This window comes from Thalia democratica, chromosome 5 (assembly GCF_965202585.1).
Source record: "Thalia democratica chromosome 5, ktThaDemo2.hap1.1, whole genome shotgun sequence".
Lineage (NCBI taxonomy): Eukaryota > Metazoa > Chordata > Thaliacea > Salpida > Salpidae > Thalia > Thalia democratica.
Genome location: NC_139169.1, coordinates 41,523,095 through 41,595,183, shown reverse-complemented (window position 1 = coordinate 41,595,183; position 72,089 = coordinate 41,523,095). Strand labels below are relative to the sequence as shown.

At 26.0% G+C, this 72,089-nt stretch overlaps 5 protein-coding genes across 5 annotated transcripts in view; 2 read left to right on the top strand and 3 right to left on the bottom strand.

Annotated features, from left to right (window-relative positions):
• Positions 1-7,166, top strand: part of LOC145836545 (VWFA and cache domain-containing protein 1-like) — a 15,133-nt gene extending 7,967 nt beyond the window's left edge. The window contains exons 7-14 of the mRNA XM_082944340.1: positions 122-387; positions 528-664; positions 1,053-1,178; positions 1,585-1,855; positions 4,999-5,221; positions 5,522-5,669; positions 5,985-6,112; positions 6,720-7,166. Of these exons, the coding sequence (XP_082800466.1) occupies positions 122-387; positions 528-664; positions 1,053-1,178; positions 1,585-1,855; positions 4,999-5,221; positions 5,522-5,669; positions 5,985-6,112; positions 6,720-7,015 (1,595 nt within the window). The 3' untranslated portion in view covers positions 7,016-7,166. The remainder of the gene's footprint in view (positions 1-121; positions 388-527; positions 665-1,052; positions 1,179-1,584; positions 1,856-4,998; positions 5,222-5,521; positions 5,670-5,984; positions 6,113-6,719) is intronic.
• Positions 7,167-11,478: 4,312 nt separating this feature from the next.
• LOC145836544 (E3 ubiquitin-protein ligase arih1-like) lies at positions 11,479-12,966 on the bottom strand. Its single transcript, XM_082944339.1, has one exon. The coding sequence runs from the start codon at positions 12,964-12,966 to the stop codon at positions 11,479-11,481; it is 1,488 nt and encodes a 495-aa protein (XP_082800465.1).
• Positions 12,967-19,009: 6,043 nt separating this feature from the next.
• Positions 19,010-30,793, bottom strand: LOC145836543 (platelet glycoprotein 4-like). Its single transcript, XM_082944338.1, has 13 exons — positions 30,671-30,793; positions 29,804-29,979; positions 26,231-26,381; positions 23,461-23,691; positions 23,055-23,152; positions 22,703-22,752; positions 22,298-22,367; positions 21,565-21,749; positions 21,049-21,173; positions 20,650-20,723; positions 20,362-20,457; positions 19,411-19,537; positions 19,010-19,111 (listed from the first exon to the last, which is right to left on the bottom strand). Exons 1-13 carry the CDS (start codon positions 30,791-30,793, stop codon positions 19,010-19,012), a joined length of 1,608 nt encoding a protein of 535 aa, XP_082800464.1.
• Positions 30,794-32,906: 2,113 nt separating this feature from the next.
• LOC145837118 (uncharacterized) lies at positions 32,907-36,447 on the top strand. The gene is made up of 6 exons (XM_082944887.1): positions 32,907-33,192; positions 33,650-33,797; positions 34,552-34,669; positions 34,983-35,150; positions 35,620-35,837; positions 36,354-36,447. Exons 4-6 carry the CDS (start codon positions 35,020-35,022, stop codon positions 36,377-36,379), a joined length of 375 nt encoding a protein of 124 aa, XP_082801013.1. The 5' UTR covers positions 32,907-33,192; positions 33,650-33,797; positions 34,552-34,669; positions 34,983-35,019; the 3' UTR covers positions 36,380-36,447.
• Positions 36,448-37,659: 1,212 nt separating this feature from the next.
• On the bottom strand, positions 37,660-47,946 carry LOC145836541 (multicopper oxidase 3-like). The gene is made up of 13 exons (XM_082944337.1): positions 47,562-47,946; positions 47,136-47,221; positions 43,649-43,835; positions 42,895-43,008; positions 42,568-42,698; positions 42,266-42,379; positions 41,916-41,981; positions 41,491-41,630; positions 41,041-41,212; positions 40,474-40,668; positions 39,866-40,008; positions 38,581-38,780; positions 37,660-37,847 (listed from the first exon to the last, which is right to left on the bottom strand). Exons 1-13 carry the CDS (start codon positions 47,944-47,946, stop codon positions 37,660-37,662), a joined length of 2,121 nt encoding a protein of 706 aa, XP_082800463.1.
• Between the last annotated feature and the right edge of the window lie 24,143 nt (positions 47,947-72,089).

Sequence of the window (72,089 nt, the reverse complement as noted above, 5' to 3'; positions counted from 1 at the left end):
AAATATTCGAGAACATTTAACAATAAGTTGACTCACAATTTAGTTGCAAAATAAAAAAATATGTATTTGTATATGTATGTATTGATGAAGTTTTTTTCTGAACTTGTTTAATTTTTTGTAGGGAAACTACGAGGTGTCGTAGGTACTGACGTCACGATGCAGCAACTATTCTCTGACGTCATCACCACGTCGTCGGCCTACGTGGTTTGCGAACAATTGACGGTGCTATTCCACCCTCTGTTGCATCACAAGGTGAACGATAACGACCCGGATCCCGTTGTGACGTCATTGAGAGCGTACGAGAGCGATGATGACGTCATAAAGTTCGTCAGTAACGTGGTAAAGAGCAAGGAAGATGAAGATGAAAAAATTTACACCTACCTTACGGTTTGAAAATATTTTTTAGATTCATCTATTTTTATGTCTGAATTTAATTTAGACTTAATTTCAAAGTTGTTTTGTAATCAGAAATTGTATCTAAGTAAAGAATTTATTTACAAATATTTATTTTTAATAATTCCAAACAGAAGACAAATATTGAACACAACTGTATTAAAGTGAAGCAAACCAAATTTGTTGTTTGTACAAAAACCGATAAAAATGAAAGCCAATACGAGCTTGTCGATGTTGAAACTCCAAATGATTTTTCTTTTCATTACCACAGGTTTATTTGTATAAAGTTGTAATTAAATTAGTCTAAGTTAACCAAGTTTAAGATTAAACTAACAATCAAGTTACTTCTAGCTTTAGAAAAAGTCTTTAAACATAAGTAGATGTATAAGAAAACTGTTTCAACACTTTATAACAATAAAAACAACTAGTTTAGCAACAAATTTTTATTTTGTATAAAAATAGTTCTTTATATAAATACATTATAACTTTTTTAATGTTCTAGTTGTACAATATAAATGAAAATAACTAGACTTATAAGTTCAACATTCTAAAGTTGTATTTTAAAGTAGTTCTTCTAAAGTTCCACAAAAAGCTTTTTTTTTTAAAAACTTTTATTTCAACCATTCAAATGATTAGTTTTATTTAAATTTTTAATACAGGTTGCAACCACAAGTTTGCGATGAAAAACTTGCAGTTAGCTCTGCAAGATCTGCAGTTCAATTTTCCCCTTCCTGTTATTTACGAGTTTCTGATGTTATACTAGAAGCTAGTGGCAATCAAACTAAGTTTTTATTCTTAAAATATTTCAATAAAAGCGTTTATGTTTGTTTATCTAATACAGTATTCAGATAAATTCAGAAAATCAATTAACATTTTCTAATGTACTTTTTAAAATTTGTAAAATGTTAGACTTCTTATACTTTATAATTATCTAATTTAATGGACTCAGTTGAGATTTCTTTTTGTTAGCTAAATTTTTCTAAAACTTTGTAAGTTGATGCTGATTAAATAGAAAAAGTATTTTTTTCATATAACTATTCAAAGTATAAATTTAATCGTTTGTTAACAAAAATCTTAGCGAAACAAGTTCACTTGAATATATAGAAATAATATGTGTTAGTGCGATAAAAGATGGATACTGTATAATTTGTTATTATTATTCTTTCATATAAATATAAACATATTTTGCAGTTTATTGGAAGCAATTAAGCAGAACAAATTCGACGAAATTTCAGCCAGTTTGAAGAGCGGAGTGTGGAATTTCGTACCTGCTTTTTACCATTTTGAAAATATTTGGAAATCAACAACTAACGATTCTTCGATTGTTTGGCGGTTTTTTGCCTCACAAAATGGCGTTTTTCGGATTTTTCCCGCCGCTAAAATGCCGGAGTTTTACGATGCCACGGAGAGATCTTGGTACACAACAGCTAGAGATGCTTATTATGAAACTAACAACGAAAAGGTTTCCTAAAAAACACAAGTTTTTAAATGTTAATAGTTTTTTTTCAAGTTTTTGTTTGTTTCAATAAGAAACTTACGATTTTGAACAGTTAAGCGACCTGATTTATCAACCTTGACAACACATTTATGGCAGTCCTTCACTTCCACCACCACTCCACTTTTCCCCCACTTGCTAGGAAATTTACCTGTTTGATTAAGTATCACGACATGATCACCGGAATTCAGTGGTGGCAACGATTTTGTGTTCTCACTTATATTTCCCAGAGACTTAACAAAACGAATACTAAGAGATTCTTCCTTTTTATTCCATACGTCACGCCACATTTTTGAGATCTGCGGGTTGTTGTAAGTCATAACACTCTTTCTGACGTAAGGTAATAACTTCTTATCATTTGGAGGTAGGTGAGGATTGCTTTGGGATTTTTGCGGTTTTTGTCGCCATCCAGTGTGTAGAAATACATTTTTCTGTCCCTGTACCTCCTTTTTCTTCTTTACGTTTTTACGCTCGAACATATTTTTCCTACGACCTCGGATGCAAAAGCTATCAGAATTTTTTGTAGACAATCCACCAACCAGAAGTGCATTTGATTCATCAGCTTTATTTTGCTGACTTTGATAAACTTGTTTACGGGACTTTATCCAGCATTGTTTACAAGCAGAACACTCAATATACTTCATATTTTTACTGCTCCAAACAAATTTATTAGTTGATTTATTGCATATGCTACAAGTTATTTTACCACTTGGTTTTTGTGTGGTTTTCTATAAGGATTTGTATACATTTGGTGTATACAATCCACTAACTAGAAGTGCATTTGACTCATCAACATAATTTTGGTGACTTTGATAATCTTTTTTACAGGACTTTATCCAGCATTGTTTACAGGCAGAACACTCAATATACCTCATATTTTTACTGCTCCAAACAAATTTATCAGTTGATTTACTACATATGCCACAAGTTATTTTACCACTTGGTTTCTGTGTGGTTTTCTTTGAGGATTTGTATGAGAAAACTGAGGCTGTAACAGCGGGTTTTGACAATACATCACGTGCCATCTCTTTTCCTTCAATAAAACCGATTGTCTCATTGACATTTTTCTCATCTAGATTTTCCCTTCCTAGCACCTATTTACGGATATCTTCATCGGCTAAACATGTTACCATGACATCTTTTACGATTATGTCTGTAAAATCTATCATTTGACTACAGCCATCCTTTGGGCATTTACATGTGTACGAGCATGTACTGGCTTTTCCCTTTAAACGTGCAGCAAATGATCTAGTGTTTTCAGTCAAATCCTGTCTTGCACTAAGAAAGTCTGATCGTCGTACAACAACTGAAACAGGAATAACTGCAAGCTGTTTGATCATCCTTAAAAGCTCTTGCTCACTTAAATTTACTAAATCTTCATGTCCCTTAAGAATAGCATCGCTTAGATCTTCCTCACAACACTGGTACAGTTGACGGCCTTTTTCTACCTCTGTCATCTCCATGCTATCTTTAAAAATAGTCCACTTTTGTACAAATATATTCCAACCCTCTTTGTTGCAGTCTGTCCCTATTCGAGGACGGTCCATCTTTGGAGGCTTTGGTTTTGAAGAATTTGCATTAATGTGAACATTATTGTGAATGATAAACAAAGAGGCAACTACAGAAGCATCGACATCTGGTGTTTCATATGTGCAATTCTCAAGAGGGCATTTAATCACAGGCATTGTTTATTCAATTTAGCTAGACTTTATCATAAATAAATATGTCTTTCTTGGTTGAGTTTATTCACAAACTAATTACAAGAATGATAAAGTCTGTAATACAAAACATAATTAAAACTAGGTAAATACTTATACAACATTATTATATTTTTTGTTTTTCTTTTTATACAACGGGTTGCCAAAAACCTTGAATCCTAGAAAAACCTGGAGTTCTGCAATTTACAAAACAAAAAAAATGCCTGTGGAAAACATGAAGTTTGAGAATTTTTTAAAAAATAACTATGATAAGTCCAAAGTTTTCGTCAAAGTTACTAAAAAACCTATAATTTTAAGCAGTTTTTGTTTGTAAAATATGAAATATTGATACGAAAAATCTATTACATACAAAAGCTTTTTTTTTGTATCATTCAGGACTTTGTTTATTACAAAAAACTTTAATACTAGTTTTACAGTGTGTTTAAATATTGTTATGTTATTTAAGAAAGTATTTTGTTTTACCTTAGATTTAATTCTATACCAAAAATGAAGAAAAAGCTTGAAGTTTTGAAAACCTGGAAAACCCTTTTACAAAACCTTTGGCAACCCTGATAGAATTTCAATGTTTATATGTTAGTTAGTTGTTATAAAAGATATTTTTGATGAAAAGATTTAACAAGGAAGTCATCAAAACATTATAAAAAATGTTTTTTGTAATATTAGATTCATATTGTCTAATCATTTATATATTGTTAGACTTAATGCTAGTTAAAAAGCTCCAAACACTGGCTAAAAAAATCAAATATAACAATCATTCGTTTTAAAAACTCTGAAATTTTGTGTTAGGTGTACTATCTTTTTACTTAATGTTCAAAATTTTGCATATTATTTTCGCATGGAGAAAAAACGTAAACCTAAGACTTTAAAGCTCTGTGGTGTTTGTAATTTATGGAAACTAATTTTACCATAATTTTTGTTATTTAAATATGAAACCTAACTAAAAAAGTTATACGCAATAAAAAATAAAGTTTTCAAGTTAAAACTGTTTACTGTTTATTGAAAATTATACTATCTTCATCGTCTAATTTAATTTGTACAAAGTAAAAAAAGTTTAATTGAAGTACTTTTATAATTTCAACAAACTTATTTTGTTACATTTTTAAATCAACAACAAAAAAATTTCGAACACGTAGTGTGCTGTTTTCGTATATAGATAAATAACGTGTAAATTGATTTTCTTTTTAATTTACAGTATAAGTTTAAGTATGTTGTAATATTAATTTTTTTAGCAGTTATTATTGTTTTAATTTAACAACTGAATAAATGGTTTTTATTTATGTTTTTTATTCTGATCAATAAAAGAAACTTCAAAGTTGTTGTTAACAGTTTAGTTATTTTAAAACTTTTCTTTCAGAATCTTATTTTGTATTTTTCAAAGTTGTCATTTTGCAGGTTATTACATTTATTCCCCCTTATAATGACGTAGGTAATGGTGGGTCAGTAGTGACGTTGAGCCGACCCGTGGTTGCCATGACAACTGCAAATAAAACCGCGTTGCTGGGTATTGTCGGTGCGGATATCACTACGCAGAGTTTCGAGAATTTTTTCGAACATTTATGCTCTTTGGCGCTGGATGCGGAAGGAAACTCTACTTGCATATTAATTAATCAAAAAGGTGACTAAGTTATTTTGTTTGATTATTACGGAGTACTAATTAAAATTTATGTTTTATAATGAGGATTATTAGTTTATTTCGAAACCTGTATGTATTATATTTTTATTATTGAATTTTGTTTAGTGTTTTTTTAATAATTGAAACGCGACATCATAGCTAAATTACTTATTGATGTTACATACTAAAATCAAGAAAACTACCTACAGATAAATAGTTAGTTTTGGGTTTTATATAAATTTAGAGATAAAAAAGTTTTAAGACTAGAATATTGTTTTTATCATTATATTTATGACATCATAGGTCACGTTGTGTTCGATGGTAGCTTAGCAACAAGTGAATATCTCGAAACCAACTTGTCTGGCAAGTACCCACAAATTGCAAACATTTTGATTAAAAATGAAATAATGCAACCAATAGAATGTGTCGACGTGGCTCTTCTTAATATTAAGTTTGAATAATTGTGATATTTCTTGTTATGAATATTTTAAGATGTTTGTAAATAAAATGCGTAATTAAAAAATTTAAAGGTTTAATGATTTAATGAAATAATAAACCAACTTGTTTTTAAGTACAGCGTTTTAAGTAATTTAAGGAAAATATAATAAATCCTATTAAAGTTAAACATTTTTTTTTTCTAAGTCAAATGGTATTTAGATATATATCTTGACAATAATTTTTTTATAAAAAATGTATATAGTGAAAATATAAGTAAAGTATTTTTTTATGTTAATTCAAAGTATAAACTTTATACAAACCATTACAGAAAAGATTACAAAATAGTTGTGGAAAAAATCAATTCTGCAAGTTTGCCGTTTGTGTTTGACCATATTCCAAACACAAACCTTTATTTAATTGGTTATAAGTCACAAATATTTCTTCAAAATACAACAGGTTAATAAAACTAGCATGTTTAAAGTTTTTTAGTTTGTTATTAGAGGTAGACAATCAATAAATTTTTCAATGTTTATTTAATTTTCTCAAAATGTGTTTATATTTTATCGAAAAAAATTTTCTTAGTTTTTTCATAAGTATAGGTACAGGAACAACCTAACACTATTATTCTAAAAAATATTATTTTCAATTTTATTTATAAACTTAGCTATTAATAAAAAAATGTTATTCTTTTCACTTGCTCATGTTTAAATTCAAGTTGAAGTTTTTTTTTTTTAATTTTAATGAAAAATTACAACCAAGTGTTTTGAAATGTAATGTAGAATGAAAAAGTGGTTTTTGACCAGTATTGCTCCAAACTATATATATTTTTTTAAGAATATAATATTATAAAGGAATAGTCTAAAAAATATTAACTTCTGCTATTTTGTTTTATTTTTTAATCTGATAGAATAAGTAGCATTTTTCATGGAATCTTATTTTGTTTGCTCACCTTAATTAACTTTATGAGTTGAAAATATTTTCAATAAATATTCATTTTATAAACAGACAAATTTGCTTATTTTTAATATATTTATTGTAAAATGCAACTGATTTGCGGTAACAGGTCACAACAATAAAGAATGTCGAGTGCAGTGTAACTATGGAGCTGATGAAATTTTCAACACTTGCAAAAACCAGTTCATTTCGAACGATGTGCCCCCATGCCAACTCGAACCCAAATTTTTCGATTTCAAGCCCCATATGGACCTGGAAAAAAATTCGGAGGTCAGCTGTCAGAAAAAAAGCAGACAAAAAAGAAATTTAGAAGAATTTTCAAAAAGCCACTCTAGTTCTTCGTTTTATTTTTTTGACATTTTTGTGTTTGTTATTTTTATTAATAATTTTTTTCTCTTGCTGTAAATAAGTTTCTACTTTTTTTTAATATTTGCGTTTTTTCAAAATTGTAATCAACAAGAAAATCATATAATGCACACATCAAATAAATTTTGGTACTTGCTTTTAGTTAGATACACTTTCTCAATTGTTTTCAAAGAAACTAGTTGAATATTCATTGGGTTGCTTTTTGGTTATACTTAAACTTTTGTTCTACTTTTTTGTTACAAACTTTAGTTTTAAGCATTTTGATTTTAGTGGTTCCATGATACTTAACTTTAGAGATTAATTTTTAGTTAAACCTATCTCAAGTTATAGCTAGTGATCTTCCTAGTCCACCCAGTTCATTCAGAATCTAAATATATATAAATTTATGATATTGGAATATGTTTCCTTTATTAAATAAACAAAGTTGGGTTTCTTGATTCATACTATTTTTGCTTTCTTCTTTTAAAGACACATAATTATTTAATTTTTTTCTGTTTTAATTTTTCTTTTCTTAAATCAAGTAGAGTTTTCATACTTTTTCAATGTCGACAACTTTTCTAGACGCTTAGCCAGATTTGACAGTCTTTTATAAATTCTGGGTCGGATTTGTTCGACAAAAACTTTGGCGGACTGATATAATTTGTTAAGGTTATACTAAAAAGTAATTAAGCCAGGGGTCGGCAATCTGCGACCCGCGGCAACATTATAAAAAATTCAACTAATTTAGCATAATGCTGTTGAAAGTAAAATAGTGTTTTATATAAGATATAATGTATAACCGTTTTTTTGTTCAAAAAATTATTAAATTTGTTTTTTCAAGCACATTTAAGTAGTTCCTTTTATTACCTTCCAACTCCTGGTCTAAGCACTAAATAATAAAATGTAACCGTGAAACCACAGTTAACTCTCAGTCTAATAATCATCATGCTTTTAATTTTTTTGTTCAAACACATCTTAAAATTTATTACTTTATAAAAATTTCTAAAATTAGAAAAAAGTATCTGCTAGCCACATCCTAAGAGCATGTCCACTACTGTTCTATGAGAAAGTTGATCAATAAACCGTTCATTTAGTTTTATTTAACTAGTAGGATCCGAATAATTTTAGGTTCGCCACTTTTTTTTTTTACTTGCAAGCAAATTGTGGGTCCGGTAGTTATAACTGGTTTAAGTTTTTCGAGTAACTCATCTTAAACTTTACAAAAAGTTATTAGTTTTTACTTAATTCAAATTAACTATGATAGAAAAGATCTATAATATTAAGGTATATATTAAAAGTTAAAAACTGTTTAATCTGAACATTTCATTTTTTAAACAGTGTTTTTAATTTTTACAGCCTAGGTACTTGTATAAACACCTTATACTAAATTTTTTAATAACTTCAATATAGTTAATTGACATAAAAAACTGCCATAAAAATAGTTCAAGAAATTTTAACAATTTTTTGCTTTATATCTAGCTATTGTAAATCATTTTTATTTAAACTCTTATTTTAAAACTTATTATTATCAAGTTTTAATTTATTTGAAAAAAGAAAGCTTCTTAATAAGTTTAAATCATATTTTTTAAAATTTTGATTACTTTTAACATACACTATATTAAGCTAATAAAACCGTTCCTAGTTAGTAAGTGTTAAGCAAATTAAATATTGTTTTTAACAAGTCAACACTATCTGTAACAAATTCTTTTAAAGTAAATTTTCTTTAAATACTAGAAATGTCGATGAATATTAACCAATAAAAGTAGATTATTAAAAAAAATACTTAAATATTAAGTTTCACAGATTAAAAAATATATACAGGCAGGGTTGCCACAGATCAAGCTGGAAAAATTTCCTGACTTTTCTAAATCAAAATCTTAAATTAAACTTATTCTAAAACACTTCAAACTATATAAACATTTAATCCTATTTCTGTACAGGTTAAAACAACATTTTTTTGCTGAATTCAATCATCTAAGTTCCATAACATGAATTAAACCATATGTGTTTGATTGATGTATCTGCAATAAACAGCTCTATCAGCAGAATACTTGTATTTTCTAACCTAAAAACAAAAAAAATTTTGGTTCTAAAGTTCTGCAAGATAAACTTTTGTATTATATCACAGTTTCACTATGGAAGTGTCCTTGCCACAGATCATCAATACTAAAAAGCATACAAAAGCTACTTGTTCCAATATGGTAGTTGTTCAATGTGTTAATAGAAAGTTTTATAAAGGATATTTTATTAATTTTTATTTGATGATGGCATTGGAAGTCGAGTAATTTTGAAAATTTTGCTATTTTAGTCTGATTTTAAAGGAGTTGTTTTTATTAATTTTTTACCATTTGAAGGCTTTGGAAAATAATAAATTTTGTAAATTTGACTTGAAAAAATCTGACGTTTTTCAAATTTTCTATTTTTTTTTTAAATCCAACATTTTATCTAAACTTTTGTCTTTTTTTTTTCAGTTTTTCCTGACCTTGTGGCAGCCCTGTGTATATATAGAGGTTCTAAAACTTAATACTTGAAAATAACTTACAGCAGTTAAATTTAACCTTGTTCTTCATTTTTGGAGTCAGAAAAGCAATTAAAAAGGTCTTAGTCTTGGCAAATGAATTAACGTAAATGTAATCAAAAAATGCGAATAATATTTACAATATATTGGTTATATCTAAAAACTAATTTTGAGTAAATAATCTAATTATCAAAGAATAAGGTCAGTTGTAATAAAGATTTATTTGTATTCAGGTACTCATACCATTTGATTGATTTGCTTTTACTATTTCTTTATAATAAGCGTTTAAAAACACAACTTTTATTTACAAAACTATAAATGATTTCTTGTTTCGCTTTTTTTTAGAATGTATATCGTTGAAATCGTGATATGCTTAATTTTTTAAAAATTTAATTTTGACAACATAAGTACTTGCTTATAATAAAGTACATATTATTGTTTTATGTTGGTTTGGTTATAAATGGTTTATAAACTTATCTAGTTTAGGGTTTCCCAAAAAGTGAAATATCGTTCCTTTACTTTAAGAAGTACTAAATCATTGGAAATGATCTATTTGTATTAGCTTCCAGTTCATATAAATTATAGTTTAAACATACTTTTTTGTAATTAAAACGATTAGTTTTTTATTTGAAATATTTTTACCACATTTCACTATCTAATTAAAAGTTAAATCCTGAAACAAAAAAAAATCTCTAAGAGTGAGTTACTTTATTATTCGAATACACTTAACAAAGTAAAGAATAATTCAACAAACTAATGATTTATTAAATAAAAAGTAATAAATTTTAATATGCTTAGAAGCTTGTTTAAGTAACATTAGACTATTCTAAATTTTTATAGATTTTATAACAAAAACTGTATAACAATTAGCGAGTACCTTTATATACAATTTCAATCAATTAAACAAATTCAGAGTTATGGCTATACTAAAGTTTATAGTACGCTTTTCTAAGGAAAATAATATTGACTAAAAAAACTAGATATTTTATTTATGCGCTAACAAGAGAGATATAATTAAGTTTAGGACGATTTACACAAAGTTATAGTTTGATGTACTTTAAAAACTTAGTTATAATGCAAAAATGTTAGAGTTACACACTATACACAATTTTAGAAAAAGCTAGTACATCAGTAATATTTTTCAAATAGTCGAAGAATTTTTCAAGTTTTTTAATGTTAGGGTTACATCAACTTTGAAATATAACACGTTTTTTATCTATCTATATTTTTGTACTGAAAGTTTTTCATTAAAAAGTACATGACTACCCTTATAAAACAGAGATGTATCTTTATAGCTATTTTAAGTAGGATTTATAAAATGTCTGAATGTAGTTCCTAAAAACTTTAATTTTCTTTAAAATAAAAAAATAATAATAAAAGGTGATTTTTTGTTTCAAAAAGGGTGAAAAATTGCTAGCATCTTACTTAAAAATTAAAAAATAAATAAATAAAAGTAATAAAAGTGTAACCCCAAATGGACGTAAACTATAAAAAATTGTAAGCCTGTGTTTAAAGGAGTGAACAAGCTTCTTAAAATTGAAAAGAAGTATATTAAAATCCATTTTGCTAATATCTTTTTAATCTAATGCTAAGCTTTATGCCTTAAATGTCATAATTTGAAATTATTTTAACAAGGGATGGGAAAGTTTTTTAGTAGTTGGGCTCGATTTTTCAGAAATCTTATTTTTACTGACCAGAGTTGTTAGTAAATTGTTATAAATAATTGTACCACAAAACTTTAAAAAATGCATAGGATTAATCTATCTTGTAGTAGGCACCTGTTTGTTTAATAAGTCAACTTAAGTGTACATTTAAAAATAATTATTATAAAAGGCTCAATTTAATTTTTCATGCGCAACGTCACAGGCTCAAATATTTCCGTTTATGGGCCATAAGTTGTACATATCTGATCTAATTGGTCATATTAAAAGGTTAATGTTTTTAAAAAATACTAATTTGTACGCACATATAATATAGAGCATAAACTAAAATGTTGATTATAAAATTAAACGTCCCGAAACACCCATTTGTTTTCACGCATTCCGTCCCGAACGGTTTGAAGCATGTTTCTCGAACACTGGTGACAAAAGCTGATCACGTGTTCTACGTCCCAGCATTTCTCGGGGTCGGACAGTTTATGGACGTCCCTTTCTAAAAACTCGCTGAGTCGTTCCACATTGCTTTGCAAGTACGCTTGAGTCAGTTCGAAGCAAGTCGCCATGTTACCTGGACTGAGGTAGAACGCAAACACGTAGGAGTACATTAACATATTCCTGCTTTCTTTCAACATTTTGTTTGCTCTTTCCAAGAGGCATCTTATTTTAAAATCAGCAGGGCCTTGCGCCGCTCTTGTTTTTTCTTCACTCCACTCATCAGCATCATTTTCACTTTCAACTCCAATCGGTTGTTCAAACTTTTTATAAATGCTTCCAATATCTATTTTGCTCTCGAGCTTAAGACTGTTCATGTGGTTGTTATACAAATCGGAATACTTTATGTACCTCTCCAACGCCGCCCTGCTGTCCTGGACACTCGCGTTTTCTTTCGGTTGACAACTGTGCTCCCCCCACTCCCCAAAACAGGCCCAGCACCAGTGCCACCCGCACTTGACGCAGTGGATGTGGTTGCAGCCCCCATCCTTTTGAATAGCCACCTGGCACTTCGGGCATTCCCTCGTGTTCGCCACGATCCAGTTGTCTGTCTCGCTCGAGTCGTGGCACTTCTGCAGCCACTTCTTGAGCATGCCGCAGTCGAGTGGGTTGTGCGGCGGCTTCTGGCACTTGAAGCAGCTCCTGTGTCCTTTCGAGCACCGCACGTTGTAGTCCTCTTTGAAGCTGACTGATCTGATTGCCAAGTTGCAGTCGGTCCCCGGACACCAGACAGTATTTTTGTTGTTGTCTACGTAAGACTGTGTGAGCAAACGTAAGTATGAAGATTTATACTTTTCATCTTCTACTAAATTCATGATGAGCTTGGAAGATAAAAGATAGTCGCAGCCTTCTCCAACACAACTGATGTTGACTTTTCTGTTTTTGATGTTTTCCGCAAAAGAAAACTTTAAACACTCTTTGCAAAAGGTATGTCCGCAACCCAACACCGCGGTATGTTTTACATTAACTGAGTCAAAGCAAACTTCACACTCAATTTCATCTGAATTTAAAGAAACCTGTGCAAATTTCTTTTCTAAACTACCAACTTTGTGTTTTAACTTATCAAACATACTTTTCTTTCTTTCCGTTTTCAAAGATTCAACTACCGTTTCAGCCTCCCATTGGCAGCTTTGAAGTAACAGTCTAGCCTCAGCCTTACTGACATCGCTACATGCGGAAGTGACTCGCTGTATAGCAGATTCTATGCTTGCCAAAACTTGACTTTCGTTCAGCTCTTCATATGCGGGAAGTTCTGAAACATTTTCAAACAGATCGTCTGAATCAAAATAATCCCCAGGTTCCGAGTCGAAACTCAACAGGGACATTTCTGAATCGGAAGACATCTCATTTATTTACGGCTATTACTGAAAAAAATTGCATCTCAAAAAGTTTAATCATATGAAAGGGAAAGTGCTAGGATTCATGTCAAGTATCGTGCGAGTCGGTATAGTTTAAAAACATTATATCAAAAAAAAGTTAATAAATTTTATATCCAACATTAGTATTCAATAATAATTCTTAAAATAAGTAAACAATTTTAACTAATAGTAGAAAATATCAACTCAGCTTTTCAAGCTTTTACAGACCAAAACCCGCTTACAATTTGAAAAAAAAAAAAATTTTTTTTTTTTTATTAAAGTCATTGTATTTATACGTTTTTCAATATCATTATCCATTACACTAAAATAATCGGAAAATGTTCTTATATGCATGAAGTACGCAGAGCTTTCATTTTTAAGGAAATAAAATAACAAAAAAAAAATTAAATGTAAGTACAGTAACCTCTCTCTTATTTACGCACATTGTGTCCACAGAAAAAGTGCGTAAAGATATGAGAGATCGTAAAGATACGAGATGTACCAAATATACATACTATAATGGCTGTTTTTTGATATTGCTTCTAGTTAAAAGCAGACCTTCCCACTTTTATCAATTTATTTACAAATATAAAAACAAAAGATAAAACTATACATAGTTTAAAAAAAATAATTTAAATTTATATAAAATAATAATACTAGTAGAAAAAATTTACTAATTTTAATAATAAGTAGCTTTTGTCTTTATCTTTACTTGTATGTGACTTATTTGATACTTAATATTTATATTCTATTCTATGTACTTAGCAAAATCAATTTATAATTAAACATTTGTTTACAAGTTAAAAATGATTTATTTTTGCTAGCAAGTTTCATTAGATTACTTTTTAGATGTTTATTCATATATAGGGCAAGAGTGCTGTATTATTTGTTTGTGTTTTAAACTCTCATTATTTCATTATACTTTCATTATTTAAAACAGTCATATTTCTTTCAGAGTTTTAAATTAATATCTTATTGTTAATAAAATTTCTGATATATTGAGGTATAACTAAATATTTATCAATAAGTCTAGGAATACAATATTAGCATTTGAAAACATATTTTAAATTAATAAAGTATACAATAAACGTAATTTGTGCAATATTTAAAAAATTTCTGAATTTTTTCGAATTCTAAAATGCGTAACTAAACGAGAGTGCGTAACGTCACGAGTGCGTAAAGATGCGAGAGGTTACTGTATTACAAAGATACTTACTTTTAAATTTTCGTGATTTCATTACGAACACCAAATCGTAAGGTTGTAAGAGATCGGAATATCTTTTACGCAACTTAGATGGGAACGGGTCAAAATTGCACGAAGACAATATTACACGAGGTTACTAAAATGAACGAGAACAAAATTTCACTAGTGCACAAAGTTGCAAGAAGACTAAAGTTTTTTCACGAAGACTAAAGTGCACGAAGGGAGAAAATTGCACGAAGACAATTTTGCACCAAGGGTCAATTTTGCACAAGTTACAGTTTTACACGGAGGGTCATTTTTTCACGAGAGTAAAAAAAAAAAATAAAAATAAAACAGAAAAAAAACTAAAAGATAAATTAATAAAATAGCAAAAAGTAAAAACAAAATACTGACCATTGGTAAGGTTTAAGGGTAACAGTGATAGTAAAAATAAAAAATAAACTAATATAAATTATTTAAACAAAAACTCAAATAAAAATAAACAAATTAAAAAAAGCTACTGATCGAGGGTAAGGGTTAGGTGTAACAGTGATAATTTAAAAAATTCAACCCGTGCAAAAGTGTCTTCGTGCAGTTTTATTCCCTCATGCAATTTTGTACGCTCTTGCAAATTTGACAGCTACCCACTTAAATATAGCATTCATTTGAAAACCTTAAGTGTGAGCTTTAAGTTATTTTGAACAAAAATGTATAAGTTTTTAATTGGAACGTAGTCAGTCTGAGATATGTTTCAGATTAAAAAAACTAAAAAAAAATTATCTACACAAGTTTTCTAAAATCTTGAAAACTAAGGTAAAGCATACCTTTTTCCAGATTAATTAAGGTTGCAAACTTATACTTGTTGTTTCAGCAGTCTAAAAATAGGAAATTTTGATAAAAATTGCAAAATAAGGAGATAAACTTAAATAAAAATATATAAATTTACTGACAACTTTACTTTGACCTTTCTATAAACATTGTTATAAACTTTCAAAATTTATCCCTTTATATTTTTAAAGTATATTTGAAGTCAAAAAGCGCCAAAACCATCTAGTCATAATCTTTTAAACATTATTTAATGATGTTAAAATCTATCTTTACCCTTATGACCTTATGTATCTTTTTATGGTCTTTAATGGTTTAATGAAGTAACTGTTATAAATTTTACCAATCAAAAAAAAATTTTCATGTTATAATGTGCACAACAGAATAGTCGTTTGTTTTAAATGTTTAAAATTTTAAAGTATTTAGTTTAGATTCTGAACACTAGATATTTACACTGAACTTCTTATACATAATGTAAGAATTTTTAAAATCATAGGATTTAGATGCTTGTAGCAGACCATAAACATTTTTTTAATCAAATTGATTTTACCAAAAAAAAAATTAAATTTAAATAAAAACAATTTAAATTTATTTTTAAAGCAAGTTTTTAAAAAATAATTAATATAACTTAAGTCATTTCATCCTAAACACAATAAAAGTTTTACAGTTCAGGTAAAAAAGTATTATTTGTATTTTTTTAGAAACTTATTTGCAAAAGCACAAGATTTTTGACTGTTTGTAGAACTTGATTGAATTTTACTGTTCCGAATCAGAATTTTCAGACGTTGTTTATAATCAGGAAATAATTGGTCAAACTTTTTATTTAAAAGTATTAAAATTGTACTTTTAATCAAAAAATTATTAATTAATTATATTAAAAATTAATTAAAAGGGCTACTATGTCACTAAAAGAAGTATTATTTAATAAAATTTGAAATAAACAACATACATTAGTTATGTTAAGCAATAACTTTGATAATTACAGGGTTCCACCTAAGACTTCAAAAAAACTAATCATATATTAAAATTAAACATCTTTGAAATAAATTTTATCCACTAGGTGGCTTTGAACTTTTTGAGAACATACATGTATCTTAATTTATAATGAACAATCTTTATATATATGTTTTAAAAAATTATTTAATATAAAAGAATACCCGTTAAAATAATATTTCCATAAGAAATTTATTTACTTTACAATCTGGTGTTCCAAAGATTTTGCTTGCTGAAACACGTGCTATGCACATACAAAATACAATTAATAAACTATTTATTTAAAACCAAAAGTTGGTAGCTCTACTCAATAAAAGTAAAAAACAGTTTTTTATAAACTTTTAAATTTTATTCATGAAAATCAGTTTCTGTTAGTAAATTCTAATTACTTTAGGAAATTTAATCAATAAATACTTGTATACCAACAAAAAAACACCAACTGATAGTGGGAAAATATTGTAGTTACTTTACCATCGCTATAGGGTGGTGCTTGAAAATAAAATAACATTTTGTAAATGAAGATGAGTTAGTTGTTGATTACAAAACTTAAAAGTAAATTAGTAAAAAATTATTTATGATAACCATGTATGATTTTTTCATTGATATTTCTTTGGTCTACATTTCCTTAGGCTGCAAGCTGGTAGAATATTGTGGTTGACTACTAAAAAAATTAATATACTTAACTTGAAAATTTGTGTAGCTTGACGGTGTAGGGGTCTTAATGCACTATGAAAACTCTCTGAGCTGAACGTTGCAAGATCAAAACCTACCGGTCAACACATATACAAAAAAAAAGTTTCTTTAAGTTTAAACATTTTAAAACATGTTTGCAACATTCTAGTTATTTTTATAAAGAACTATTTGCATTAAAGATCAAATGACTTATACTTTAATGAAGAAGCAACTATAAAAAAAGAAGTTTAAACTGTTGTAAACTTAAAAACACATAAGTTATATTGAAATAAGATACTCTGTATGTATAGAAAGTCAAATGGTTTTAGCCAACAAAATTTTAGCTGAAAAAATGAAGCCAAAAGTAACAACAATGACTTTTTTGTATTCACTAAACCTCATTTTTAAAATTGAATTACTAAATTTTTAAAATTTATTAACTCAGAAATTTAATATTTATAATTAGACATTAATTCTTTTTTTTTTTTTGAAGAGGTTATTTAAAAAAAATATCATTTTTGTTAGCCAGACTTTATTTTACTTAAATTATTTAAGGTAAACATCATCTAAAGCAAAAAAAAAACTCCTTTCTAAATGCAAATATTAATTCGATAGAACAAACTTCTATAAATTAGCTAAACTAAATAAGTTGTAAATATTAAATAAAGACTAACATTTTTGTACAAAAAAAAAGTGTAAGATTTAAGCTAAACAAAAATATAAGTTGCATTGATTGAACTAAACAAAAAGTTTATAAAAATATACTATGTAATTCTTTCTAACTCTAAACAAATATTAATAAAATACTAAAACTTATTTAAGCTTAAGAAAACACAATATGTTGCATTTACTAACTAATAGAAACAGAAACCTTCTTTTAAGCATGTTGAAGAGTCTTGTTGAATCGTTAAGGTGTTTCCCCTAATATTTGCTAGTTAGCAAAAAAAAAGTTTCATGATTTTTTTACATTTAATTATTAAAAAATTGATTGATTTTATTTTGTTTTGGTAAGGTCGGTTACGGATAATGGTATAAATCATTAAAAAAAATAAAAACCTTTTGATAATAACATTTGCTGACTCAGTAAATATTAGAGGAGGCACCTCAACGTTTTAATCGGAAATTCTTAAATATTCAATATGTCCTTTTTCAAAACCGTTTAAGTTATTTTCTTGGTACCAAAAATATTCTCAAAAAAAATCTTAGTACAAATAATTTTACTAAAAAAGTAGCACACTTTTTTGTAAGCTTGATCATAAGTCATTCTAATTTCTTTAATGTATGTTGAAACCTTATTATCTTAATTTTTTCAAAAAATGCAGTAAGAAAACAGTGTGCTGATTATATCTAATTAGTTGGAAACCATTAACAACTACAACAGTTTATAAGATTAAGTAATTTTAAATCTGGGTTTAATTTTTTTAGCTCTTAGATTTACTTAATTTAAAACTGTTTGCATAAAGTATAAAAACTTTCACAAAAAATGTTTAAATACTTATCGAAGTTGCAGATTGTTACATACTCAATAGATTTTAAATTGATGATTTACAATTTTAAGATACACCTTAACATGTCGACTGACATGAATGCTCTAGCTAGAATGATTTAAATGGGAAAAAGTATTAAGAGCTTATTCATTTGTTTTTTTCTATAGTTTTAGCAACTTTACATATTTTTTCTTATAAACTATTTTTGCTACGTTCATTCTCGTGTTAATAGAAAAGTACACTTAAAAATCAGTCTGAGCTAAAAAAAAGCTGTTTAGGCAAATTAAAAAAAAGTTTTTTTATTAATTTTTTGTTTATTAACTTATTCCTTATTCTTTTTACCCAAACATATTAAAAATTAATCAAAAAAAACAAAAGGTCTAATAAAAAAAATTAAAATAACTTTTTCTTTTTTTCTTTTTCTAACTCAGCTTCTCTTCAGCTCAGAATAATATGACTAATAATAATTTTAAGTATATTAACCGTGTTAAGAGTACAAGCGTTTTAAATTTAACATGATAATTATATTTCTAAATAAGTTTAAAACTTTATTATAAATGTTAATAACTCAAGTTAATTAGATTAAAATAATTCAAAAAGACTAATCTTTTTGATTGCATATAGTGTTTTGAAGTTTTAATGTAAACTTTATTAGAACATTTTCAACACTTATGAACCCTTTATTTTTTTTTGACATGATGCTAACAAAAATTACATTTTAATATTTTTTAGGCAGTTTTATGTTTACTTTATGTTTACTTTTAGTCGTTTTTACGTAGTTAAGTTAGCGGTGTGTAATTAAAAAAATAAAATAAATAAATGCGCAATAGTTTTAAACACTTTTTAAAACAAAAGTCAAACAAATAAATTAGATCTTAGTAGTTTTGTTTCTTTTTTTTGCACTACTCTCATAAACCTCACTGCTGCTCTCACTAGAATATGATCGGTTGTGTTTGCCCTTCAGTGAACTCTAAAAGAATACTTCAGAATAAATAACAACTTACTTGCACATGTTTTTGTACACTTAAAAATACATTAAATACATATATATATATACTTATTTTATTTAGAATGACTAAACAAAGTTTATGTTTTCTTTAAGAGTCAAACATTTGTTTTAAAAATAAAACAATTTAAGCTTTTACTTTTTCAAACATTTTTTTTTATATACTAAAATTTTATCTAAACTAGCTTACTTCTACCGCAACTCAGTGCACACGATAAGCGAGTACCTTTTATTTTAAAACAAGTTAATTACGTCAAGACAACCTGATCATCTTTAGTGTTGAGAGAGGAGTATGATAAGTAAAAGATAGATGAAGCAAATAAAACTCCTCCAACGATGCAGGCTACAATTTGAATAATCCGCATCGCATCTTCGATATTGTACAGCAGACTGTTAATTATTATTTTATTTTAAGAAACTTACCTATGCATTTATCATTTACGTTTGATCAAAAGTTGTATTATAGGTTGCGACAGCGTGTCAGTAATAATATTAAGCAAAACAGTAAAATATTTTCTTAGTTTCAACGTATGTTATTGTTGGATGTAAAACATTTGTTAAAAAGTATAAATGCAAAAAAAAAAAACAACCGACAAAAGTTTAAACTAGAACTCCATTTACAAACTTTATTATTTTCCTCAACTATTTTCTTTTCACTAATAATTCAACAAATAAAGTTCTTACATTAACAATAAATTTTCATAAAATGTAATAATGTATGCATAATTTAGAAAAATTTCATTTAAAAAGTCGAACTACCTAAAAAGAGTTAAAATAAACTTAAGGTAGATTTTTCTTAATTAAATGTTTACATTAAACATATATAATACATAACCATTTAAAAATATATCCAGCAAGTAATTTAAACAAAAAATTTCATCATTTCAACTTCTACTTAATATACAATGGTAGACATGAAACTATAAACTTCTTCAAAGTCTAAAACCTAACAAGTAGTTTATTCTTTTTACGGATATATTATGTTTTTTTATTTTTAACTTGTTGATTAGTTTAAATTAAAATTCTTTACTATTAGTAACGATTAATTCATAAAAATAAAATGGTAAGCAAAATTAGTTTTAATAAATACATTCACTTAAAATAAAAAGTGTATACACAACAGCAAAACTTTGCTCGAATATCTGTTTTGTCATTTTATAATAAAATTGAATTCATAATTATTATTCATACTGGTAATCTTCGTTTCCACTTACCTGATCAGCAGTTCGGCATCTTCATCAGAAAGTTCTGCATTTTCATTGGCCCAAAAAACTGGCATCAAGTAAGGCTCGTCAATTGGTTCATACAAACTGTGCAAAATATTAGCTGCATTGATGTACTAACCATTAGTTATTTATTTAGTTTCTTATGTATTTATATATTAAAAAAAAGAAACGTATATTCTAACAAACAAAGCTTTTTTTTACTTTTGAAGCATAAACCTTAAGATTAAGTTTAAATTAATCAAAAAATACTTACAATATTTTTCAATCAAAACTTACTCAATTAAGTTATTTGGATTAAGAAGTATATTAATTTGTAGTCTTTTGTCAGCTTTGATAACTACTCCAGTGTTCTTTAAAATAATACTTGTTACTAATTTTTTATAAAGGTATTATTTATAATTAACTTAGTTATAAAGAAATTTTCACGACGGTATAAGTGAAAAGTTTTGTACATGCTTAGAAGTTTATGTATTTTTCATATAAATTTTTTAAAACATTGTTTTTCTTTATATTTGAAACACTATTTTTGCAACTTTTTTAAACTAAAAGATGTTCTACTGGTGTTTAAAATACCTATTTAATTTATTTTTAATTACTATATATAACTTTGTTAATTATTTTTCGAAAAATTTAGAATTTATTTTTATTAACAAAACACTTTATCAAATTACATACAGGTTCATATACAAGTTCAGAAACATGTAGGTCTTTTTCAGGTGGACTCCAACCTTCAGTTTGGCTAAAAAAGTATCCATCGTCTCCAAATAAAAAGTGTGGGGCACTTATTGCTACTGGTGCTCCTAAAATATTAATTTGTAATTATCATTATTACACATACAATTTAAAAATATAAAAAGATAATCTTACTTTAATAAAATTTATCTACACTGTTATATGAGTTTTGGTCTTCTTGACATTTATCAAGTTTAAAATTATTAATCATTTTTAACTTTAATATTTTTAAATAAAAATTTAAAAACTATTTAAAAAATGAATGTACAAAGTAAAATAAAAAAAAAACTGTTAAGGAACTAAAGTTTAAAAAATTGAACAGTTAAAGAAACGTTGTTTCACATAAAAGATTACAAATTTAGTCATTAATTTTTAACTTTCTACGTTTAATCATAATTAATGAGTTTAGTTCTATATGGTTAAACCTTCGATTGACTGCATTTATAAAAAGTCTCAAACCGAGTTGGCAATATTCGATGCCGATTGCTCCGTCATGCTGACAGAGGATATTGTCGAAATCGTGGCAGAAACACTTGTTGTCGTCGTTGAGAAGCGGGGATTGAAATATTTCGGCGGGAGTCGTTATCAGCCAACCTGTCACTCCTCGGAGAACCACCTCCTTTTCGTATAGTCCGTATAATGATCTGATTATAATACTAGGTTAAGATATTAATTAGAACGATGGTTATTAAGTGGTTCTATTATGTTGCGCTAAATTGATATATACTTATTTATCTGAGACTTTATATTTGTTTACATTACAAAATTATAACTATGTATGGATGTTTAGCTTACAGCACATATTTCCAATAAAAGCGAACACCTTTAGTTTTTAAATGAAAAATTAACAAAAGTAGTAACAAGTTTATATAATTGTAACGTTTTAATCGTACGTTAAAGTAAAAAGATAATAGAACCACTTTAAGATAAACTATGGTGTCCTATGTTTTCTTGATATATCTTAAATCTTAAATTGTAATTTTTTACATTAGTCTAGTTATATTATTTTAACTATTTCTATAAGGAATTAAGCTTATTTAGCAATAGATATATTTATCAGATTAAAACATTTATTTACTTAACTGAAACTAACATTTTGATTTGTTAGTTAACTATAAAAAAACATAAAAGGTACACAAAATTGCCTTTACCCAATAACATAATATCATAAAGTAAACTCTACAAAAAATACCTGCAAACATCATCTACGAAGAAATAAACTGGATCTTCTTTTTTCATGAAAGGCGGTGTTGATGTTCCGTCTTAGGTTTATGTTTTGTTGTTATTTTTTTAATAGATAACTAATTTATGAGGATACTTTTGTACTAAGTAAATATAAATTACCTTAACAAAATAAAGCTGTTTTAAGTTAGAGTAAGTTTCAATTAAAACATAAATTCAAGCAAAAATAATTATTTTCAAAACTAAGTTAAGATTTAAAAGTCGTTTATGCTTATTACATCAAAGCAAGCGAAGTGTCTGTGTTCAATGAACAAAATTAAAGCTAATTTGTAATAATTTTACGCTTTAAAAAGAAAAATACAAGTTAATAAAAGCTTAACTACTTATAAGAAAATATATGAAATATAATTTTAACCTGTTCCATTAATCATGTTACAGTACTCAGTGTTCCAATAGTTAAGTTTGCTGTTAAAATTATTAAAAAGTCCTTAGCATGCTTTGTTGCAATATTTGAATACAATTAAGTACTATCAAGTTTAGATTCGTGCTAATTTTAAATTTAATAATAAACAGAGAGGAGTTAGTTTTTAAGGTAGTAAAATAGCAGTATTAGTATATACTATTTTTTTTCTTTTTTAACCTTGAATAAAATAGACGCTAAAAGATCAAAATTTTGTGTATAACTTTAATTTAAATAACATTTATTATTACTCAGATGTAAACAAAACCACTTTTAGTTTTTATAATTTTTCTAAAATATTTCATACCTTTCTCCTTTAAATTTAGTAATAATGTTTAATTGACCAATATTATCATCTCCTCCAGTGTACACTTGATAATCAAACCATCCGTTTGAGTTGTTTGTCTAATTAAATATTTACTTTTAATTCTTGTTCAACATGATATAAAGTATTTTTTATTTTACTTAAAACTAAAATTTTTGAAGTAATTTGTAGAATTTTTTGTTAAATAAACAATTGGTCATGTTTGTTTCTTATCCAAGCAAAACAAAGCACAAAAAAGTACTTTAAACTAGTATTTAGTTGCTTTAAATCGTTTTTAACTGAAGTTATTTCAAAAAATTACTTGGAAATTATAAGTATTTATAAAAATTTACTGGTATGAAAGCTTTTTTCAGCTTAAAATTAAAAAAATTAAATTATTAAAACTTACGTTCATTACAAGACCAAAGTTGTCCAATATTCTCGCCTCTGGCTGCACCCTAGCAACTAGGTCTAGTATTTCCTTGGCAACGGGTTCCTGGGACCCGTATAAAAGGTCGCGTACGGATCTCTCTGTCAAAAGATTGGCACCAGCACTATTTAGTGCCATGTTAATTGCTCCGTAGGTTTTCAGGTCTAATGCACTGTGGTTGTTGTTAAACTCCAATATAGGCACTAAAGACTAGAAATTTATTTTTGTGCATTAGAGATTGCATTAAAAAAAAGTTTTTATCAACTCCCGGATAAAGATGTAAAATTAAAATGTTTTTATAGTGTTTGGGTTAATGCTAAAGTTCTCAACAGTTGGTTTTTTAAATCATTTATATTATTGTTTATTGAAAGAAAAAAAAACGCTCAAATATTTGGTCGAAGGGCCTGGTGTACAAAAAACCTTTCGGTTATCGAGTCATACACCAGGATACAGTTTAAAGTCATGTCCAGAACAATGAGTTTGTTTTAGTTTGTTATAGTTTGTTTCAGGGGCGTGTTTTGACTGGTTTCCTGTTTCTGTGAACCCCATGAAAAAAAAGAAAAGAAAAAAGAAAAAAAAGATTCTTAGAATATCACTAAAACCGTTGTTTATTGATTTTGTTTTGGTTATTTGATAAACTTTGAATAATGAATGTTGAATTTATAACACTGAAAGATAAAAAAGTTTCCTTAACAAAAAATGCTCTTTTTTGCCCAGCTGAAATAGATTTTAAATAAAATTTCAATTGTGACGTCATGATAGGTAAAAGTTTTAAAGTAGCATTTTCTTTCTAGGAAACTTTTTACTAAGATGTTCTAAGTTCCCACTATAAATTGTTACTTAGTGAAAATAACTTTAAATACGGTATTGTTTTTATTCTGGTAAGTAAAATTTTACTTAAAAAGTGTCCAATATAATACTAAAATTTTATTTTACTTATTTGGTTGTATATAATAATGTTGTGTGAAGCTTTTGTACTTTAAAATTTATATTTTTTATTTATGTGTCAACCAACTGGGTTTAAACCTTGAAAAGTTCAATTTAGAGAGTTTTAAAAATTATCTTTAGACTATTACACCACCTGCCAATTTATTCTTTTATCATTTAATGGTATTTTAATGTTTTTTATTTAAGTTGTTTTATTTTTGTATATCTGTTAGCCACAAATTTTGTTCTTGATTTTTTGAAATTTTTAACTCAGAGAGATTTTAAAATCATTATTAGAATTCTTGCACCATCAGGCAAACATATAATTATAATTTAAAAATATTTTAATTTAGTTTTAAAAGTCTAAACATTTTTGGTAATTACCTAGGATGAAGTCGCATCAATATCAAGCTAAAATTATATTGTGTTTAATATCTTTTTAGAACATAATTTTAGGCTTAAAATCAATACGTTAAGCCTTGTATGATTGATCTAAAATTATACTTCATTTTAAACAAGCTATATAAATACGTAGTTAGAATTAAATTCATTTGTTATAAACTAAAAAACTTAATTGATTTTATTTACAGTAAAGTAATGTATATAAGTTATTGTATCATTTGCTTTGTTTTAAAATAAAAAGCAAGTAAATATATAAGTTCTATTGGTTTATAGAGTATTAATTTTATTTATGTATTTATAAAATATAAGTTTTAAGCATATAATTATGTTAAAAAACAGCATTAAGTTTAATATGATTTCAGATTTATATTGGTGCAACATCATCCCAGGTAACTACCAATTTTTTTTAGTAAAAATTAAATTTTTTTAGATTAAATTACTTAAAAAAGTGTTTTTACTATAAATATATTTTTTCCAGCTCTTTTAGTTTTAATTAATCTAAATTTAATACAGTATAATAAATAAAAATATATAATATTTTCCCATTACTACTTATATGTTTTTTCTTATTTCTAAGCAGAAAAAAGCATTCTAAACACAGAGTTTTTCGGCAAAATATTGCGTACTAAACTGGCAGTGCATACCTTAGAAATGCGTACTTAAGCGGGAAATTAAGAACAAAAAAAAATTGTGAACACCCTTTGAAAAAAGTCTAAACACGCCCCTGGTTTGTTTTATTAAGGTTAACATTAAATATTTATACTTTTTGTAAGAAATTTTATTTAAAAGATCATAGCAAAGACTTTAAATTTATATTAAGAACAATAGTTATGTATAGTTTAAAGTTAGAAATTAATAATAAGAAAAGAAGCTAGTAACTCTTAGTTAAAAACAGTGGAAACATATAAAACAAGATTAAAACTAAAGTACAAGCAATTCCAACTTTATTTTGCATGAGAATACTCTGTCTCGAAATGTTTTTTATCACTTAATTGCATGTACATACAAGTAAGTAAAATTATTTGTTTACATTAGCAAACATTGAACATTTATTTTTATTTGTTTGCTTACAAGAAAAAATTGCTTTGTAACTAATCAACAACAACACGATATAATCAAAGAAAATAGTAAAACACATAACTTTTAAGTTTAAAGAAATTAAAAAGTTATTTTTTTGATTCCAAATTGTTTTATTTCCAAAATCAGACTTAAAAAATAACTTTTATGTTTAGAAAAAAAAAACTGCTTATGATTCTACCGAAAGATTGAAACCTTTTATTTTAATTAAAGTCTTATATATTTTTTGCATTAAACCAACATTATAAAACAATATTGAAAATACAATAATTAAAAAAAAATATATAAGTAAATGATAACGGGCAAGAAGCTTAACAAGTTTTATTACGTCACTGTAACTAACCGCAGCAACTACATCGACGGTTGTTATAAGATCTGTGTCAGGACCAACTGACATTTCAGGAACGAAAAATATTTCTGAAACTTGTCTGAACTCAATTTCTTCAGGCGTTTGTTCAATCAATACTTTCTTGTGATCTTTTTTCAAGTATTCCCTGTAAATATTTTAAGAATTTTTATTAAACATTTTTATATGATATACAGTTGTAGAAAGTAATCATTGAAATTCTTGGTGTTAGCAAAAAAAAGTTAAACATTTAAGTTTTTTTTTATTGTTCATTTACCGATGATCTTTTTTTTGCATTACTTGTATCAAAATCTATTGATTTTAGTTAGTTTTGCTTTGTTTGTGATCATCTTAATTATTGTTCAATAAGTTCAAACAGCTGGAATGTCCTTGAAGAGATAAAATTATATTTACTTTATTTTAACTTTTAGGTTTTTCTTTACATATATTGTAGTTTGCGACATTTTATAGGAAAAGTTTATTAAAATATTTTTTTTAATTTTTATCTAATTTAGTTTATTTTTTGAAAATAGTTAGTCAGTGAAAAATCCCTTTGTCTTTCATTTTTTCAAAAGCAGTAAGTACAATATAAAAAGTTTCATATTATTGTTGTATTACCTAATTACTGTTTTTTACGGTTTAAAAAGTAGGTAGGTTAATTATTTCATGTAGAAAAACAAATAAGAAGCTACGTAGTTAAATACAAACTTTAGTCTGTTTATGTCATAATTGTATTTAGGCATAGTGCTGTAAGAATAATGTCTATTTTTGACTTCCTACAATAAAAAATACTTAAAAAATTCAAATAAAAGACTAAAAATATGAATCACTTCAAAACTTTTAACTTTAGATTTTTAAATAATTTAAGTTAATATACAATAAGTTACACAAAACACATAATTTCAAAAACACTAAACATATTTCGAGCAATTCTCTTCAGTAGAGTACAATGCTAACAAATAATAAGATTTTACACACCTATAGAGTAACCAAGTAATCAAGTAATCATAAAGTAATCAAGAGATTAATAAAAGACAAAAGCAATTAGTAACAGTTAAAATCAAATAAGTCCATTTACGTTATAATTGATCTACAGTAAAACTAAACATAAATAAAATGAAAACAATTGTTATAAAATGTTACGAAAATAAAGAAAAAGTATAGTCAAAATCTTTTTGCTTACATAAAACAGGTTACCTTAACAAAATACAAATGGCTTCTAATTTAATCAAATCGAAAACATTACTACAAATTTAAATAATTTTAAATTTATCTATATTATAGTTGTTTGCACAAGTTGGATTATTAAATAAATGTTCTGAAGTAGATGAACGTTTAGATGCGTTTAAAACCTTTACCGGTATATCATCTTTCGTATCTGACAGGTAAAAATTTTCTCTTTATTTTGGTATGTGTTCTTTTATTGTCTTCCTTAGATGTCTGGTTGTTAATCAAATATAACTTGCTGTACAACAGCAACTGTACTGGTAAATTACCACACTTTTATTTAATTTTGATACTGGATCCTTACCACCTGGTGTTATTAGTGACTTAGAGGTAAAAACAACTCTAGGGTTTGGTGCATAATAAGTGTTTCTTACTAATTGTCTAGTTTTCTTTTCTAATATCTCTCAGCTTTTATTAATAAATCGAATTCTTAAAGTAACTACACATTTTTGCGGTTAATTTGAAAATTAGACAATTAGTAAGAAAAACTTATTATGCAGCGTACCCTAGAATTGTACCCTAGTATCAAAATTAAATAAAAGTATGATAATCTACCAGTACAGTTGCTGTTGTACAGCAAGTTATATTGGATTACCAACTAGACATCTAAGGAAGAGAATAAAAGAACACTTATCAAAATGTGTAGAGAATTTTTGCCTGTCAGATAAGAAAGATGATATACCGGTAAAGGTTTTAAACGCATCTAAACGTTCATCTATTTCAGAACATTTATTTAATAATCCAACTTGTGCAAATAATTATAATATAGATAGATTTAAAATATTAAAATTTTGTAGTAATGTTTTCGATTTGATTAAATTAGAAGCCATTTGTATTTTGTTTAGGAAACCTGTTTTATGTAAGCAAAAAGATTTTGACTATACTGTTTCTTTATTTTCGTAACATTTTATAAGGATTGCTTTCATTTTATTTATGTTTAGTTTTACTGTAGATAAATTATAACGTAGATGAACTTATTTGATTTTAACTGTTACTAATTGCTTTTGTCTTTTATTAATCTCTTGATTACTTTATGATTACTTGACTATTTGGTTACTATATAAATGTGTAAAATCTTATTATTTGTAAGCATTGTACTCTATTGAAGAGAATTGCTCGAAATATGTTTAGTGTTTTTGAAATTGTGTGTCTTGTGTAAGTTATTGTATATTTACTGGTCATTTATGTTCCAATACTTTAAGTTAACTTTATATATAAACAGTTATGACAACTGCTTAAGTTATAAAAGCTGTACATATTTTAAACAATTTTCTGTACAAACTAAAGCTAGTTTTTGGTTTTTATTTTCTAAATTTAATTATTAAAGTAAAGTAGTTATGTGTGATTTATACAAAAAAGTCTTCTTTTTTTACAAAGCAAAGAGTTGAGAAATTTTTTCAAATAGTCATCATGTCAACAAGCTGTAGTTAGTCGATTTGTTAATTTTATTTTTATCTTAGTTTACTTATAATTCTTTGTTTTAAAACTCTTGATCTAAATTGTTTTGGTTATAAAAGTTTTCTTCTATTAAACCAAAGGTCAAGGATTGAAAAATAATATTGCATATTTTGTGGTCATACTTTGTACTAATAAAAAATAATAAAATAGTCTTGGTAAAATAACTTTTTACTAGTAACTTACTACAAAATGTTGTACAAAAAGAACAGCTAAACATTTACAAGAGCGTCGTTACTTTTCCTGTTTTGAAAAAAAAAAATTTTAGATATTCTAAGTTTTTGTAGTATACTGGAGCTGCAAGATCAATCTGTGACAGCTGCATCTTAAACGTACATAAATTTACAATAAAAGAATTTGTTGAATGGCTTGAAGCTTGAGCTGCATGAACTTTCAGCACCATGTGAGTTAATAATTATGACCATTGTTGAAAATTCATTATATACCGAGAACAATAAGACATGTTGTGACAAGTTGAGCTAGAGCAGGAGTAGCTCGAGCAGAAGCAACTAGGGAAGAGGCAACTCGAGCTGCGACAACTCGAGAAGAAGCAACTCGAGCTGCGACAACTCGAGGATGACCAACTCGAGCAGGGGCAACTTGAACAGGACCAGATTAGTTTTTATTTGAAAAAAAAGTAATTGTAGTTACTAAAAAGTTGGAAATTATGCATTTAATGTTCTGTTAAAGTTACTTTGATTTTTAGAAAAGAAATATTTTGTCACGCTTACAATTGATGTAATTGTAATATAAAAAGGTCTTAAAACTAATTTAAAATAAAATTTTCAAGTTCGGGGATTTTAAAAATCTCCGCACTCCCTAACAATAATACCTCGCAACGCCACTTGTAGTAAGTCTAATGAATTTTGAAATAAAGTAAACTGTAACCTGTATCTGTACGGACCCACTTCCTTTACTTTTAGCTTCACGCTGCCGGGTGGAGACTGGTTGAGAAATTCTTCCTTGTTTGTCACGTTGAAGAAGTAGTAGTCGAGGTACGTCGGAGTGACAACCTCCTTCCAAAGGTCCTCGTAGAAAAACGTTCCTTTTGATATCTGCATTTCCTGTTATAACAGAATTTGAAAAATGTTAAAGTGGGAGTCTGGTAATGTGACTAAACAGTTTTCTATTTCCAATTAATTATGGGAAAAAAAGTTCAAAAAGTTCTCTTTATGCTGAATCAAAAGGAAACTAAGCTTAATTCTTATAAATAAAATCATGAAAAATGTAAAATAAATGTGTTTTATACTACAATTATACGTATCTACGCGTTTTTAATTATACTAAAAGTTTGTTGTTGTCTTTTTCCTTAATTTTTAATATTAATGGGTAATATAGTTAGTGGTATACAGGGCGTCGGCTGCAGTTGTAAGGTCTTATAGCTAATGTTTTACTTATTTTTTTCGGTTTGTCTTTTAAATATGTAGGTAAGGTGGGTTAGGGATAAGGTTATAAATGTTTTTAATATTCTGCTGTATCAATTTACCTCATTTGCATAATGTTATGAATGAAAACATTTCTGGAAACTTACAATTGCTGCTGACCCGTACACAAATCATAACCAATATAGTATCATAACCAAACAAAATCAGAATAACAAACAATAGCATAACGCAAATTATGTGTGAAGTAGTTCAGTAGGCATAAATGTAACACTTTATCACCAAAAAGACATTATACTAACTAACTTTCACAACAAATCAAAAAAAAAAGAAGTTTTTTAGTCTAAGTTTTTATTTACACAGTTATTGTTACCTGAGTAAGAATTTTTTCGAACAGAATATCGTATACAAACATCACGACCCCGCCAAGCACTAGAACAATTGCTCCAATAACAAGTGAGGTTATGGCACAAGCCTTTTTTGAACAGCACGACATATTAGTTGTTGATTAAAAATAAGATGACTTTAATAACAAAAAGTAAGCTAACGTTAGTTATCAAAAATTCTGTAAATAGACTTTGCATAACTCGTAAAATTTGTAAGTCTTTCACAGTTTTTTGAAGCTACTGATAAAAGTAAGTTTTGAAAACAAATGTGTTATTATAATTAGCGAAAAAAAAACATATTAAAAACTTTAATTGTTTTAAAAATTTCAAAATAAATTTCTACTTTTTGAAACTGTTCTAATAAGTAAAACTAGTTTTAAAGCTTAAGAAAAGTAATTATACAAAAAAAAAACTATTAGCTGAGCAATAAAAAACTACAACAGTACTTTTAAAAAGGTTACAAAACATTTATTGATTATAAATAAGCTTTTGCATATTATCCTATATAGATAAAAAAAACTTCAAGTGTATGTATCTTTTCAGCACGAGTGGCTTTATAGTACTATTTAAAGTCGTAAAAGTTTAAAACAATTTAAGAGCTGATCTAGTTTTAGTAATATTTAACTTTTCATTGCAGTAATTAGTAGCTTATTGTTTAATGCAAATAATAAATTTGTTTACACAGTCAAGGTCCCGGTGCAGATATCTATTTGTTTTAAATGTTTTGTTTATAGCTTTACAGGTTCGTTACGTTTAAACATAAGTTATTTTAAGATTAGTTTTTAAAAAATTCAAATGTTTAATTATTTAATTTATAAGTTATGACTGTTTTATTTAGCCATTTCGTGTTTTTAGATTCAAACTTTAAACAATAAAACTTTAAATCTTGCTTATTTTCTAAAAACAATGATTTCTTCTGTTTTGCTTTTATTATTGATGAGACGTATTAAAAACTGAAATTAGCTTTAATTTAAATCCAACGATTAAGGGAAATTCGGCCGATTTTTAATAATTATTTGATAAAAGAAAACCGGTGACAATATTACAGAAGCTTCTTCAAAAGCAAACATTGTAAAAATATAAAAACGATCAGTAACGAGCTGCATAAAAGCTTATACTTTAATGTGGAACAAAAAAAGTTTGCTATTAAGTTGTAATCAGTAAAGCAAATAAATAAATGTTCATGATATTTGCTAATTACAACGTAGGTAAATCTAGCTTAACTAAACAATTTAAATTCGCTTTCACTTTTATATTTTTCATTTTTTTATGTATGTTTCTAATTATACTTCGACAATTGAGAATCAAAAATAAGTTTAGTAAGTTTTGACCTTTTTATTTTTAAAAATTTGTTATTAGCTTAAATTACCTTTATTATCATATTTTAGTATTGTTTATTTAACAAAAAGTCTAAACATTTATATTGGATTAGTTTATCACAATATTTGTATCTTCTTGTAAAAAATTAGCAACAATGATTACAATAAAACAAAAGTTATAAAACTAAACATACATTTTTTTGATATATTGCTGTAGAAAAGTTTTATTTGTTTGTTTTAGTTTTTGAATTATTAACATACTTTTATAACAGTTCCTTAAAATAAATCAGATTGTATTTAAATGTAAAGATAAAATTTTAAACCTTTCAGGTAAGTAAATACTTTAAAATTTGAATAAACAAAAATTTAATTCAGGATGTAATTAGTACGTCATTGTAGTTGCAACAATTTTAAAAAGTTTAACGTCACAAAAGAAAAGTTGAAATGTTTTATTCGTTTCGAATAAGTGAAAAATAGTTGACTTGATGTTGAATGCAATTTTATCATTTTTTATTATCGTTTTTTTATTTGTTTTGTCTTTTACTTAAGTAAATAACACGTTTTACTAAAGCATTTGCAAAACGTAATTTGAACTAAACATTTTTGTTAGATTTATAAATAAAAAGATAGAAAATAAAGTTTACATAAAATATGTTTTACGTTGATAATTACCTAGTTCTTTATACCTAAAATTCTAAGTTGAAGACAGATGGTAACTAGAATATTTTAAATGATTAAAACAAACTTTTTACTTTTGCTTTTGTTAGTCAAAGCTTCAAGACAGCAACAACAAAACTTTAAACATTTAGGAGAAGGATCATTATTACAAAGTTTGCACAAAATAAACTACCAATCCGAAGTTTTGTCCGCAAGAAAATTTTTAAAGAATTTTGTATCAAAACACATCCCGGTTGTGTACGTTAATTCAGTACGATTAGAAAACAAGAAAATTTGGAATGACGAAACGTTGGTTGAACTCGCAAATACTACGGTCAGTTTTGACTTGTGCAAAGTAGAAAACAGAAGCTGCGGCTCCATGAAGAGATCCTTGGCTCATTTTATAAAACATTACAAAGCAAGAAGGTACTATTTGGTGGACAATCTTCCAGGAGCATTAAGTGAGACGTTCTTTGTTCCAACCATGCTACTGTGTGAAGAAATAATCGAGAAATTGCAAGTAAAACAAATACGTTTGTAAAGCTGTGTTACTTATGTTAAATTTAAGTAAATACATTTAGGAAAATACATTTCAATAAGTTAACGCATGTTATTCTATTTAATCCTTAAGGGTTTAAGTCTACAAGTAAGTGTATATATTTAATTAAAGTACACTTGTTTATACTTGTTATAAAGTATTACTAAGGTAATTAGTGCAAAAATAACAAATAAAATTCTATTAGCGGAAAAAAAATTATATTACAATAATAAAAGTTTACATAACTTTTTATAGAAGTTTGATAAAGTTTCGTAACGATTAAAAATTTTAACTACGTATTAAATTAAGAATTTCATAGTTTTCGTAAATTTAATAACTAATCAAGTTTTTAAATGTTGTCTTGTGTGTATACTTCTTTATTGTTTTTTTGTTTATACATTGGTTCTTTTAATTTTCTGTCAATAGTTTTATGAAAGTATTTTATACTAAAGGATATAGTTTGGTGGTTCAGTTCTGGTAAAACACATTCTTTGCTTCACTATGACAACGTACACAACCTGTACTGTCAAATTGATGGTCACAAAACATGGCTACTTGCAAGACCTAAACATCCTAACATCAGAGTTGAGAATTTAGCAGGTTTCATACATATTTATACCATATTTTAAATGATATTTGGCTGAATAACATTTGATCTAAAATAGTTGATAAGTTAAATTAAATTGTTTTTAGTACAGGCATAAAATACCTGAGTCCGCGATGTAGTTTTCAGATAAAAACATACTATTTTAAAACTATTTTTTTTTGTGAAAAAACTACCAATTAAGAATTTTTTAAAACTATTTCTAATAAACTACTTATTACTAGTGCTTTATCATTGCTTATTTTAATTTATTTTACGTTTATCATGGTATTTTTATACTGATTACTACAATTTTAGTAATAAACTACAACCCGCGAAAGACTTTTTTATATACATTGCGGTGCGCTAGCATCTTTTCTTAAAAAATTTAGCCCGCGACTTACAAAAAGCTGGTTTAGTACAAGGCCTATTTTTCAATCATCGAAGACCTTATAAATATTTTTTTTTTCTTCGTAACATTAATAGATTTTTTTGTCTTCAACAAAAACAGTTAAACATAACATTTTTTATCTTATTAACACTTTTAGTCATTAAAAAGTTTCAAAATCTGACAAATATTAATTTAAGAAAACGATTTTTACAGACATTTAAAAAAAAAGTGTTTAGTTATTATTAAAAAAAAACAAAAAACAAAAGTTTTGCTAAGTTATTTAGTTTAGTAACATTTGTATAACTTTAAGAATGATTTTGACTCTTAAGTCTATCTATGATTTATTTCATCATAAGTTAATATGTTAAACCAATTAACAGCACATTACTCAAAAGTAAATGTCGTATCGGTGAACCTAACTTCTCATTCATCGTTTAAAAACATTGAGTGGATTAAACATACAACAAACCCCGGTGATTGCATATTTGTACCTGTGTAGTAAGTTATTGTGTAAAATGAATTGAGTTACACCATAACAATTCGAACTTAATTTTTCAGGATTGTTTTAGCTGAACTAATTATATTATACAAAAAAAAAAAAAAATTAAGCTGATTCAATCAACAGACAACTACTTTTATTTTTAAACCTTTTATAAACGATTGTATATACAATTCTACTATAGCTTTTAAATGACTGACTTGCAAAAGTTTTGATAATTTTAGTTTAATGAGAATAGCTCCTCAATTTTAAAATTTTGTATATAAAAAATATTTCAAAATTTATTGAAAATACTTCTATGATGTCATATAGCTGGTGGCATCAGGTAACATCATCTAGCGGCAGAAATATGGCAGTGAATTTTTGGTGGACAAGTGACGTGGCAAACACTACGTCATCGAGTTGTAACGATAATATGTATGATGAAAATTTGAAAACATTGAAAGATATAAAGGAATTAAAACCTGGAGAATGGTTTAGGTTTCTTTATTTTTATTTACTAGATTTTGCCAAGATTTGATGCTGTATTTTAAGCTAGTGTATGATTTAACCTTTACAAAAAAGTAATATAACGTTATATGGTAATACTTTAAAGTTTATAAAAACCTTAAAGTTTATAAAAACTTTGTAAAACTAAGCTAACAGTTTTCAAGTTTGAAAACCTTTACTTTTATAGTTTTAATAAAAACAACTTGACTTTGTTAATAGTCAACTTATTTTCGTTAACACTTACAAATTTGCATAGTTTTTTTTGGTAATTTAAGCCAATAAAATAAAATATAGTTAGTTCAATTTTATGTAGTATAGTTCTATATTAAATAGAATTAATTTAAAGCTTTACCTGAATAAGTAAATATAATTTTAAGTAGCTTTAGTACAAATTCAATTTAAACAAAATCTAAATTTAATTTTATTAGCTTATTTGTAAACATACTTTTTATTAATACAGGTTCATCTTAGGTGAAATGCTTCTAAGCAAAAACCATCCAATGACTTATTATGACGTCACACAAAGTATCATAGACGAACACAGTGGGAAAAAAGTCGTCACAAGTTTACAACAGTTCAATTTGATTGATAAGAACTTGAATGGGGCAATAGATTACCACGAAATAATGACTGCTAGCTCGTATGATGTGCACAAGTTCTTCAAATATTCTAAAATCGGTTTTTTGATACTTTTTATCTCTACATGTGCATTAGCAAGGTTTTATTACAGTTTAAATTCCTACAACTCAAACTCTTATAAAAATTTAAGTATGTCGAAAATGACTTGAAATTAAAGCATAAATAAAAATTTATCAGGATTTCTTTTAGATAAAACTATTATTGTAAAAAATGTATACTTAAATTCCACTCATACAAAAGAAATAAATTGAATTCGCTTAATAATTAATAAAGTTATCAGAACCTCTTAACAAAAATATTATTATGGTCAAAGATTAAGGAAAAGACACATCTAATAAAAAAGATAAATTACAATAACCTATAATTATTGGAGCTTAAAAAATTGAAAATTTAATTGTGGTTAGACTTATGTTATTTACAAATAAAGTAAAACTGTTGTATTAAAACTTTAATTAAACCCTTTTATTAAAATTAATTTTAAACTATTAAACTTCTAACTTCTTTCAAAAAAAATTTATAGTTTTTAGTAAGGTTTTTTAATATAGAAATTTACAGGTACAGTCTACATTAAGAATCTATGAATTTTCATCATGAATCACTACTTTTTTCGCTAAACTTTTTGTTATTAATTAACTGTATACACAATAAAAAAAGTTTAGTTTTGATGATTGTAGATATATATATTTTTTGCATATAAAAATATAAATCTACTTGTTTTTTTTAACTTCTTATTAATTAGCTCGTGAAACTCACTTTTGAAATAAACTAAGCTAATTTGATTTCTTACTTGTTTATTAAATCTTTAAACTGTACTTTATTTTCTCACTTGTGCAAAAGACCTTGAAAAACAAAACAAATCATCGTTTTTACTTTAATATATAAATCTATCAAATTGCATTTTAAATTTCAAAAATGTTTAGTTGCTATCGTTTTTTAATTTAATAAAATAATGGAAGACAATATATTTGGTAACGTTAATAAGCTAGAGTCTTTAATTATTAAAATATTATGTATCGGTATTTCTAATTGATCGAAACTCTAATAGTTCTGTAGACTAGCGAAAAAAAATAAGACAGCTACTTCTATTATTGAATTAAACGAACTTTAAGAACTCTATTTAGTAATTAAAAAAAAGTTGCTTACTTAAATAAAATAAAACATTTTTATAATAAACAATTTTTGTCTATTTCTAAGCATGTAAAAAAAATAACAATTAAATTGTAGTAATATAAGATAGATTGAAAAGTTTTGAAAGCATGCTTTTGAATATGATATCAGCTCACCTTGATCTGAGGTTGTTTACATTTTTATCAACATTTTAATTTAATAACGTTTTGTGTATTCAATGTACAACCTCAGATCAAGGTGAGCTGATATCATATTCAAAAGCATGCTTTCAAAACTTTTCAATCTATCTTATATTACTACAATTTAATTGTTATTTTTTTTACATGCTTAGAAATAGACAAAAATTGTTTATTATAAAAATGTTTTATTTTATTTAAGTAAGCAACTTTTTTTAATTTATTAAAGTTACATCATCAATGGTTTATAATTTTAAAGGAGTACTAGTAACAAATTAAACTATTAAATGGTTTGTTCAGTATTCTAGACGGGAAAATTTAGCTTTAATAACTATCTATTTTGGTTCTTATTTGCAACTAAAAAGTTAACTACAGTAATCTGAAGAGTTGTTACTATGACTAAACATTTGATGATTAAAAATACAAAAAAATGGTTTAATAAATTTCAATAGTCATAACTTATGTCTTGGTTAAATATATATTAAATGTAAATATATTAAACGTATACGAATTAAAAGTTCTAATTAGCTAGAATGTTGAACATTTTTTTTACTAATTTAGTTAACAAAAACTAGAGCACACAACAAGATGACAAAAATAGATTGCATTTTATAAGTCATTGCTGCTCCATTGTAAACAGGTAACTGGTAAACATAATCAGACTTGTAGCTTCCACATCTCGGAAAATCTTTTGGAACTCCGTAAACATCTTCAGGTTCACCTACCTGAATTACAACCATCATGTCTGAAAAAAGCAGTTTGTTATAAACACTCTGTAGTCTATTTTTCTCAGATTATCTATTTCTAACATGCTTGTACAGTAACTTTATTAGTCTATTTAATTTTATTGAAGGTTTTAGGTGCTAGTAAAAAATGCACGGTCACTAATACACGAAGTGTCACTTTTACACGGAGAGTCAATTTTGCACAAGAGTAAAAAAAAATAAGAAAAAATATCGATAAGAGTAAAAGTTAGGGGTAACAGTAATCGAAAAAAATAAGTAAAAATGAATAATAATAGACAAACATATAAAATAAACAAAAGTGACCCCTCGTGCAAAAAAAGATGACGTGCAAAAGTTTCCCTTCTTGCATTGCTGACTTATACCCGACTTTAGTAAATGGGCTTTAAATAAATAAAATAACTGCATTCAACGTTTGTCAGTTTCAGACAAAAAAAGAAACGTTTGATCAAAAATAAGAAACATCAAATTAAATTTACATAAGTTAAGCTTATTCTTAGTTTCTCTAATTTGTATTTTTAGTTTTTATTCTTCTTTAATAAAAAAGTTCTAATAGCCAAAATACTTTATAAAAATCATGATATGTTTGTCTGAAAAGTAAGCAGAATACTTTTCAATTATAAGTCAAGAAAAAACTAATGATAAAAGAAAAAATCAACATAATCGAATTTTTATTATATCTACAATCAATTTTGTAAATTTAATAAAAAAGTATTTCTTATTCAATTTTCTTACCTAGATGGAATTCAATGTGACAGTGGAAAGCCCAGAATCCAGGATTATCTGAGAAGAATCTGATAATTGTGTACCCTCTGTTTGGTATGATGACTGTGTCTTTAAGAGGAGGATTCGTCAGCTCCATGTTAGGGATGTCTCCATCGTAGTAAATCTTCTTCATTTTGTCCATGGAAAGTGTTTCGTTACCGTCATCAACTCTGTAGATAAATAATAACAACATCTACATGCATGTCAATGAAATTTTAGAACTTATACCGTTTTGTATTTTTTGACCCGTTTAGTTGAGTTATTGATACTTAATGAACATCTAGAGTTCAAAGGATGTCATTTAATAATATATTGATATAAAACTGTGTAGTTTAGTTAGCACAGTAAAGCCTTATATTACAAAAAAAAAGTACAAGTAAAGTTTATTATTAAGCACTCCAATAAACTAGTTTTATTCGGATATTTTATTATGTAAAATGTTAAGTAAATAATATTTTAAACATTATTATAGTACAATTATTGTTGGTTTATTCTTATTTTCAACATAAAGGTTTAAGTTTGTCTTGTAAAACAACCTTAATTTTAAAAGCTTTAACTTTAGTATTGTTAATAGTTTAAACTATAGACAAGCTTTTGAGGATATATTTTATTTAGTATAATTAAAATTATTAGTCTTTATCGATTAACTTAATTAAAACTAATTATCTGAAAAATGTTATGCTATTCTTAAAATTGTTATTTAAAAGCTGTGTTTTTATCAATGAAAAAATTTGTACAAAAAAAAACTTTTTTAAGCTTCTAGTTTTAGTTTAATTTGAAAAACATTAGAAAATTTGAAAAAATAAGCTAACTGCATACTTTTAAATCGCTTTAGTCTTGATTATCAATTTTCAGAAAAAAAAACTTTATTTTAGTTTTCTTTTTATCGAAAAGTGTTTTAAAATAAATACTAGTTTTTTAACAACTCGTGTTTCTCTTAGAAGGCGTTATAACACATTTCAATTACAAAATTTTAATTTAAAATTTTTCAAATTTATAAATCATTTATATTTTATAAAGCTTTTTCCAAACTAAATCTACTGTTTAAAAGTATACATAAGCTATGTTCATAAACTGTAGAATAAGTTCTGTTTATTACAAAAAAAAGTAATTGACCATGAAAGGTGTATAGTAGTAATATTATTACCGTGTCTTTTCCGAAATTTGTCAAAAAATTAATGAGTAAAATTAAACCATAACAAGAAAAATAAAGTATTTAATACGTACGCATATAAAAAGGTGGCGCAAAACAAACCTATTCATTGCAACAACAGCGAATGATTGGCCGTGTAAATGCATCGGGTGACCTGAAGTTTTTCCGATTACTCCCTTGTCAAATACCACCATTTCTATTAACTTGTTACGTGGCACTTTCACTGTGTGCACACATTGCTTGAACTGTAAATTAAAAAATATATATATTATCAAAGCATTCCTTTATCATTTTTAAAGAGAAAAAAAATATATCATGCACAATAGTTAAACTTAAGTTAGGCAAACAATCGAAAATTATTTAAGAAGGTACTTAATGTTTAGTTTTTTTATTGAAAATGATCAAAAAAAGATTTAAAACAGTTACGGAAACTTTCAAATTCTTTGGAGTAAAACTTAAAACTAAACTATATTGTACAATAACATTATCAACTTAAACAATTATTATTTATTTTTTTTTAACTTAAACATTATCATAAAATAAAAATCAGTATTAAAGTAACAACTTGCGTAAACTTTTATTGTTTGATTAACTTTAAAAAACGTAAGTTTAAATCATGAGAAATAAAAAAACAAACAAATTAACTAGTTTATCAATTCTACTCTGGTTGTAAATTTTAACTTAAGTTTAGTTTAATTAAGTTTCTAAACCTTCAGAGGAATATTCAAATCTTCATCATTGGAGCTACAAATTTTGTCTTTATCAGCTGAATCGTATTGGTACAAAAGTGGTCGATCTGGTAACTTGAAAGTTATACCATTGACCACTGGCACCACAAATGGTCCATCACTTCCGATTGGTCTTGTTGGTGGTTGGCCCGGTCTCAAATAACTTTCGTAGTTTACCTAAGATAGTGGTTTTTTCTTAGATTTTTCTTTAAACATACAATCTTGATTAATATCTATACTGTTTTCAAATGCAAACTTAAAATGTCCTATTAAAACATTAAGTTGATTAGCTTAGTTTTCTGCTTATCTTATCATCGCATTGCTAATAAGATAACATAACAGTTGTATATTACATAAATTATTTTCTAAAAGATATTCTATTTTATTTAAAAATGTTTCAGTGTATTTTAATTAAAAAAAACTAATCAAAGAATATTTTAGCAGTCAGAAATCAAATTTAGTGAGCTTATTGTAATTTGCTTAAATAAATAATTTTAGAAATGTTAAAACAAAACTAACGAAGTTCATTTTTAATTCAAAAAACAAGACTTCATCCGGAGTACCACGAAATTCATTAGAAACTTCGTTTACAGATCTCAGCTCGTTCACGTAAACCGGATTTTTTATATCCGCTTGGTGCAGCATCGGGTTCAAATTGGAAAATTGTTCGTTTTCTAATGTAACTGGTGAACCGTTCTGATCAACACTTGCGTCATCGTATCTTAATTAATAGTTAATTTAACAGTTTGATCAGTATATACCATATAAATTACTAATAGAAAGTTTTTATTTATTTTAGAGTTAATTATTTTAGATAAGATGATATTTTTATAGTACTTTTCAAATGGAAAGAGAGTAAAATTTTAATGTACTATTTTGTTCGTAAAAACAAACAGCTTTATTTAATGTTCTAAAAACGGCATTAAAAATATGTATTAGAAAGTTAAAGCTTTATACAATTTATGAGATAATTTTTCTTCTATTTAAGCGGAACATTACCTGATAATAGCATTCTGCGAATTGTACGAACACTCAGTGAACTCAACCCCTTTTACTCTCATCCAATAATTAGCGGGCTTTTGGTTTGCACTAACTACAAAATCGTATCTTTCGCCTGGTTGGATTGTTAGCGTTGATACCTATCAAAATAGTTTTTATCTTTTTCTGTTAAATAAAGAAAACTTTAACATAGTTTCGATACTTGAATTTGAAAAAAAAATTAGTCACCTGTTTTACTGTTTTGTGTAGTTTTACTAATTTTATTAAAAGTAAAACATTTTTGTAACTCCTTCAGTTTGTATAAAGCTTAACTTTAGAATTACTTGTTTAATTTTAAATGTTAAAAACAGACTTTAGTTAAATTCATAACAAAAATAAATACACAACGCACAACAAAAGGACAATAAGTATACATAAAAACTTACAGTGACAGGCTTGATATCGTGACCATCACTACTTATTACAGTTAAGTTGTGATCATCTATTGAGATCTAAAAAAAGAAAATATTATTGTTAGTAGTTTTACACAAGTAGTAAATGCCATAAGCTTAACAAATTTCGTGTAGGTTTTAGCATTAAAAAATAAAAAGTAAAAGAAAAGAAAAACATATATTTGAATTATAGTAGTGGTTTAGTTTGAAAACAAAAGTTGACTGAGTTTTACTCAAATATACTTAAAGTTACTATGTCAAAAAAGCGAATGACATAATAGCAAATATTGTACTAGATTGTTGAAATAACTTTGTATCAAAAAAATAACTAAAACAGTTCTAACCTCCATAGTACAGTAAAGAACTGCGTTACTAATCACTCTGAATCTAGTTCTTTTGTTGGGGGTTAACTTGAACTCTGCCATTGGTGTGTTTGTTGATGTGGTAGCAGTTGATTGCTTAAAAAGTCAGTTCAAAAACTAAAGTAAGTTTTAATCATAAAACATTATTTATACTTTATATATTTATTATTTATAAAAAATTTAAAAAAATACTTTAAAATAGTATAACAACTAGTAAAAAAGTGTATACCCAAACTCTCTTAATTTGATTTTTTTCTAAACTTTTGATTAATATTTTTACGAACCCCTCTTCCGTTTATAATGATATTTTCAGCACTAATTCCATACAAATAGTCGCCATGTTGAAACGAAGTGTACTTGTCCAATGAGGACGCGTGAAACCAATCTGATACCATGACAATGTGATCATCCGTATCTGTGAGCATTTAAAAAAAAATATTTCTCACTTTTTATGTTTAATAAATAGGCATAATCAAGAAAAACACACCAATATTATTTCTTTATGAAACCCTTTTTGTTTAAATGTTAATCACTTAATTAGGAAACTATATGCATTTCAGATAAATTGTTTTCACACGAGAGTATGCAAAATATTAACATTAAAAACTGACCAATATCGTAAAGATCAGAATGGGTTTCTACTTCAGATGGTTTCCTGACAATTAGGGGTCCTGCAGATCCGTCTCCTCTTTGTAATCCTGAATGAGCGTGCCACCAATGAGTACCTGATAATTTAAAATGAAACTTAGTTTAATTAAAGTTTATTTTTTCCTAATAGCAACAACTAATTTTAAAAAAAAGTGCAAATTTTAATGTGTTTTAAAAATATTTCTCGTTTAGTTTAACCATACTACCAATGTGCTCCTGATATTATTAAAAGTTGTTACAAATAGCATAATATATAAAGCTAAAAAATGCTTAATTGAGAAATTATGTACTTAGATCATAGAAATAGTGTGATGTAGTTGTTTTTCTTCGGATAAAGTTTTTGCTATCGTTGGTAAAACTTAAAAGGTTTTGAACTCATGCAACTAGCAAAATAGCGCTTGACCATAAACAGCTGTTCCCTCATTACACTATCAAAAATAAAACCAGTCGTATTCTATCGCAGGAGTTTATTTTAATAGTCGTACGGTACAAGCTAGTGCTACCATTTATTTTTGTTAACCAAACATAGAAAACTACAAACTAAATTAAATGAAAAACAAATATTTCATTTTTATAAACCTATCAAAATGTGTAACTCAGTTATCTGTGTAAAACTCAATGGAAGTTTAAAGTTATATCAGTTCTAACTTTAAATTTGAACTGCAGCCAAATTAGTATATTCATACTTATGCTTGTATTAACACAGGAACAACCAACCAGCAGGCTGCGCAACGAAGGTGTACTGCAAACTTGCGGACTCAGCTATTGGACACTGCGTCAACATCGGGACACCGTCCATCCACTGTGTACCTCTTTGGTACATTCCGTGCCAGTGTATTGTGGTCGCTTCCCCATTGGCTAAATGGTTTTCAACGTTGACTACAACTGTGTCTCCTTCACACACCTGTTGTTTATTTTGTGTTTAGTAAATGATCTTTACAGTATTCTTTATTTTTAACGTAATAAGTTTTAAACGCCAAAAAAATATCAAAAAAATCTAAAACAAACTGATAAAAACAAAAGATCTTGAACGTTTAAAACTTTTGTAAAATAGTTCTTACCTAACTATTTTGTGCTTAAACTGTTATTAAACAACTTTTATTTAAAGTTGCCTAAAAGTTTAGTATTGATTGTGAATAAGCAAAACTTGAATTGATTATTCTATTATAAGATAAGCACTAACGTGACTTGAGTAATATTGTATGATTTACTGTATAACATAACAATTCATCTTACTGAAATAGAAGGCCCAGGCAGCTGTTCATTTATAGTTATAATGTATTTCGAATAACCGTCGCCAGATATACAATCATCTTTATAACAATCTGTCGTATTAGTGAGGCAGGAACCACATGATTTAGAAAGCGTTCTGAACCTTTTAATTAAATATATATGTAAATAATTAAAAACTAAAAGCTTGTTGTCGAAAAAATATAATTTAAAGTTTATGTTTTGAATTTATTTAAATTTAAAGCTGATGTAACTCAGTTTTACTATATCCTTAACTACAAATATTTTAACATTTAGTGTTCTTATAAAGCTAAAAACTTAATACAAAAATTACACTGTTAAATACTTTTGTAAACAAAAAATGTTATTTTAGTTTTTTTTTATTAAAATTTAAACGTTATTTTCATAACTTACAAAAAAAACTAATTTGTAAATGACAAAACACAAATAAATAAAATTTAAGCTGTTTTTGTTCAAAGTATTTAAAATGAGCTAAACAGTAGTAATAAATAAAAAATGCCAACAAACCATTTAATGTCAAACGTGTACTCACAAATTTTTCGGTCACCAAATTTACATTCCCTTTTACATGGATGGTCTTCTGTAAGTTTAAAAAAAATATTACAGGCTTCACTATATCATAATTTGTTGTAACGTTTTTAAAGAATATTAAATTTTAAATTGTTAAGTTTTTTAATACAATCATCATAAACTTTTAGATATATGCAAACTATCAAACTAGCAAATAAAATTTACTCAAGTAAATTACACGAATAAAGTTGAATACAGAAAAATATTTTTTGTGTCAATGAGTGTTTTAGTTTTCGATTTTTACATATTTTTTAAATGTTTGTAAACTTTAAATTGTTGTCTTAAAGCACATTGCTAAGTATTTTAAGCATCAATGATATGTTTAAAAAAATTAATTTCTGTTGAGAATTTCTATGTAAAGATAAAAAGTCTTAATCGTAGTATCGGAAAATAAAATTTATTACACTTTTGCGCTAGAATAAGTTTGTTTAGTAAATGTTTAGCTGTTGTATTTATTTAAAAAAAATTAATAAATCACAAAATTCCAGAAAACACTACATTGTTATTTGTTAAAAAAGTTGTATGTTAACAAAAATTTAGCGTTTAGTTTAATTGTTTTCAAATTTGGCATATTTTGTATATAAGTTGTGTTTTCAAGTTTAACTTAAAATAACGATTTTATTTACTAGTACTTTTTTTTAATTCTAGTCAAGACATTAAACTGTAAATCAATATGATAACCAACCTGAGGAAACAGCTGATCCAACTACATATAATTGTAGGATTATTGCTAGTAGTATCTTTCTCATTACTAACATTAACTTAAACAAGTTCTAAAAATAAAAAATAAAGTAATGTTATATTTAAACAACCTACTACAGTTAAAATGCACAGTTTAAAAATATCAAAAAAAATTGTAATCTTTGTTAAGATACTTTGTATAGTTTTGAAGGTCATAGATTTCATTATAGCTTACAATTGGTAAAGTTTTAAAAAGATATCATTTAAAACAACGTAGATAAGTTAAACTTATTAACATTAATTTAATTTTAAAAACTGACGGTTCTAATTATACAAGAAAAAAATATAATACTATAACAAACTGTTTTAACGTAAAATAAAGTTTAAAAGCTAAAGTTGATGACACAAAATTTATAAAACTGACTCTTAAATCTTAGCTATTAGCTGTTTACTTAGGTTACTGTTATTAAAACTTAGTAGCTTGGTATAGTTGATCAAATATAAAAAGTAAATAAAATAAGCTTATAAATATTCCGTTGGCTTTTCATTATCATTGTTTTAATCAAACAACGACCACATTGTAAGCCACAACAGAGCCAAGTTCAATACAAAGCGAACAAAGCACAATGATATAGTAAATATTTTACACCTTTTCATGGAAATAAATTTGATTGATCACCTTTTGACAGAAGAAAAACAATTTTTTAACAAAAGCTTTCACAAGTCATGGTCTTTGCCTAAGATAGTTTAGTTTATTATGCAACATACTTTTACTACTGCTACTACTACTAATACTACTACTAAGCGTTTTTGTTAAATAATAATAATTTTCTAAACTAAATCTTATTTTAAATTGCTTAAAACTTTATTTTTGTAAAAAACGTGTAATTTAGAGGAAAGCTGTAGTAGTAGCACCACTATACTTTTTGAATTTTTTTTTTTTTGTTTTTAATAAAGCTAGATTCAAAAACCTGCAACTAGTTTTGTGTGACTAAAAACAAGTATATCAATTCAGAAAAAAACTGTACAGTAAATATAAATAATTGTATACAAAGAATTTTTTAGATTTTTTGATAAAATAAACAGTGTCTAAATTGGGGTTAATTTATCCGTACAATTGGTACGCATAGCATTATTTCTTACAAAAAAATAAGTTCAGTTTAACCGCCAAAGGTAAACTAAGTTTGGGAAAGTTTTTATTTGTTTTACAAAATGTATATAAAAAGTTTAAATTAGCTTGCGATTTATAACATAACACTTAAGAAGCTAATTAAGTACCACTTTACTACAAGACAAACAAATTTTTTCATTATAAACTTTATTAAAAACTTAAGCGCTTTCGGAATGTCCAAATTCCCTTATCAAAATGCTAAACACTCCCTAGTTAAACAAACACAAAATAAATAGAGTGAAAATTATATCATTTGTAAAAAACACAACTAATTAAAACGACAAGTAATTAACAAAAATGGATTTTTATAAACAATTAAGACAAAATGGATTATTCAAGTATATTAATAGTTACTCTTGATTCTTTATCAGGACCAAGCTGATTATTCAACTTTGGCTGGAGTTTTTTAATTAATAGAGCTTCTGAAGATAATTATTCATTATACGAAGTGCACGTTTGAATAACTTCGAAACAATTATAAATGTTTTTACAGTTAGTACAAAATACACAATTTTCAATATGTTTAAATACCGCACTGTTGGTTGGAGTAACATGTTCTTTAATTCTTACGAAAAGTTGTCTTTCTGTTTCACCAATGTACTGGTTGTTCAGATCACCTGGACACGTAAATTTATAGACAATACAACTTTGATACAAGCGACTTATTGAATCCTTTAGTGAGAAATATTTCCCTACTTTTTCTGATCTATAAGCAATGCGTACTTTTACCCCGATGCTTTTAGATACTGCTTTTATGTTCCTGGCAAATTTCTCTGACGTCTTTTTAACATATTGTATTGTAATGTATTGTTTCTTATCATCTTTATTTTCAATTAATCCTGTCTTAAAGTTGTCTTTCTTTTGTATTTGTTCATCGATAAACTTGGCCGGAAATGAGTTTTTCATCAACAGCTCTTTTACCTTTTGCCACTCGTCATTTTGTAGATCTTCTGTAACGAGATTTTTGATTCTGTGATTCAGGTTTTTTTACTAAATTTCTCTTCCACGACTGCGGTACACACCAGTTAAAATTCATGAGCACGTCCGTGCTTGTTGGTTTTCTGGATATTGATGTTATAAACTTGTTGTTTTTTATTGTTACCTGTGTATCGAGATATGGTAGTTTACCTTCTTGGCAAGTCTGGATTACAAATTTCATGTCTTGATGCATATTGTTGAGTTTTTTATCAAACTGATGTATTTGCTCATTATTTTGGAAAATGCAGAAAATGTCGTCAAAATATCTGCAGTACATTTTAGGCCTTGCAGTTTTGTTGAGCAGCTCTGTCTCTAATTGACTGACAAACCAGTTGGCCAGTAAAGGGGCAAGAGGTGAGCCCATTGATAAACCGTTTGTTTGTTGATATATGGTCCCATTGAACATAAAGATGCTTTGTGAGCATGCTCTTAGAAGATTTTTAAATACTGTTTGAGTCATTTTTGATTGAGCAAATATTGAGCTAGGATTGTCTATGTATACTACTTTCGTAACTTTGTTAATAGTCTCCTCCAACGGGACGTTGGTATACAAACTCTTGATATCAAATGTGACACAAATGTCTGTGTTCAAAGGTCGGTATTCTTTCAATTTTTCAACAAACTCAAAGCTGGAGTTAATAATCCTAGAAGCTGTTTTGCTTATGTTGCTACTTTAACTTCACTGCTATTTCTTGTTAGAAGGTTTTTTAACAAATAGGTTTTGAACTATTTTTTTAAACTAACGCACTTATAATTTGTTGGCATCTTCTTTTTAAAATAAAGTTTATAATGTGTAAGTACTATGCTAACAATAAAAATTAGTGTCACAAAGTTAGAAATTTAAACTTATAAAAAATTTTAAACTTAAGTAGGTTTGTTTTTTTTTTTTCAAATAGGTTATTTTTTCTTTTTTTATAAATTTTGATCATTAAAATATAAAATCACTCAGTTGTGTTGGTTTATTGTTTTAAAACTACATAAAATAAAAACTGCTTATCATTAGCAACGTATCGGTTTAATATAAACTAATTTAAATTTATTGTTTTATAAACTTAGGTAACATATATGAAATATCACCTCTAGCTGGTTTTTATTTTTGTGAAGTTAAAAACTTAGATAAAATAATGAAAACGTTAAACATAAAACTCGTTGCTCAGATTTACATTAGTTAAATTGTTTTTAAGAAAAATAAATAAACATTTTAATGCTTTCAAATTAAGTTAATAAAACCTCTTATAGAATATAAACAGATTACTTTCTTTCCATAAGTTTTATTTTGTTTATAAATATGTGCCAATTACAAAAGTAATTTATGTGTCTCTTCAATTCATTTTAATCGGTTTTTGGTGTTCGTTTTAAAAAACGTTAGTTTAAAAACGCTCTGATGTTTGTTTCGTCCGTATTTTTTTAGAGTTGTACCTAACAAAAATATTTATAAATATTTTAAAGATTTTATCACCTGTCCGACAAAAACGGTTAAAAATTTCTTTACATCTGAACTGCATAAACTCATTCTTTTTTAAAGGTTTACAGTATTTTTTAAATTTAAATCGATCGCATGCATTATGAAACATTATAAAAATTAGTTTTGGATAGCACAAATTATCTTTAAGAATAAAATAAAATTACAAACAGACACATAACATATTTAAAATATTAATTTACTTTTAGTTTGTTATTAAAGTCAGTGGTAATTTATTATTCAAAATATTTTTTTCTTAAATAATTTGCTTTATTGCCTTTAAACTTTTTATCCTTTTATCGTTTTTTGAATAAAGAAGTTCTTTAACAATAATCCTGTTTGAAGAAGTTGTACAAAAAATCGTTAACTCATTTCAAAGCTATCACTAAGTATTTTATAAATCAGTTTTATTAAGGTAACAAAGTTTTTATCACAATTTTACGTATAATTTTAAAACTTTCATATATTTTAGTGACAATATTACAAGCTTAAATATGTAGCGGCACCATCAAGTAACTTTGTCACTCAAAACTATTTATTCAATAATATCTCATTAATACAGTTTAACTAAAAGTAGTATTGGGAAACAGTACCACACTTAAAGAATGTAATTTAAAATGTACCGTGTCTTAGAACAAGTACAACTTTAGAATTTTCTATATAGTATTAAGAAATAAAAATGTTTTTATTTTATATCATTTAATGCAATTTGACTTTATTAAAATTATCTAAACTTTAAATGTTTTAGTTTGCTGCAAGAAGATATGATTACGTATCGTTTTTTTTTTTTTAAGATTTTTTTCTTAAAATTTCATCAACTGTTTTATTGTACACTAAAAATGTATGTGTTTTCAAAATTACTTATTTAAATATCTCCAATAATTTAAATTTAGTATCAGCTTTTAAATTTCTTAAAGCTTTGAAGTGTATTTGCCAAATCATACTAATAAAACTTTTTTTCTATTAATAAAATAAAGCAAGATTGAAGACAGTTTTAAACATTAAATTTACTTTATTTTAAAGCAAGTTTTACAAAATCAAGGAGTAGAGAAAATGTGGCAAACGATTTTAAATAAATATAATAAATATAGAACGATAAAAATAAATTTCAAAAGTAAATGAAGTTTTTCAACGATTAACAAAAATCATTGTATCAAGTACATACAATAACAATTGCTTAGAATTTTAAACTCTTTTTAAAACAGTAATAACTTTAAAATCCTCGGTTTTATTTTGCATTGTTGTTAATATTTTTTAGCTTAAATTCGGTAAGTTCAAACCGCACTACATCAGTAATCAAATATTTTGTTATCAAAAAGATAGTTTTTGTATTTTTTAATTCAAAAATTCAAAGAAACTGACTATATCATTGCAACACATATTTCTTAGTAGAAGAAAAACTATGCATAGTAGTTACCTGCAAAAAAAGTAGTATAATAACTTGTGCCTTTAATTTTACATGAACAAATTATCTAACCAAAAATAAAGTAAGTAGTTTATAAATTACTCTAAAACAATTATCATTAATAAAAAAATACTTTTTAAACTGAATCACTAAATACTTTTTGAAAATTCTTTACTTAGCATTTCTCATTTTACCAAAAGTCTGCTTAACTTTAGCTTATATTTCTCTTTTTTAATTATCTGTCAAGTGTAAACGAAGCCTAGTTTTATTAAAAAGTTTTCAAGTTTCATGCAATTATGTTTTCAAACACTTACCTAAAATTAAAAGCGCTGGCTAAGATGAGCTTTGAATTTTTTTTGATAAAAATAAGTGCATTTCAACTTTCAAGGCATAACATTTTTATTGTAAATAACTATTAATTTTTGATAATTTTTTAATACATTTTTATTAAAAATGATGTTTTTATCAAACAAAACGTAGTTAATCAGTTAAAAACTTTGTGTAATCCGCTTAACCTTTAAAAACTGTTTAATTTACTTTTTGTTTCAAAAAATAAAAACACACTTTATTCATTAAAAGCTTAAATGCAGGTAACTGAAAAATAAATCAAGCATTTTCTAAAGATAAAAAAGTAGTATTATATATAGATAAAATACCAATAACTTCATTATATTTAGTCTTATAACTTCTAGTAGAGTCTATAAGTAACTATTTACAAACGAGCTTTTAACGAAATAGGCAACTTAAAAAGCCATTTTTATTAACTTACATAATATTTCTACAGATTAATGTTATATTTTGGTTTTACATAACAACCAAAAGTTGATAAACAAAAGTAAAGAAGCTTTTGACATCAAACTAATTGAATTGCATATTTCAAAGAACTATTGTTTTAAAACAAGCAAAATAATTTACAAAAGCAGAAAACGTTATATGTTTGTTGCATAAACGTTCATTGTAATTTTAATTACAAAACTTATCAACATTTGCCTATTAACGTAGTCACAAAATTTCAAAAGTGTTTAAAAAATATATATTAACAAATCTTACCTAAAACTTTGAGAGCTAGTTAAAATTTAATCAAACTAGAATTAATACAAAACTGGAATACTTCTGTAGTAAAATTTTAAAAATATTAAAGTTTCGTTAAGTGTAAATTCAGTTGAGTATAAATGTATACCGTTCTTTTATATTCTTCAAAATAAAGAACAAGATCTAAATTATTAAAAATTTACTGATTTTTAAGTTTAAAAAATATTTATAGTTTTAATTGTATTTAAAAAAGTTAGTCTGAGTAGAATAATGCGTTTTTTTAACATTATTAATCCTTGTTGTAAACTATATTTAAAAAAAAGTAAATCTTTAAATCTTTACTAACTTTTAATTTTTACTTTAAAGATAGCTAAGTGCGATAAATGATTACGCATTAAATAAGAATTGAAAACATTATTTAAGCAACAATCAAAACATGTTGTTGCCAAGTTCTTTGCTTTGTTTATTTTACTTGTAGTAAAGCACAGATGTGATTATTTAGTTGAATTAGTGTTTTTGTAAAAAATTTTAACTTCTTTTTAGTTGTTTTTCGAAATTACGGAAATGCAGATTATTAGTAGCTTGTTATTTTTTGTTGTGATTTTATTATACCTTTTTAAACTAATTTTCTTAACCAAATTTATTTTTTGTTATTGACTATTACTCTAAAGTAAAACTTTATTTATCATATTTATAACCTAGTTTAGTCAAAAATGGTTTTATAATTACAAAAAAGTACCGTTTAACAATCAGCTTAGAGCATAATTTTAAAAGCTTCAACTAAACAATAAATAAAAATTAATGTACATAGTACGATTAGAACATAAACAAGTTTGAAATAAAAATGTCCGAGAGAAAAATTTTTAGAGAAAAGTTCGGTTACGATCCGGGGGATAATTTTGAAAACGGAAGATACAACCCGCTGCTGCTGATGAGGAAAATGAAAGTGGCGGGAAACAGGAGCGGGTGGGAAACCTCCACTTGGTGGCACAACAGAGAAGAAAAGATAATGCAGGTGAGTCAGTTTGACAAAACTTCGAGTTGCGAGAAGAAAACGGCCGAAGTGAGGGCGGTGTGCCACAACTGCAGCAAGATTTGTCACCCGAATTTTGTCACGTGCCTGAACGTGCACGAGAGCGAGGAGAAGATCAGCGTGGTTCAGAACCACTTCGTTCACGGATCATTGGTGGACTTCATGAGGAAAAACGATCCCTTCTGCGAATCCCGATCGCGGGTTGCGGTCAAGGGACTTTTGTTGACGCTCAAGTTCCTGGAAATAGTCGGGTTGGAAATTGTCAATTTCGGCCTGCACTCGCTGAAAGTGAATGAGCGGAAGACGCTGACGATTGACGACCTGAACATGCGCAGGACCAAGAAAAGGGAAATCCCCCGTGAGTACTTGACTTTATGGTTCATCAGCGGGATTTTGCTTGACGACAAAATAAAGGTTGTCATTTTCAACTCATTTATTTGAATGTATTTTGTTTAATTAATTGAGTTTATATTAATCAAACAAAACTATTTAACTTAATCTAAACAGCATGTTAATAGTAAATAATTTTCTTACAAAAGCAAAGATTTTACTAAATAGTAATAATTATAATACGTATTTGCCTGTATCATAAGCTGTCGTCGCGGTGATTGGTTTTATTTAATTCAAACTTTATGTAATTTACAATTTACGACATTGTATTTATGTGATTTTTTTAATAACTCGACTAAATACATATTAATTTTTCGAATTTTTTGTAGGTTTTTTTAGTTAAACTAGTTCTTGTTACAGGTAAATAACCTAGTTTTTGGAGAAATCATTCATTTACTTGTCACCGGAAAAAGAGTTGATAGCCGCAATTCTTTTAAAAATGACTCAAGATTATCAGAACCCTGCAAAGAGTTGCTAAGCAACCTTTTTTACAACCCAATATTTACAACAGAGGACTTCATCAAGTGCAAATGGATGACAAGCTGAAAACTCAATTTCTGTTTTTTAGTTGTTTTTAATGCTTATAAATAAAAACAACAAGTTTTACAGGCTTAATTATTTTTAATAAATCAGTGCTTTTTTTTTTAGTTCAGAAGTATAGTTTAAATACAAACAGAACATTTTAAATCTTATTAAAGCAAAAAAATAAAAAACATAAAAACTAAGTTTTTTGAGGTCGTTAGATTGCGGCATTTATAACAATTAATTGAGTTTTTATCGTACTTTTTTTAAAAAGCAAAATAAAGTATTGCGACGGTACATATACACTTTTGTATTTGAAAAGCTCTGTCTTGGTAAGAATTTTCTTTTAATTGATTTTTTTATCCGTTTTTATATTTTTGTTTACGTAATCTTTAGATAAATATTACTATTGTTAACTATTAATTATCAAACTAATTATTTTATAAACAACTAAACATGTATCTCGTACATAACTAGATAATTAAAATAGGATAACTGGAAAATAGACTAGAAACAGTCTACAACTAATATATTTGCAACAGGACCCTAAATAAAACTTTAAAAACTAGTTTTGATTAAGTACATTAAAAACAGCTATTCTCGTATGCAAAGTTTTACTTTGGGAAGCTATACTAAAGGAGTTTTTTTATTCATTTTTGCAAAATATTATAACAATGTGATTATGAAGTTAGCACCGCAGTATACTCTTAATTAATTTTAAAACGTACTTCTAAAATTTTATTCGATATTTTTTTTAATAAAATTTTATCACTACTTCTTATAGTCGCAGGCTAGATTCTACAGGCGTAATGCGCTTGTTGCATAAAATATAAGTTTTTACAGTATTTTGTGATTTGTAGGTTGAGAAAGAAATAAAAAATTAAAGCATCCGTTTTAGAAAAATAAAGCCATGCAAAGAAAATGTTTTTGTAAAAATACATCATAGTTATATAGGTATTCTCTTTAAGAAGGTAAGCATTCTTGAAGTTTTCTGTCTATTTACAGACTTTTAAAACATATTATATCACAACTATTGTATAACGCGTTTAATTTTTATCTAGAATATTATTTACATTATAACATTTTAATTGATAAAGTACATGACCAAACTTAATTAGTATGACTTGGAAGCTTTTCTAGCAACTTTTAATTTAATTAGCAATACATCATATTACTGTACAGTGTACATAAATAGTACATCTTTTACCTATCTATAAGTTTTAACATATTATTATTTTTTTATTAATATAAAGTACTTAACCTAACTTTCAAAGGATATAAACATTAATGTTATTATTGAGTTAAGACTATTTTACAAATGTTAATAGAACAACCTATAGTGTAAAACTTCACTCTTACATTTTATCATATGACTATCAAATGAAAACTGCAGTTTTATAATTAACCAGTGTTTATAAAGATAAAAAATAATAGATAGTAAAATTAATATCAACTAAAATCCCCGATAGATTTGTTTTAGTATTATTTAAATATAAAGCAATTCATTTCAGCATTGATTTTATTCAAGTGTTACGAAATTATAAGTACATAAAATTGCACATTAAAACAAACACAAAAATAAAAAAAAATGTCTGTACACTTTATACTAAGCAATTGTTGCAAGACGTGTGTGCTCTATGCTGGATAAACTACTGGAAGTTAATTTCAGGAAAATGCTTTCTAATTTTGAACTTCATTAATTGTGTAATCAAGTTGTGTCGGTTTTGCATCCTGCAAATATTAAGTTTAGTTTATTAAGCTTCGATGAATAATTTTTCTATTCTTTTTATTTTTAAAATCATTTTATAACATAGAAGTTTAAATGATTTGTTTTCATACAAACATTAATATTTTATTAGTTATACATATTACTGTTGATTGAAGTTTTTTTTAACAAAAAACATTCCGAATAAACATCATTAATCTTAAGTAGAACAGATGTAAGTAAAAAAACTAAATTTAATTAGGCCAAGTATTTTTAAGACCATTTTACCTAAATTATATATAAACGAGTACTACTTTGTTAAATGATTCAAATGGTTTTAAGCAGAAAATTTCCTAACAGCACAATTTGTTCTTAATGTTTAAGTACAACTATTAGTGAATGTAAATGCAAAAACTCACCTTAAACAAGCCACCACCGTTCATGTAATCCTTGCAGCAGTCAGGGTGGAAATTTATGTCATCATGTCGAACACAGTTCACGTATTCCCATTCATCATCGTCATCGTTATATTCGCTTCTAAATTGACTGCCGCACATCCCGCAATTCTGTACAATGTTTGTTCGCGATTATTTGACGTTTCTGCTTTACTTTAAATATTGCAAAATGCTACTATATTTTTTAATAAAAATGTTGGTGCCAAAAAGTACGAGCGAAGTTCTTACGTGGTTAATATCTATTTTATTCCGTGTACGTTTACTTATAATTTTTTGTTTTTGATTAACAATTACTTTTTATCTATTCTTCAAACATTAAACTTACATCGCCCTTATATTTGATCGGAACAGTTGCTACTTTATCAACTTTTTTTTCTTCCTCTAACTCGTTATTTTCATTTGTCTTATCTTGAACGTCGATTTGTTTTTTAGATGATCCTTGTTTGAACCAGTTCTAAAAAGTTTTTACTTGTTAATTTAAATATTAGACAGCTTTTTAATCGTCCTGTTATTAATACTTCAAATAAAAGTATAGTTTTTAGTACTTTGTAGTTTTAAGTAAGAATTACAAATTTAATATCCTTCACTGATAAGCGTTTTATGATTCCGAGAACTTTTGATAGTTTGCAATAAGTAAAATTAACAATTTTCTTAAGCAGTTAAGAATTTTAGTTTGACTAAAAGCTTATAATATAAATACGTTTTTTTATTTAAAATTAAATTACTTAATGTACAAATACTCCGATAGCAGATTTTGATAAAAGTTTTGTTTACACAAACCATATTTTCAAATTAAAAAACTTACATTTAGTAAAAATGCAAAACTTCTACCAAATGATCAAGCATGTATTGATATTAACAAAACTAACCGCTTTGGTCGGGTACATTTTCCTGCCCTCATGAGATCTCTCCCTAATTTTCGAGTTAGCTCTGAAATGAGCATCGAGATGATCGGCCAACTGCTGAGATTCATCGAATGTCATTCCGCACGAACTGCAGCGTTCTTTTCCGGTATCCAAAGAGCCAATAACGTTGTCACGACGTCTGTTAGAAGTAATGTTACTTCTTAAATATAAACTAAATATAAATGTAGCTCAAAGTGTAAAATATTTGTTTCAAATATACCATTTTAATTCCTTATGACTACTTTAAACTCTAAAAAACTTTTTTTTTTACATTCGCAAACTTTTTTAATTTAAAAAACAAACATATAAATACTGCGAGATTTCCTTTGCATGAACTTCAATGTTCTTTGTTACTTTAATTTTACAAGTTATGACAGAATATTTAATAAATTTTAAACTAAGTGAAAATGAAAATAATCATAAACGTTTTTACTTACTTCTTAAGATCTATTTGAAATGTAAATTTTTTAATTTTAGGTTGTAATGGAGCTTTCTTTTGATCCACTTTTGAGTATTTCGTAGGTTGAGTCTAATAATAAATTTTAATTTATGAAAGCAAAAACTAACTAAAGCTTTAAAATACTTGAAACTATTTAAACTTCTGTTCGAATTCTACAGTATACTTTATGAAAAAATAAACTAAATGTTTTAAAATTGAACCTTTTTTAATTTAACAAATTTAAGTTTTTTTTTCATTTAAGTTTATAAACTAAAATATACAAAAATAACTAAAAAATTAACTAACATAGGCACTTTTATTAGTGTCTTTTAAATTTTGTTCTATTTTCTCGAAGATTTCATTATCAACTCCTTCTTTTCCCAAAACATCAAAGATTTTATTCAAAAAACTCCTTTGAAGTTCGTCGGAATTTGGCGAAACAGGATTTGATACTGTTGGCGCTAAAAATTTTATTTTAATTATGAATTAACTTAATACTTTATATTAATTTATAATAAGTAAACTAAAATCTTTTATATAGCTATTGAAACAAAACTAACTTCAGTTTTAAATCTATAGTTTAGAAATGAGTTAAACCCTTATTGTTGATAAAACATACCTTCATCAATGGACCGTATTCGAGAAATTCCTGATTTCGGTTTCCAACTTGCAGATTGAGGAGTAGGAAACACAGGCGGCTTTGAAGACATTACAGGTTGTGCATTGTGTCTAATATCAAATACTGGTGGTCCTCCAACAAGTGGTGTTGAGTTTGAATACTGTTGAGGCTGCGTGTTTTGATCGGGAACTGTAGATACCACATTTGAAATAGAATATTGTTCTGTGTTTTGTCGATATTGATGTGGCTGCTGCATATATCCATTTCTCTGAAAACAGCTGTCAGGTGTACGAAAACCAGCTGTTTGTTGTGGATACTGTTGCGGTTGTGAGTATGGTTGATGCTGAAATTTATTGAAGTTGCTGTTGCCGTAGAACTGAAAGGAATCTTTTTGATCATACTCAGCATTTGATCGCTGATACTGGTTGTTGTACGGAACCTAAATTTAATGTTTTATAAACTTTTGTCTGTGAACTATAATTTAAAGATATAAAATTATTAGTACATTAATACGTTACATATTTTTTTCTCTATACATTTAATTTTACGCTATTTTACAAAAAACACCTAGTGATTAGTTTTTTGTACAATAAATAATTCTAAATATATTTAGAAATGTTGTCAAGTCTAAAATTTTTTACATTTTCAAAGAAAAAAACAGCAAAAGTAAAAGCTTGTTTATCAATAATAGAATCTAAAGAACTATTTGTTATTCACCATTTTAATATTTTTTTGAGGATATCTCTGTTGACGAATTTCCCAGTTATTTCTTCCAGTATTGTCAATATTTCTGTTTTCAGAAAAACTTCTTTCTCCCGTGTAGGAGTCAAATCTATGACTAGAAGAATTTTCAGCACCATAGTGGAATCCTTGGGTGTTTACTCGATCGCTGAAAAAAATTTTATTATTGATTTTTTGTTATTGTAAGTAAAAAGGATTAAAGTTTATTAAAAACCAACTAAAAGTTGTTTAGAGTTCAAAAATATGTTTTTAATCACAAATAACTTTTAATTTCTATAGATGATATGTATGTGTCATCATTCTAAATATTATTTTGAAATAATTACGTACGATATTAGAAAACTACTTATCAAATACGTTCTTTTTTTCTAAAATTAATTTTTTATATACAACATATTATACACGCTAAAAACAACCAGAAGTATTTAGTAAACTTAAACTACATATATATATATATAGAACTAATTGCGTAAAACTAACTTTCTAGTAAACGTTTGCTCGTGCATACACAGACGCTTCTCTTGTCTTTGATACTCAATAGGTTGCTCTGTGTATCTTTTATTATTGCGATTCATTCCGAAATAATTCATTTTTAAGTTTTTTTTACAATTATTAAAACAAAATTATAACCTGAAACATCATTATTCCTTATATTATTTAAACAAGATGTTGTTTTTTAGCATTAATGTTAATTTTATACTTAATAAAAACAATTAAAAAAATTTAACTATCTATACGTGTTACTTTAAACCGTTCAAAGTTGTTTAAAACCAGAGTCTTTCTTAATTATTGTCTAAGTAGAAAAAGGATTCAAAGTTAAATAAGTGAATTATTACACTTAAATGAAGCATAACTACTTGTTTTATGTAAATGAAAAAACCTTAAGTCTACTTTATAATAGTTTTTTTTTAATTTTAAGTATCAGTTTAAATAACTTACGTTCATTATAATCGTATTTATTAGCAAATTAACTTTGAGATTAAAACTTTACAAAATTTTTTAACTTGATTTCGTTTCAAAAAATAAAAATACTCACAAAAGCTAACAAAAACTGTGACACTTTGTTAAATACTGTTTTAAAATAACACTAGATACACTGTTAGAGGTACAGTATATTTTATTGAACGACAAAAAAAAGAAATAAGAATATTTGGTCCTTGGACCTGGTGCAGGAAAAGTCCCTTTCGGTAATCGAGTCGCACATCACGTATACCTATCTTGTCCAGGAAAACTATTCAAATTATATTTACTAAAAGTTAGGACAAAACAAAAAACCTGAAAAATTAATTTTTGGTATTGTTGATATTAACAAACTATCAATAATTAAAAGATTTAAAACAAACAAATTAAATTTTAAGATTCAAATGTATATATAAAACTTATAAAGATTAAAGCAACCTCATTTTTTGAGCTAATTTACTTCAATGTGCAAAAAGACAACTTTTATTACAAGTTTTTTATATTAAAACATAAAAGAAAACATATATAAGCAAAACTAAACAGTACAATGTACACTACATAGGTTACATAACTAGATCAAAAAATATAACTTAAACCAAATGTTGTTTTTTTCAGCTTTACTTTAACCTTATTCTATTCATGTAAAATTTATTTTGTAGCAATAACTATATTCTTCCTGAAAACTTTATTTATAACTAAAACAACCAAAAAAGATTTTAAGAATGAAACTCGGTTGTATAAAATTTTGTACTTAAGCTAATAGACTTGCAATTACGCTTAAGACCCATTTAAGTTGAAAGAAACGTTATATGTTAATGAAAATATATAAGTAAAATAGAGTTAGATCTTTTTTCTGAAGTTTTACTAAATTAATGTCGTGGTCAAGTTTTTAAAATAACATAGTCAGTTTTTTAGTGAGGATAAGAATCGAAATTTATAAAATAATTGTATATGTGTTAACCTTGCTATATTCAACTAAATATGCAATTCCTATGTAGTTTTTGGTTTGCTTCACAAAAATTTATTTTATACAACGAAATAAGTGTATCTTAAGTTTAGTAATTACATTGAACATTTTTGAAATAAAAATGAACTTACTTGTTCATAAAAAATGCATAATAATCATTTAATTAAATTTAATAACATTTTATAGTGGAAAGTATAAGCAATTTAGTAAATAATATCCCAAATCATGAGTGAAACTTATGTTCACAATTTTTTTGAAAGATCACAACTAAGTTTATAGTTTATTTCAGCTGGCTTCAAGAGATACCCGGATAAATGTGAAACTTCCTAATTGTAATCTTTCTATGCAAAATATTCAACACTCTTTATTTAAAAATTTAGTAAATAAGCAACACCAAAATATAAACAAAGTAATATGAATAGTCTAAGTTTCTTTTCTTTTTTCAGAAATGCACAGGAAATCAGTCAAAACACGCCCCTGATTTATTATAAAAAAGAACCACGGAACACTATTTAACAACACTGCTTCAAGGATATTAGTTACTTTTAGATTAGCTTAAAATAGAAAAAAACTAATAACAATTTATGTTTAAATGAAAATACTTTAAAACCTTAAATGCTGTAAGCTATAAAATATTTAAAGAACTCTAAGTAAGGAATATTGTTAAATAAAAACTCTTAGTGCTAAAATAACAATCACCGAAAAATAGCTAACATGCAGTTCTAAAAAACGTCTAATATTAACTTTTACCAATATCTCAACACAAGCTCTAGGTCTTATCAGCAACTCTGTCTCATAGTTAATAATTTTATCATAAGATAAAATTGCCTTAAATACTTGCGTTCCGGTTAACTGATTTTGTGACACTCAGTATTCCAACATTCATCATTGAAACAATTATCAAGATCGTAAAAAAGATGCATTCCATTAGATCCTTTTTTAGTAATTTTTGGCCAAATTTTTAGTTTCTTTTTTCAAAATTTCTCAAATTCTAGGTTTTTTAGCCGAAGTTGTAAAATTCCACGCTTTTCTAGGATTCGAGGTTTTTTGGCAACCCTGTATTAAGAGTATATTTAAATGATATTAAGTTTGCAGCTTTGTGGTGTATAGTCCCAATGATGGTTTTAAAACATTTTTTGATTAAATATGTTGAAATTTAAAACCTGTGGTCTACCAATACACAAAAATAAAAACTTAAGTAAGAATACTTAAATACCATCAAATGATAACTATGAGTTTTCTGGTGGTATAGGGGCCTAATGTTAATTTTTCAATTTCTATAAATTAAACATAACAAGATCCAATCCCAGTGGTTGACACATATATACATAAAAAATTTTAAGTTAAATAAAATTTCAAAGAAAATATTTAAGTTTTGCTAAATTAATGTCGTGGTCAAGTTGTTAAAATGACATAGAGAGTTTTTAGTAGGAATAAGAATCAAAATTTATAAAATATTTGTTTATGTGTGTGGACTTATCAATATTCAACTAAATTTTCAATTGCTATGTAGTATTGCTACTAGATAAATTAAATAAATTACCCACAAAAATTTATTTTATAAAATAAAACAAGTTTAGTTTAACCTTAGTAATTACATTGAACATTTTTGAAACGAACTTACTTGTTCATAAACAATGCAAAATTATCACTTATTTACATTGAATAGCAACAATAATTAGAGGTTTTAAACAATTAAGTAAATAAAATAGTTTTCCAAATCATAATTCAAATATAAGTACACTGTTTTTTTGTTAGATCACAATTAAGTTAATATGTACAAATTGTACTAATCTACATGAATGAAATTATATTTTTAATGAAGTTTTAAAGACAATTCTTCATTTAATTAAAATAGTTTCTAATTCAATCACTTTTAGATTTATAATTTTTGGTCGTTTTTTCTGTATAATAGCAATGTTTTCATATGGAGTACCAGCATAGCTAGTACTTAAGGATTTGTAGATGAATAATATGGTACTAAAAAACAACATAAATACATCATACTTGGGCATTATAATATAAACATTAACTTAATGAAATGAATATTATCGGTTTATTGTATTATCGATTAGTTATACTGAAATAAATTTAATATAAGTTTAAGACAAAAAGATTTTAAAAAATTATTATTTAAATCATTTTCCTCACTATTTTAACTAAACATAAAAACCATTTTACATATAAAAAGCATTTTTATTACATATTGCACAGTAATAATATTTAAGTTTTTTTTTAATTCATTTTAATTTATACAAATGAGTTAATGTAAAAAAGTAATATCTAATCCACATTTCTAAAATAAATTAAACTTAGATTAAAAATAAAAAGTTTTTAGTATTTCGGTCACAGTTGACTGACAAGTTTCAATAAAAACGAAACCCGGGTTTCAGTCTATCGAAGGTTTGTGGTCTGATGATCGAGTTGGTGTGATCAAACCTTCTGTTTCCTGTATTGACTACATACAGTTTTTTTTAATTATGTTTTCTTCTTACATTTAATAACCTTCTTAAAGTTGAATCCACATTTCGTGTTATCTATCAAATTTTAAACACAAATTATTTAACTTTATTCAGTTAAAAATATTACAAATAAGTCTTAATACAGTTTTCAAATATAATTATGTTCAAATTCTACTATATCAAAATCTAGATTATTAACAATGAGAAAGAAAAGGAATATTAAGCAACTTTTGAAAACGTAAATAAAGTCATGTTCCTCTTTATCTTACGGTGTATTTAAATATAAATATCCTTTGTTTTCCTACAAAACATATCCCACACTATATATTTTAAAAATCTAATGCGAAATAAAAAGTATGATTGACTAAAATTATTTTTACTATTTTTACCTACAATACTATCCATACTTACAATCGTACACAGATATAATATTACCTCACCACTAATTTAACATATTAACTAAGATACATATAAAATATCAGGTAAAGTTAGTAACGGAAATAGTAAGATAATATTTGCAGTCGGTCACTTTAATTTGATCCACTGTACAAGTGGGACGTATTTTGTATATCAGGGTTGCTAAATTTTTTCGGCAAATTTTCTCCAGGATTTCAAAATTTCCTTTAGGTTTTAAAAGTAAAAGTTTAGTAAAGTTGAGGTAATAAACTGTGTTAAATAGTATTAAAATATTAATAAGACATTGTAAAGCTACTTTAAATGTGTTTTTTAATATTAAAAAAATTTGATGATGACAATTTTTTTTCATCTGTATGATAAATTTTTGTGTAAAGTCGAAATTTTACTACTCAACATGTTAAAGTTTTAAAAGTTCCAGGTTTTTCCTTTTTTTTTTTCAAAAATTCTCAAATTACTTCTTTTTCCAGGTTTTTTAGCCTAAACTGTAAAACTACAGGATTTTTGGATGTATAATACATAAATTCTTAAATTGCGAAGTTTTTAGCTTTGAAACTTTTAATAACAAAATTTTTTGGATTAAAATTCTTACTTAGTTGCTATTATACAATAGCAAGGTTACCACTGGTTTTTAGGAAATTTCTTCCAAAATTTTGAAAATACATGTTTTCAAGTCTATCTTTATTTTAAAGTAAGTTTAAGGTTAAAAACTTTGATAATTAGTACGACAAAATATAAAAAATACTGTGAAGCTACTTTAAATTATTTTTAATAATTTTCTTTTTGAGGATGACAAAACTGATTCATCCATTTGATAGGTTTTTCTCTCAAATCAAAACTTTACTATTTAACATGTAAAAATTGTTTACAAATACAAGATAATCCAGGTTTTTTATGATTTTTGTTTAAAGTTGCAGGATTTTTGTCAAAATTGTCAATTCCAGGTTTTTCAAAGATTCCAGGTTTTGTGGCAACCCTGCAATATTTAAAATCATTTAAAAATACTTAGCAAATTTACAGAGATTTTTTTTTAAGTTTTATCAAAATTTCCACTTTTTTAAGCAAACAATTCAGTCTAGGCTTTTTTTTATTTGTATAGTAAGAGCATTAATACATATAAACTACAACCTTTAAAATGGGGTTGTCAAAAGTTTTTTGTAAATTTCTTCCAGTTTAAGAAAAAAAAAGTTTTTTGACCATTTTTTATCATAAAATTAAACTTAAGTTAAAAAAAAATGTCTTAAATAGTATAAGAACATTGAAGAGATGTTGTTTAAAGTTAGTTATTTTTAAAATATTTTTTAATTGAATATATTGTTACTTAACACTTAAAAATAGCTTAAATTTACAGGTTTTTTTAGTTTTTTTTTAATTTCCAATATTACAGATTCTGTCCAATTCCAGGTTTTTCTAGCATTTCAGATCTTTGGAAGTTTTAATTATATATATATATAAAGAACAAATACGGTAGTTTACATTTAAAGGTAAAAATATCAATTTTTTTATAATTTGTTGAGAGTTGCCAATTCTCAAGCAATATGACCAACCAGAGTGTAAAAATAGCTTGAATTTCTTTAAATTAGTCTGAGTTGGCCTGAATTTCACAACAATTTTAAGCAGGGTTGTCACTCTTTTAATCAAAAAAACTGCCCTGAGTGACCATGACATCCTGAGATTTTTTATTCTCCTCAAAACTCTTTTAAAATATTCTTAAAATTAATAAAATCAGTCAGTTTAATATACAATTAAACTAAGATAAAATTAAAATTTAAGATAAATTTTAGGTTTAAAAAAAAATTACTACGTTATTTCTAAGAATAGTGAAGAACTAGCCACAAGGATAAGAAAATATAATAAAACCTTAAAACTGTCTTGAGATATTTATAAAAAATTAAAACTGCCTTGAGTTTCTAAAAAAGTCAAAATATTCTGAATTACCACAAGATTTTCTAGAATTAAGAATCATTTTGAGTTTGCTGTGTGTGTGGGAATTCCGAGTTTAAAAATCTAATTGGTGTCTCTTTGGAACTTATTCTTTGTAGGCAACTAAGATGTTTGTTGAATTAAACTATTTTTTATAATTAACCAACACCTTGCAAACATTTTTTTAAATGTCAAAGATATAAGAAGTAATGCATTTTTATACAATTAGATCTCATGTTAAAGATTTTTAATTCAAAAAGCAGGTGATTTTTACTCTTTTTTCAACTAAAATTAATTTCTAAAATACAAAGGTACAAAGTTAAAGAGTTCAACGGGTTCTCAATGGATAGAGCATTTAAAAGGCAAAAACACCTAATTTATAAAAGCTTACTCTCTTAAAACTTTGAAGCAATAGTTCAAACACTTTCAATTAAAGATTAACTTTACACAATCCGTTTGTAGATATTTTTTATTTCATGTAATAACTTTTTCATACAAAAGAATTACTAGATTACTATTTTAGTTTTGGCTATAAAATTCTTACTTTATAACACTTTAATTGTTAAATCAAGTTTTTTTTTTTTTTTTTATTTCCTAAAAAACTGGGGCTAAATGCTTGAGAAGTTGGGTTAAGAAAAATTTTTAAATTATTTTAAATTCAAAAGAATGAAAAATTAAGAATTAAAAGGTAAATTTTGTTTTTATACATTTGAAATGGAACTTTTTACTAAACTGATTTCATCTAATAAAATAATCAAAATTTTATTTTCTCTATAAACTTTTTATAGTGTAAATATATTTTGAACTTGCAAGTAAGGGTCAATAATAATTTTTGTAAAAATTTTAGACTCTCTATTGTCTGATCAGAGTTGCCACTCTTTGAGTCAAAAAAGTTTCCCTGAGTGACCAAAAACTTCCCTAAGTTTCCCTAAGTTATTTTCAAATCCTTAAAAAAATATATTTATTAAAAAATTACCATTTCAATTCTAAGAATATTGAAAAACTTGCCGCAAGGCAAAAAATTTCTAATTAAGCACTTAAAAATGATTAAAATTAATTTTTTTGAACAAAATATTGAAACTGGATTGACTAAATCTAGAAAAAATTTCCCTGAGATTTTTTTAAAAATCTTAAAATTTCCCTGAAATTTTTAGAAAAAACTAAAACTGCCTTGAGTTTCCCTGTGTTAAAAAAAGAGAATCAAAATTCCCTGAGTTTTCTATAAAATTTTTCTATAACTTGAAAATTCCATGAGTTTTCCTGAACTCCCGGAGTTCCCTGGGTGTGTGGCAACCCTGTCTAATTTTTTAATTAAACATATTAGGTTTTTACTCTTGTATTTTGAACTCTCTACAGAACAAAAATCATTGTTTGAGGCAAAAAATATTGTGTCAGTGACCAACAACTAGTTTAAATTCATTAAGCAAGCTTTAGTAACCTTAGTTAATGATAAAGTTAAAAAAAAAATTGCAAAGAGCAAATAATTGCAAAATATACAACACAGTTAAGCAAGTTCAAATCATACTAAATTAATAACAAAATGACTTTGAGCATGAGGGGTCCAACATTTTGCTGTACAAAAATCAACATTGGCTCTTTTTTGAGTACTTGGATAATATAATATAAGATAATTTTTATAGAATTTAAAAAAATTAATTAGCTTGTGAGACATAACCAATTTAAAAAAAAACCTGACATACCCATATGGAATCAAAAATTTAGAAGGCTGATTTTCTCAGGATTTTGAAAAATTCATTAAAAATATATCTCCTCTTTCATTTTTAAGCAATTTAATTCTAATTTTTAAGAAATGTTTTTTTTTTGATATTATAAACAACTTGTAGGAAGCAGCTTATCAAAAAAAAAAACTATTGCCAAAAATAAAAATAAAACGATTTTTTGCAGGGTTGCCACTCTTTGAGCCAAAAAATCTTCTCTGAGTGACCAAAAATTTCCCTGAGTAACCTTAAAATTCCCTGAGTTTCCCTGAGTATTTTTCAAATCTTAAAAAAAAAATTTTCTCTTCTAACACAAATTATTAATACCTCATTCTCATTTTCTTCTTTAATAATAAAAGGAAGGTTGTATGTGTATGCTTCTGCATTAAATTTATGAAAAAAAACTGTTTTCAAAAACTCAATCTTAAAATGTTTAAACCAATTAAAAATTAAAAACTAAATTTTTGCACAACTTTGTGTAAACTTGTTAGTTAACTTTCTACATAAAAGAATAAAGTTTAATTTTTTTGACATTTTAATTGACAAAATTTAATTATACTACAGTAATAATTTCACATGAAGAACTCACTTAAATGCATACATAATAACTTCATTATTTTACTTAAGTAAATATAAATTTAAAACTTAAAAAAACTACAATGTTAATACTAAGAATATTGAAGAGCTAGCCGCAAGGCTAAAAAAATTCTAAATAACCACTTAAATAATAAAAATTACTACTTTTGAACAAAATATTGAAACTGGATTAACTAAACCTCACTCTAGATCTAGAAAAAAATTTCCCTGAGATTTTCAAAAACTTCCCTGAAATTTAGAGAACAAATCAAAACTTCCCTGAGTTTCCCTGAGTTAAAAGAAAAATGCCAAAATTCCCTGAGTTTCCCTGAGATTCCCTGAGTTTCCCTGAGATTTTCTACAGTTTGAAAATTCCCTGAGATTCCCTGAGTTCCCTGAGAGTGTGGCAACCCTGTTTTTGTCTATTTTATATATATATATTTTAAATATGTTTTCTACAAGTTGTTTAAATTTTTTAATGGTTACTCTCAAAAAGTTTTTAAAAAATTGCCAATATTTTAGATAACTTAGCAAAATATTGTTTCAGTACAAAGGTAAACTACAAATATATATTTCTCTCTTAAAATAAATAATTATATTTATCTCATTAACTCTTTAATTGTAAGTAGCTCTAGAAATATTTTAGAACTTAAGATAAAACTAACATTAATTTCTTTCCACAGAGTTCATTCTCAGATCATCCTCGACCATTCACCAACTTCATTGTTGGCATGTTTAACAAACACAATGAAATATAATTTTCAAATTAAACATGTACTAAAACGGCTTTAAACAAAAATTAAAGTTTTATACAATTAAAAAGTTAGAAGGGATAAATTTAAAATATAATTATTTATTTTAAGAAAGAAATATATATTTGTAATTTACCTTTGTACTGAGACAATATTTTGTTATTTTATCTAAAATATTAGACTGCTGCTAAATATTTAATTTAATTTTAAAATAAAAATTATTGAAAAAGCATAAAGGTTTAATAAAGTATCAAAAAACTGGAAGGGCTAGTAAACTTAAAAGTCAGTCTGAGCTGAAAAAAAAGCTGAGTCAGGCTCAGACTGACCTTTAAGTATATTTTCAAACTAAATTTATTTTAATTAATAATACTTTTATAATTAAACGTTTATTTTGAATATATTCTCTTCAACTGTTTGTGAAATATTTATAATAAATTTATTTGAATATAAAAACACATTAAAAGTTTATCATCTATAGAAAGTTGCCAGTTTTTAACGAGAAATTCGCCACATGATTAGGGCGCAACTAGTTTAAAACAAGTAGTGATAACCAAGTTTTCAGAACTCTTTATTTCTGGAATTCTTACTAACTTGATCAATAGTGTAGTAATAATTTTTTTTTGTATGTAAAGCCCCATGATGCAACTATACTTGTATATCAAATTATCAGCGTAATAACATATTTTATAATATACTTTTTAGCTATAGAATTATTAAGTATAAATATTTTTGACTCACCTCTAAAGTTTCATTTCTTGATTCATCTCCGCCGCGACAGTTTACTTCATTATTTTGGTGATTAGCATGTCTCCAAAAGTTACTCGAATAAGGAATATGAAATTAAAGTAAGCAATTTTTTTTGAATATTTTAACTTTGTTTCTGGCATTACAGCAACTATGTTCTGCTGAATTTCATTAACTAAGCTGATTTTCATATTAAAGTATTTAAATTTAAGTTTTTGAATGCTTTACGAAAACAAAATTTTACAAAAAATTGTATTAAAAAAAGTTTTAAGTTATCAAGTAGAACAGTTAAAAAGTATTAAAAGACTCACTCCAATTCTTGATTTTCAGAAAAAAAGAAATATTAGGCAAACAGGGTTGCCGTAATGCCAAAAATCTAGCTATTGTTATTGCTTTGTTATCTTACACTTATACTTAAACACATTTAGTTTTAACAAACTAAGCGCAAAAATCTTTAAATTTAACTAGTTTTTTAGCTTCTATAAAATAATAAATTGTTTATAAAAATGGTAAACAATATGTTATCTGTTATCTATTAGTTTTACAATTAGTTTTCATAAGTTTATGTAAGAAGTTAAATGTTGCAGAAAGTTAAAGTTATTTAGTTTATTTTTATAGTATAATACACTTATTAAATAAAAATTACTAGTTAAACTAAATAAAACTATTTTTATTGCTTTTATTAAGCTAAGAAATAATTAAATTACAAACCAAGTTGAAGTGATAAAGTTTAATTGGACTTGTCATAATTGAAAGATTTCCATTAAAAAAAGCCACAAAGTTACTCGAGCATGATGTTTTAAACAAAAACAAGCAGACATTTATCCAGTGTTCAAAACTCTTTACTATGGAAATTTGGTAATTCTGCTAATAGTATTATACTTTTTAAGTAAACAATAATTTTTTTCTAACCAAAGTATCTTTGATGTGGGTGGCTTTGCGTTTAGCCACAAAATCCTTCGCTCTACTGAGCACGAAAAATATCTTTTTTTAAGAGAGTGTTCAACGTTTTTAAAAAGCTAACTGTTATCTAATATGAAAGTTCATTATCGTAAATAGTTAAATAACGATGAAACCAATGCAAGTTGGATAAAATAAATTTAAATATCAATTTTAAACGGGCTAATTTTAAAGTGTTTTTACTGTATTTTTACACTATACTTAACTAACTATTACTATTTATACAAATTAGTTATGTTTTTTTTTAGGTTAAAATAACAAAACAAAAATTGTTTCATTACAAAATTGCATGTTAAAATCAACGTTATCCATTCAAAAATTAATTTATATATAAATAAAATATTAGAATAAAATTAATGTCGTAAAATAAAACTTATAAGAATAATTAACGGTTTTAAATAAGCAACTTTTATAATTTTTGTACATTTAACGTAAAACAAAGTTACACGATTTCAAAAAATAGTTTGATAAAAGCATAATTTAAAATATTATATTTAAAAATAAATCTACTTACACAGGGATGATGAATTAATTTATTAATTGTATCTATTTCAATATAAACTAATAAAAAGAAGCATTTACTTATAGTATGATAACAAATTGCATATAGAAAGAATTTAGACTTTAAGATATAAATTTGATTAAAACTGGTAAACGAATATACTTTTTCTATTTAAACTAAAAAGAAACTGTTGAAACGTGATAAAACAAAATTATAGATTAAAAAGTTGGATTTGATCAGTTTTAACTAAAAAATGACATAAATAAAATTTATATTAAAAAGAAAAACTTTTTAAACGTAATAACTAGAACTCATTTTCAGTATTTATAACTAATAACTTTAAAATTTTCAACTAAATGATTTCAATACTTATTCTTTCAGTTAAAATAAACACGAAAAACCATTTAAACGTCCTTATTAGAAATGTAGAACCCTTTTGTACATAATTAACAACAGTAATTGGTCGAGGCGTGGCTTTATAGTCAATTTAAATAGATATCATGAGAATAAATGTACTTTTAAGGTTTAAGAGACACGAAAACAAAGTTATATCATTTGAAATGTTGTTTTAGTACATAAATTAGACAGACAGTTTTAATGGTAATTTAACAGTTTTAATAGAAAAATAATAAAAAATAGTTTTTAGTAACAAATAACATAAAAACGCTTATAAACCTCTTATGTAGAGGTGTTTAGTACAAAATATAATAAAATAATAAAATTGTAGTTTAAGCAGGTATAGTATATAAACTTACGATAAATAAACTTTTTAACAGAAACAAAAACACAATTATAGCGTTATTAAAGTTACTTTAAACAAAGTTTTACAAAAAAAATCAATTGCTGTATTCAATGAAGAAAATAAACTTTCATAAAAATGTTTTTATACAACCCTTAATAAAAACATATTTAACAACTCAAATAGTTTTATAACCTGTTCGGCAGTTAAACTTTGTAACAGTTTGTATAGGTAGTATAATTTCCTATGACAATAAACAATTCAAAAATTTTGGTAAGCAGTTAAAAAAAGATAATCTTATAAAAAACAAACTTTTTGGTAAAAAAAAAATTGGTAAAAAATACAAAAAACTTTTAAAACAGAAGTGGAGGTTTTTATCACATAAACTAGAAAAATAGTAAAAAAATATAAGTTGAGCATGTTAAATAAAAAATTTACAATAAATGAACTTATAGGTTTAAACTACCACAAAAGAATAAATAAAACGACTTTAAAGTTGTTGTAAAAAAAATATTTTAAAAATAAATAAGTCTGTACTGTATCTTATATTTGTTTGATGAACTCATTTTTTAATTTTTTTTTTGAATTTCTAGCAAAATAGATATGTAGTTAATTGTTTTATCATATATTTCTTAAACTTCCATTTAAGAATATAACTGCAGTGCAGAAATTTAAAAAAAAAATGTTTAAGTTATGAAATTTATAAAAGCTAAATATGAATTTTATTGCAAGGTCTAAAGGCCGAGCAGTCAAGGCGCCAGGCTTAATAATATTGTAACCACACATGTCTGGGTTCAAAACCTATTACTATCAAATTTTTATCATTAATTGGTGATCTGCTGGACCCATTTTTTAGGATCCGATCCGGATCCTAAACATTTTAAGTTTCATGTAATTTTGATAGAGAAAAAAAAACTTATATAAACTAATTATAAAAATTATTTTATATATATAGTTTCTTATAGTATATATATATACTCTAGTTTTATAATGAAGTTTAATGTTAAATAAAAAAATAAAAAATAACTTCTTATGGCCTTAAAAAATAAATAATTTGTTCATAAGCGTTTTAATTTTTTTAT

What these genes read in the sequence shown, in the direction of transcription:
- LOC145836543 (XM_082944338.1), bottom strand. Translation starts at nt 30,793, where the DNA reads ATGTCGTGCTGTTCAAAAAAGGCTTGTGCCATAACCTCACTTGTTATT. An exon ending in TAACATGATTAATGGAACAG is followed by an intron (nt 22,368 to 22,702) that starts GTTAAAATTATA and finishes CATAAACCTAAG; the next exon opens with ACGGAACATCAACACCGCCT. An exon ending in CATCGAATATTGCCAACTCG is followed by an intron (nt 21,174 to 21,564) that starts GTTTGAGACTTT and finishes TTAATATTTTAG; the next exon opens with GAGCACCAGTAGCAATAAGT.
- LOC145836541 (XM_082944337.1), bottom strand. Translation starts at nt 47,946, where the DNA reads ATGGGCTCACCTCTTGCCCCTTTACTGGCCAACTGGTTTGTCAGTCAA. An exon ending in TCATTATAAACGGAAGAGGG is followed by an intron (nt 42,380 to 42,567) that starts GTTCGTAAAAAT and finishes TGACTTTTTAAG; the next exon opens with CAATCAACTGCTACCACATC. An exon ending in TCACATTGAATTCCATCTAG is followed by an intron (nt 37,848 to 38,580) that starts GTAAGAAAATTG and finishes TGCTTTTTTCAG; the next exon opens with ACATGATGGTTGTAATTCAG.
- LOC145837118 (XM_082944887.1), top strand. Translation starts at nt 35,020, where the DNA reads ATGGCAGTGAATTTTTGGTGGACAAGTGACGTGGCAAACACTACGTCA. An exon ending in AAACCTGGAGAATGGTTTAG is followed by an intron (nt 35,151 to 35,619) that starts GTTTCTTTATTT and finishes TTATTAATACAG; the next exon opens with GTTCATCTTAGGTGAAATGC. An exon ending in CTTCAAATATTCTAAAATCG is followed by an intron (nt 35,838 to 36,353) that starts GTTTTTTGATAC and finishes AGAAATTTACAG; the next exon opens with GTACAGTCTACATTAAGAAT.
- LOC145836544 (XM_082944339.1), bottom strand. Translation starts at nt 12,966, where the DNA reads ATGTCTTCCGATTCAGAAATGTCCCTGTTGAGTTTCGACTCGGAACCT.